At 33.9% G+C, this 72,089-nt stretch overlaps 2 protein-coding genes and 2 pseudogenes across 2 annotated transcripts; 2 read left to right on the forward strand and 2 right to left on the reverse strand.

Annotated features, from left to right (window-relative positions):
• Nucleotides 1–12,431: 12,431 nt before the first annotated feature.
• LOC120211660 lies at nt 12,432–13,422 on the reverse strand. Its single transcript, XM_039210159.1, has 2 exons — nt 13,280–13,422; nt 12,432–13,190 (listed from the first exon to the last, which is right to left on the reverse strand). Exons 1-2 carry the CDS (start codon nt 13,377–13,379, stop codon nt 12,556–12,558), a joined length of 735 nt encoding a protein of 244 aa, XP_039066090.1. The 5' UTR covers nt 13,380–13,422; the 3' UTR covers nt 12,432–12,555.
• Nucleotides 13,423–29,608: 16,186 nt separating this feature from the next.
• On the reverse strand, nt 29,609–46,161 carry LOC120211679 (annotated as a pseudogene).
• Nucleotides 41,329–44,380, forward strand: LOC120211678 (annotated as a pseudogene).
• Nucleotides 46,162–53,048: 6,887 nt separating the features above from the next.
• On the forward strand, nt 53,049–56,959 carry LOC120211710 (cactin-like). Its single transcript, XM_039210196.1, has 13 exons — nt 53,049–53,411; nt 53,491–53,582; nt 53,851–53,950; nt 54,084–54,155; nt 54,275–54,337; nt 54,422–54,562; nt 54,862–54,957; nt 55,253–55,537; nt 55,623–55,761; nt 55,857–55,999; nt 56,079–56,255; nt 56,357–56,623; nt 56,732–56,959. The coding sequence occupies exons 1-13, from the start codon at nt 53,097–53,099 to the stop codon at nt 56,849–56,851; spliced, it is 2,010 nt and encodes a 669-aa protein (XP_039066127.1). The 5' UTR covers nt 53,049–53,096; the 3' UTR covers nt 56,852–56,959.
• The last annotated feature ends 15,130 nt before the right edge of the window (nt 56,960–72,089 follow it).

A 72,089-nucleotide genomic window follows, 5' to 3' on the forward strand; every position in this document is an offset into this window, starting at 1 on the left:
AGGCTAGTTCGGGCCTGAACCATGTCTCGGGTCGGGTCTTAACCAGCTTCTGGATTGTTGATTATGCCTGTTGTGGGTCATGTTGGGCTTGTGTGTATTGTTAGGCTGGGGGCATTGCTTGTAATTTATTAGACCTGAAAATGAACATGTATATATATGACATGTAATAATATAATGATATAATATATAAACTATAAATAATAATATTTTTACTACATAACATAAATTAATATATAAATACTATATAATAAGGTCGGATAAAAATGAGTGTCGATAGTTGCCCCTCTTTGTCCTTTTTCGTGAAACGAAAAATAGGACAAAGATAAAGGAGACAAATTTTCGTTTGGTGGAGTTGAAAATTGACTCTGATATTTCAATAAAGAAGAACTCCCTGTCGAATTGAGTTGCGGATGACTCCTCTGTCGTGAAGTCGAGTATATCTTGAAAGGAATTGAAATTGAAGACATAGTTTGGAATTTGAATCGGAATGTGGCTTCTCGTTGCCAAATTGTAATCAACTTCGATCTTCTTCTCGGTTTAAAGACCTTGGTTTAAAAATTCAACTGAAAAATAGTTTCTTGTCTCCACCATGTGGTTGACAGGCCTTCGAACTGAACGAAAGCGAGCTTAAAAATCTTTGTTGACATATAGCTTTTCTCAACTTAAGCTATGTTGCTGGAAAATGGTTTCTTGTCACTAAGGCACAACTAACCCAGGTCTTCTTCTCGACTTAAAGACCTCGATTTAAACTTTAGCTGGAAAGTAATTGATACATCATCGAGCTGAATGAAATCGAACTCGAAAGTTTTCATTGGCCGATAACCCTTCTCGCCTTGAGATATGTTGTACTAAGCTGAGAGATTGCCCCAGATCTTCTTCTTGACTTGAAAACCTCAGTTTTAACTAGAAAGTAGTTTCTCGATGCTACCATGTGGTTGATGTGTCATCAAGCTAAATGGAATCCAACTCGAAGGTATTTGTTGACATATAGCCCTTCTTGCCTTGAGCTAAGCTGTAAATTTGACATGCCCTTGAGCTGAATGGAATCGAACTTGAAGGTATTTGTTGACAAATAACCCTTCTTGCCTTGACCTATGCTATAAATTTGATATGCCTTTGAGCTGAATGTAATCGAACTCGAAAGTCTTTATTGACAGATAATCCTTCTCGCCTTGAGTTATGCTGTAAATTTGATATGCCTTTGAGCTAAATATAATCAAACTTGAAGGTCTTGGTTAACAGATAGCCCTTCTCGCCTTGAGCTATGTTATAAATTCGATATGCATTTGAGTTGAATGTAATCGAACTTCAAAGGTCTTTATTGACAGATAACCCTTCTGGCCTTGAGTTATTATATAAATTTGATATGCATTTGAGCTGAATGTAATCAAACTTGAAGGTCTTTTGTTGACAGATAACCCTTCTCACCTTGAGTTATGTTGCAAATTTGATCTGCTTTTGAGCTGAATGTAATCGAACTCGAAGGTCTTTTGTTGATAGATAGTCATTCTCACCTTGAGCTATGCTATAAATTTGATGTGCCTTTGAGCTAAATGTAATCGAACTCGAAGGACTTTTGTAAACAGATAACCTTTCTCACCTTGAGTTAGGCTACGAATTTGATATGCCTTTGAGCTGAATGTAATCAAACTTGAAGGTCTTTTGTTGGCAGATAACCTTCTCGCCTTGAGTTATACTGCAAATGGTTCCTTTAAGTGAATGATGGCTCCCCTTCACGGGTCTAAGTCGATCATAATTTTTCAGGCGGTTCCCCTTAGCGAGTCTGAACTAAGTGATATGATTATTGGATGACTCCCTTTCACGGGAAAGTCATGTGAGATGTCTATCAATCGGATATCATCCATCGTGGAGTTGAAATCTGGCTTTTGACTGGAAAATAGCCACTCTGGATTCATTTTGAATTGGCTCTCGAACCCGTATGAAGTTGATTTTGAGATTTATCGATCTCTCAATATGTCAAGTTGGTTGAGGTGTAGCTTCTCACTGCTGAGTTAAGTAACCACCATCGATATTTGAAGGTGCTTTTGAATCAAGTATCTTTCATCTTGAAGTTGAAACTTGAATCTAAAAGCTGCAAAAATTATGTATATGAAAAATGATAAATGTAATGATGTTAAGTATGTCTAAGATGCATGCAACATGAATTAGTTCTGTTTTATCTCCTAGATAGAGCCTCATTTTGTCTGCCGGTCTTGTACTCGGAATCGACCATGCCCCATTTTCTTCTCAGGTTCTAGTATTTCACATTTGAGATTGTCCTGTTTGAAAATGTTTTTTCATTTCTTTCATCTTATGAGGGAAAAAAGGATATAACAATATAAGAATTTTTTAAAACATTGCCTCTTAAATCAGGCTCATAATCGAATCGAATCATAAACATGAGTTCACAGAAAATCAAAAGAATCAATAGCTCTTTTAATGTTTTCAGAGTTATAGCTCTTTGACAAATGTTCAAATTGATGAGTTAGTTTAACTCCCTTAGTCCATCTTTACCCAAACACCTTATTTAGCTAGTTGGATCCATAAAGTGGGGGCGTTTAACCAATTGCTTTAGATGGACAGCTCAACATCATTATATAGATATTATAATCACCTTTATCAGGATAGCTGAATATTATCCATAAAGCTGAGGCTTTTAACTAATTGCTCTAGAGGGACAACTCAAGCTTTATTGTATATTATAATCATTTTTATCATGCTAGCTGAATCTTATCCATAAAGCTGAAGCGTTTAACCAATTACTTTAGAGGGACAGCTCAAGCTTTATTGTATATATATAATATTATGATATTGGGTATACTGGTCCAATTTCTTAAGTTTGTCAAGAATAACCTGTTATAGTCTAGGTGTTTTTGAAAGTCAAGAAATCTCATGTTTAGAGTTCAATTTTCAAGCAACTGGTCTGAATTAGATTCACTTACTCGACTATTTATCTGTGAAGATCATTTCATCATTGGACGTCTTCAACAAAAGTATACTAATGTCATACACAAGAGACTCCCCATGTTGTCCACTCATATACTTACCTAAATACCAAGCCTCTTGCTTATTCCCTTATGAGATGAGAAGGCTATATCAGTTATGGTAAAAAAAGGACATGGTGTTCGAGTGTATCTCTGGATAAGGCCAAAGTCCTTTGTTTTATCAGCTTTTAATCTTGTTACTTTTCCAAAGATCTGTAACTCTGAATCATTTACAGAGTTTTTTTTAATTCTGTTGATATACAATGAATTTCAAGTCATAAATTTAATTTAGTTCTTAGCATAAATTCACTTAAATATCCAAAAAATGAAGTTCAATGTTACAAAAAAAATGAGAAAGTTCAAAAAAACAAAAACAAATAGGATACTGCAAAATGGAACAAAGCCTCATTAGGATGCCCCATTAGTTGGATCAGGGCCTTCATCTGCACTTGCTCCCCATTTTTCAACTGTTTCACTTGTCGGGGCTCCTTTTGATGTACCCTCAGATGCACAAATTTCTGATTCGGGAGTGTCCTTGCTTTCATCATAAAATTCCAGCTCTTTTATGTCCATAATTAGCTGGATCAAGGCTCTAAATTCGGCACATTCTTGTACATCATGTCCATCTTCATTGTGATAACAGCAATGATTGCCACCTTTGGAATCTAATGTTCTAGGATGTGGTGCAAGAAACCCTGCATTTATCATTTGCCTCCATACCCAAGCAAGAGATGACTTCACTTCGAGACTCTGGTTTTGGCCTTTTTACCCTTTTCCTTCGTGATTGCATTTTCCTCGTTCTCTTGATGATTAGAAAGAGGGTTCTATGTGACGTTGGGTGATTATAAATCGTTAAGATGAATCCAGCTCCTGTTGTGCATTCTTTGGATAATCCTCTTAAAGGCGAGGCAATTTTCAATAGCATGCCCCGAAACACCTCCATGATATTCACAATGTGCATTTTCGTCATACCACCTGGGGTATGAGGGCTTTAGAGTTTTCTCTAGATATGGTGACACCACATGATTGTCAAAAGTTGTTGGTAAAGCTCCTTATACGTCATGGGAATGGGATCAAAATGCTCATTTTCCTTTTCTCTCATTGGTTCTCTCGAACCTTGCCTAGAAGTACCTGACGGTACAGCTGCAATTGGTTTTGATTTGGAGATTGTAACGCCCTTGCTAGCGTTAAAAATACTGATGATCTCTCCTTCTTTCTTCTTCAGGGGAGATTTTCTACTCGACCTACCTCCTTGTTTAATGGTCGTTTCTACCATTTTTGTTTTGGATTTTTCACCAAATTTCAGAATGTGATACCCATCTGAATTATTTTAAATTCTTAGTAAGACTCCAAATGAAATTTCCAACTGTGGAGTAGGTGGTACAACTACCCCCTCAGATGCCTCTGCCCCAGGAGCATTCCTTTGATTCAAGATAGACAACCTTGAAATAATATGGTCAACCAATAAGTATTGGTTCCTAGTGATGGAATCCAAGATATTTTTGTTGATTTTGACTTATTTTTTCTTCCAGTTCCTTTTGTAATCTTAGCATGTTATCTTCAAGTTGAGCAATCTTGGCTTCCATTTTCCTTTACGCGGGTGTTGTGAGGATGACACGTGTCCGAAGCTTGTGGAGGTAAACCAGGTGTTTTTCCCTTTTTACGAGACATCTCTTGTTAGTTAATGTGAATGTAATGAAAAAAAGAAAAATTATACAAAATATGCAAGAATACATGATGCATGAAATGTTCGAGGCATTGATCCAAAAGCGAGTATGTTATTATAAATAATCTTTATTGGGGACAAAAGTGTAATTTCTTAAGAGACAAAAAACATTTTAAAGTTATATTCTTCTAGACCCCTAACAGCTTTTGATAGGTTGATTCGTCTTTCGCCTTCTTCTATCACTGGTTGAATACCCTGCCGAACGTTCCGGCCTCTCTGAGCTACTTTTTGTACTTATCCCAAGAAGTCTTAAATGGATGCATCTTTGGTTTTCACTCTCTGCTGAGTCATGTTCCTAACGGAAACGCCATTGGAGCCTCCATCGAACACTGGCTTGTTTCTAGAATTCGTCATAATGGCCTCCAATTTCAGCTATCGCTTTGCCATCTTGTTCTCGTTGTTTTTAAGCGACTCCCCAGGTCAGTAACCTTTTTCTCGTCTGCCCCTGTAACTTTTGTCAGCCCAAAAAGTTGACTTTTGGTGTGCTCGGTGTAAACCCGGTCTATTCTGAGTTTTTTTCAGACCATAGTCGGACTTCTGAGCTTTTCATCTCTTGTATAATAACCCCTTTGTCTATTAATGCAAATTATTTACGTCTAACGAACACGTTTTTGGTGGATCAACATATCTTTTGAATGATGCAAATGATGAAAATAAAGTGAAAGAGAACAAAAATGAAAATAGTTAGTGAGGTAAATCAAAACAATAATGAAAATAAAAAATCATATCCCGCATGATATCTACCCCACATGCTTATTATTCCTACCCGGACATGGTCTCTATCCCACATGTTAATTTTGAACCAGTGCTAACCGTATAAATTTCTAGTTCACATGCTTTGAACAGAAAATAAAGCAGGAAATAATCTCAAAACATCCTAGGGTTTGAAATGAGGTTTTGGGGTGGGCTCTAACTCCTTGTAGTCTCCTGGTTTAGGTTCTAAAGAAGGTACCTAAGTTCTCCTTGTTGGTGCCCCATTGGGCTTGCCAGACCCTTAGTCCTAAGCTCATTACAAGCTTATGTGGACTAAGTTAAACTCGAGAGGATACATTCCCTTATGCCCGCACGGAGAATAAATTCTCATGAAGGCGTCACTTTCACCCCACTTAAACAGTTTTCGGAGCTCAGGTATAGAGTCTGAGATGAAAGTTTTAAAAATCTGAAATCATTGGAAAAAAACGTTAGTACAACTATTTATTTGAAAAATAATCAAAGATAAATAATTAGAATCGGATAAATAAATTAAAATTAAAATTTATTATTTTTCGCTAAAAAAGACAACCGAAAAGTAATTCTGGCCTGACTCACTTACCTGTCCCCAGCAGAGTCGCCAAGCTATCGGAATCGTCTTTCGGGTGGGCCTGGAATTGAGCTTCGACTTGAATAAATGGGTTAGAGTCGCCACCGATCATTTTAAAAACACTTAGGTGGATCGGACACCATCTTACATGATCTGCGTTTTATCATAAATGTGTCAGGTTTGGGAGTCGATTACAGTCAATGATTAGCACCCTTGTACTTCCCTTTCGGTACCAATTAATTTGTCGGTTATCTTAATTGCGAAAAATTAAAATTTAAATTGAAATTTAAAAACCCGATTCAAATTACTTACCTTTGATTAGTTGGAATTATTCTAAAAAAAGTAAAAAAATGTTAGATAAAAAACAATAAAGAAATATTAAATAAATCAAAGAAAAACATAAAAAAATATAATAAATCAAAAGAAAAAATAAAAATATAATATAATATAATATAAATAAATCAAATAAAAAGATAAAAAATAGATAAAAATAAAAAATAAATCAATCAATTAAGAAACATGAAATAAAATAAAGAATAATAAAAAATTAAATAAAATTAAATAAAAGAAAAATGTTAAATTATAAAAGTAATAAAATAAAATAAAAACAATATGAAAAAAGAAAAAAATATAAAAAATATAAAAAAAAATAAAAGCTTAGAGGATCAAATTGAAACAAATCAAAATTAAGGGATTAAATCGGAACTAAAAATGAGCTGCAAAAACAAAGAATAAAATGATAGGAGGACTAATTAATAAAACTGAAAAGCTAATGCCTAAAACAAATAGCACATATTGTAAAAACAACGCATCACAAACTCTAAAACATAATAAACCCATACCATTAGAACTAAAATATAAATTATCCAAAATTACAGATTATTCGAAATAATTAAAAATAAAAATTATAGTGACCAAAATAAAATAATTGCAAACATTGTAACCAAATTCAAAATTAACAATAATAACACATTGTACAATAACATGACTAAATTGAAAATATTAAAACATCAGTACTCGAAATAAAAGAAAACAAAGCATCATTCAATGGCTAAGATGAAATATTACAAAGGATAGAACCCTTTTCAGGAAAATAACCTATAACCTAAGCCCATGGATTTCTCATTGAAAATGATGCTGCAGACTAAGGGATTTAAAAATTGAAACATAGGGTTCTTGAACCATATTTGACTTCAATGCCGCATTTACGAAACAAAGAAAATGTTCTCTGGTAAAACCTATCTCCTGGGATCCTCTTGGGTTCATTATTGGGGCTCAATGCGCAAGAAATGGAGCACCAAGGATCTCCTTGGCACCGAATCCCGTCGAACAGTGTAAGGAAACTTGAAACCCTATTTTTTTTACTCTAGACATAAACAAAGGGAGAAAATACTTTCAGAAAATAGCCTTCTTTTTTTATTCTTACTGTCGTATTCTTTTCTCTGTTTCTTTTCTTTTTCTCTCTCGATTTCTCTCCTGGTATTTTGTTGTTCGACTCTCTCTCTCTCTTTTACTCGTTTCCACCTGTTCTTTCTAAGTAATTCCTCTCTTTTTTGTTCCAATCTCCCTCTTTCCATCGTTTGCTGCATGCATTTGCATTTATAGATCTACAAACACACTGTTTTAGACTCCTAGTTGAAGTTGAACTAGGATACTAATTTGTGCTTTTGTTTTTTTTTTTACTTGGTTGTGCGCTGGATTTATTGGGGAGGTGGGTTGTTGCTGCTGGGATAAGGACTCTCCAAGAGTTTTTCCTCTGCCCGGCGGTTGTTCTTAGACAGTTAGAGGCGCGGCGCTAAGCGTATGGTGAAAAGTTAGGGTTTAAAAACCTTAACTATTTCAGGTAGCATATTAGGCTAGTTCGGGCCTGAACCGAGTCTCGGGTCGGGTTTTAGCCGGTTTCTGGATTACTGATTCAGGTCTACGGTGGGTCATGTTGGGCTTGTGTGTACTACTGGGCTGGGGCATTGCTTGTAATTTATTGGACATGAAAATGAACATGTATATATATGACATGTAATAATATAATGATATAATATATAAACAATGAATAATAATAATACATTTACTACATAACATAAATTAATATATAAATACTATATAATAAGGTCAGATGAAAATGAGTGTTGACAAGTCGATGCAGTTCGGGTTCGGGATTATATTTTTAGTTCAATTCGGGTTCAGATCTACAATTTCCAGGTCCAACTTGTGTTCAGGTCAACACCACTTCCAACTTGAGTCGGTTTCCGATCGTCACAACGCATGTCAAAAATAATTTTGACTCGAGTCAGTTTCACTCAAATTTACAGGTCGGGTCAACTTTTTACATCCCTAATTGCCCTCCACCCTAAGCACAGCCTCGTCACCAGGCCCACATCAATACTGCAAATACTATATGTTTTAGGGTAAACTACATGTTTCATAACCCAACTATCACTTTTATTTTGTTTTAGTTACTCAATTATTTTTTTCAAAATATAACTAATATTATATTTTAGTTTTATTTTGGTCACACACCGCTCAAAAATTAACATAATGCTAACATGATATATTAATTTTCCAATGATGATGTGGTATTTTCTTAAGGTGACACGTCAGCATCACCGTTAATTTTAACGGCAGATGGTCAAAATAAAACCAAAACTAAACTTGGTATGGTTTTAAAAAAGTAGTTGAGTGACCAAATCAGAATAAAAATGATAGTTAAGTTACTAAACGTGAAATTTACCTATATATAATGTTAATGTAAAATGCATCGTCAAAAAGCTTAACTACTTACAACTTTCTATCTTCCCAATTTCACTACTGTTTTAAATTTGAGGAACAAAAGTGACAAATGTTGAAACTATTTTTTTGTTATACGATTCGTGCATTTTTCTCGTATTATTATCATATTTAAAATGTTTTATATTTATATTAATTTTTATAGTTAATAATTATTTTAAGATAAAAGACATGAAGTTTTTAGGGGATGTTTAGTTCGTTTAAAATTCATTATCAGAAATAATACTCTTTTTTAGAATTATATTATTACATTTGATTCAGATTCATTGTCATATTTGTATTATATTTAAATCAGATATTTAACTTATTTTTAATAAATTCTATTTATTTAACATTTTTAAATTTTAGTTATATATTTTATGATAATATTGTTTAAATGTTTTTTATTTTATTTAATGAAAATTTTATGAGTCGAGATTTTAATTTTTAATTATATTTTTTACCTGAATAATTTACTAACCTTTTAAAATAATATTAAATATTTCATTAAAAATAACATACATCTAAAATCAATGGTAATTATTTTTCTAGTAATAGCAATTAAATAATTATTATTTATTTATAAATCTATCGAAGTCAATATAATTGGAATTTAGTTAAAAATTTAAAATAGTTATATGAATTTCTATACAAATATTTATAATTAATATTAAAATCTTAATTTGTTAAATTCTTTTTCTCTTTTTTATAGCCGCCGCTACTCTATTTTCTTTTTTATCTTTGTGATTGTCAACGACATCAGTTTTGGTATTAGTTGCCGACCATCGGTATTCATTATTTTTTCTTTTTCTTTATTATATTTTATTTTTTTTTTTCTTGTTTTTTATTCTTGATAATTCTGGCTTTTTGGCATATATTTTTCTGTCTTTATGACATGTTTTTCTCTGCCTCTATAGCACATTTTAATGATAATTTTTTATTATTTATCTCTTTTGTGGTTCGTTTGTCGATACAGTCATATCTATTCGTATTTATCTCTTGTTCGAGTTTATTTTGTTAGTTTTTTAAAAGCTTAATTTGTTAAAAAGAACATATGTCATGAATATAATTTGCTAAAATACACATTCAAATAATATTGCATTCCTTCAATCAAACACTCTAATCTTACATCCGGCCAAATAAACCAAATGAGATAGTACTACATTCTCAATAATAGGCATAATGTCAAAATTAGCTCCGAACGTTTATTAAAATAGTCGTTCTGGTTCCCTACATTTTATTTTTGGGCAAAAGGACCCATTTATGGGTAGAAACTATTAGTTAATGCACAATTAACACTAAAAAAATAGGGACATTATTATCCTTAAATTAAAAATTAAAGGTCAAAATGTTTTATAAAAAGTGATTATTTTGTCAAATATTAGGGATTTTTTTTCCTAAAATAAAATATTGTGAGTCAAAATTGGAGGTTAATCTGCAAAAATCTTAATATTCAAAGTTTTGGAGGATATCAATCATGTCTGATTCAATTGTCCCTTTATTCCTAACATTCTGATCAGATTGATGGAATGGTGAAATACTGAAACATGGCTCTACTGTTTCCAGCCATGATTTCTGATTTATTTTATTTTTTAAGTTAGTTTCGCGTTATACAGTGTAGTATAATTACATATGGTTGTGCAGACATGGACTTGAGGCACTTAATTCAGAAGAAAAAAATTAGTTGACTCTTATTCCCATATGTAATTGGATAATGGAGAGGTATGATAGTAGGCTGCTTCCAACGTCAGGTTGAGAGCAGCTTCCGTGAGAGACCTCCAAATTATGAATTGTCCACTGTGGGACTCGATCCCACGACCTCAAGATTAAGAACCTTGTGCTCTACCAAATGAACCTCAAGGTTAATTCAAAAACTAGAAGAAAAAGTAAGCTTCACAATCCTTTCAGATCATGCTACAGTGGTGTTTTGATTGACAAGGATAAAGAACACATTGGACCTACTAGATTGAAGAGTATACCAACACCGGTTCACTTCAAGGCTCGGGGCATTCCTGTTGGATCCATAAGCCAGTGCATGCTATCAGCAACAAGTGGAATCACTGCAACAGAAGGCGCCATCGACGGTAGCCCAAAGTTTTAGGGAAGCCTTATAGGAATGGTTCCGGTTTTGGTAGGCAATATTTCAGCATTAAACTTTAAGAAAGACGTGAGTATGAAGTTCCTACCTCTGCATGAGCAAAAGGCGCTATTGAGTTCCAAAAGGTCAGTGGCTGAGGATGAGGGGATTCTGTTAAGTGCAAGCCAAGACAATTGAGACATCAGCAGATTTGAAGGGGAGTCATCTTACCAGAGGAAAAGCTCATGGGGCCTTTACCTATGCAGTGCTCCAAATACTCAACCAGAACAGAGGCCAAGCACCATTAACAAACAAAGAGCTTGTGAAGGAAGGTAGGAAGTATTTACAAGACCTTGGATTCGAACAGCACCCTTGCCTTTACTCCAGTGATGGGAATGCAGATGCACCCTTCTCGGCTGATAGGCCTAGACAACAGTATACATGGCAAAACTAGAAACTAAAAACCAGTTGATGTATTATGCACTTCTTCTAGTCTTCTTCTTCTGCTGCGGCTACTACTAAAATAGATTTGAAGAGTGCCTTTAGTGTATTTGTGTTTCCTTAATTACTGTACTTTACGTCTGTGTGTTTTAGGGCCTTCAGAGTCTTGTCATTGTTAATTCATACATCGTACATAGTTGAACATGGAAGTCATTGAAATCCAAATTTATTACCCCGACCATGCATTTTCTGTAAAACCATTGACAGCTTGACCACCACCATATTGATCAGAGATTCTAAGCAAAGCCACCCAAGAAAAGGGCATTGGCATTGGACTTGTTGCAGTAAAGGCAAGGACATCTGCATTAGCAGTTGTCACTATTTCTTTAAGAGCAGCCTTAATAATCTTACCCGTAGGTAAAACCAACGACATCGGTGCATCAGTTAGGAGCTTAACATCGCTCATGTCAAAGCCACACTCGCTGATAATCAAGCTTCCCATGGTTTCCGCATCGTGTATGTATCCATGCAAATGGAATCGGGTCGTGTAGTAGTTGCAACCCACAAGAACAGCTTTTTTCGCCATCGATCCTGCTTTATCTTGGCTTTGCTTGTCTTGTGTTGTGATCCTTTTGCAATCAATGCATACCTCTATATACACTACTTTACTTCAGGGTTAAGGTATACAAATAATCTCCTAATTATATGACATTATTTTATTGAGTTTTTTATTATTAAAAATTATAAAATAATCCTCCAACTATAAATATTACTTTGTTGAGTCCCTCGAATATTAAAAATTATAAAATAGTAAGATGTTTTATTGAGTTTCTCTACTACTAAAAGTTACAAAATAATCACTCGATTAATCATATGTTTCAAACTTATCTTTTTTCGTTAAAAAATTATGATTATCTGAGTTTGACGATAACATGATAACTGAAATACGATAATCGTTTGATTAAGTGACTTTAGTGATCAAATGAAAAATTATTCTCTCTAAAAATCTCTAAAAATCCTAGATTCAGGAGCTATGAGTTGTCAATATATTAAAAAATTCCAAAGAGATAGTAACTTATAATCATCCAACTTTAAAACAAAAAAAAATAACTCTAAACATTTTAACAACTTTGTTCAGGATAACATAAATAAATATTTCGTTTGAGCATACAAATAAAACACACATACTTGAATCAAATACTCTGCAACTATGAGTTCAGATATCGAAAAAGGAAAAATGAGATCGAATTCTGTTGAGTGATCATCAAGTTTCCTGGAAGCCAGCAGAAGCCGAAACAAGCATTTCAACAGGAACCTTTTCGACATCGCGACGGACCCCGATGTCTGAAACCAACCGGCTAAAACAATACATCCCGTAACCAACAGCAGCCAGGCCAGTAAAGCTAGTGGTCAAGTACCTTAACGGTGAAGAAACTATGGCGCTAGTAGCTGCTAAAAACGATGTAGCTTGCCCACTCCTACCAACGCTGATCCTCGTGATCACCAGTAGCCCCGTTTTACAATAGATGGCGAAGTCTTCACAGTTGTTTTTGAAGAGATGGTAAACGCCGAAACCGTTGTGGAGGAGGAAGAAAGCACGGTGAAGAACTTCGGATGATGGATCGGAAACAGCAATGGTGCAGGTTCCTCCCCTGGGTTTAGCCACAAAGAAAGCCGGTGAAACGGCGTACTGGAATAGGTATAAATCGCCGTCGGCTAAGAAGCAATCTAAACAGGAAGAAATAACGCCGCAGCGAATCGATTGATCGCCGCCACAATTAGGGCAATTGCGAGTCGATGAACTAAAAATTATACGATCCAAGACGGTTCCGGTACTGATTTCTCGACCACCTTGGGATTGAGTGAAATGAATCACCTTCCCCTCGCCGATATAAATCCCTGATTTTATTAACATTGAAAATCCATCAATCGATCGATCTAAAAAGCAATGAATAAAAAAGAACAAAGAAACAGGAGAAGAATCGAACCATGATGCGCATAAATGTAGGCGTATCTCCATGAGTAAATGTGATCTCCAGGCTTCAATTCCTCTCTGGAAATCTTGTTTGACAAAACTCCCATTTTCATTTCATAGTAGAATACCCAAATTCTGCAGCCTTTTCTCGTTAATAATATATATAAATGTATAATATGATTATGAAAATTTATTGACCCGATCCTTTCCTCTCTTTTTTTCACACATACCTTACACACTAAGCAATCTAATTCCATTGATGTACTCCCACGGCATTTATTTAATAGTTTATTAAATTCGGATTAAACCGAAACAATCAAATTAAAATGGTTAAAGTGTATATAAATGTACAGTGATGGATACGGAATTAGAATCTGACGGTTTTCATTTGATCTAATTTTATTGATAGGAGATTTTTCATAAAAAATAAGGTTTGAGTTGGATTTTTTAAAATATAATTTTGGATCAAGTTTAGGTTTAAGTTTAAGATAAAATATTTGATCTAAAAAATATAATTATATTTTACATATTTAGAGATAATTGTAATAATATATTCTATATTATCTTTTTCAATTCCCAATTTTATCAAATAAAAGTAATATATATGTGTGTGTGTCAAATCGAACTGAGTATGAGTTTTATCTCAAAAGTTAGATTGGATTTTGGATCGAGTTGGCCAAAAATCCGACTCAGCCCAACCCATACTCATCCTTACAAATGTATTACTAAATTATGTTGAAATGATTTTTTAGTCATTGAAATTTAAAAATTACAAAATAGTCATTAAATCTATCAAACTATTATAAAATGATCATAAGATAAATTTTAATAAATTTTTAAAGACAATTTTATAATAGTTTGATAAATTTTGTGACTATTGTATAATAACATAATAAAATTTAATAATAATTTTATAACGATTTGAGAAATTTAATGAATATTTTATAATTTTTTGAAAATAAAAAAAACTAATATTAATCTATATATCTATCACATAAAATTTTACTAACTTTGGTGAGTTTCCTAGCAAGAATTTTGTGCATATACAAGGACTTGAACTTAAGACCTTACTTAAATGATATCAAACTACTTACCGCTTGAACCAACCTACGTTAGTAATTTTAATTTTAATTTTTAACGTCAATTAAATTAATGTCGCTTGATTTAATAACATAAAATTCAATTAATCACTATATTAACAACATAAATGCTATATTAAATGTTGATTTGCATTGATATTGTAATCCCACAATCGTCACTCTTGGTGGGCAATCTGTAAAGTTTTATGTAAATTTCAATTGTATCTTAAGTATGCCCTACCCTGGATTGGGAGAGTCACCCCTTATCTAAACTTTATTTGTATAAAAAAATAAAACGCTAACATAAATGATATATTGAAGTGTTGAATTATCGTAATTAACTAATTACTCTAAATAAATTTCTCTAAAAAAGTACTAGTAATTATTCTAATATAAGGAAAATTCTAGAATGCACGTCGCAATCGAAACACACCACTAATGTGACACACCGACACACACCAATAACTAAATTGTCTTTATTACATAAATATAAAAAACTTAATGATCTATCCATAATTAATCCTTTATTATTATTTAATTTAAATTTTAATATTAATATAATTAAATTATATTTTTAAATTAAAAATTATAATTATTTCAGGAATTTATGTCTGTTTATGATTGGAACACTTAATTTATATAAATTTGCATATTCATCTCAACAACAATCATCAGAATCAACTGTCGACGATCCTATTCATCGTCAAAAAATCATATTATTCAACCTCAACTTTAAATTCTCGTTCACCTTGTCCCCACCGATTTTTAGTTGCTTTACAACCACCCCTCTTCCATCTTGTAAGCAACCTTTATAAACAACCCCAAATTTTCCTTCACCCAAAAGATTATGGTCTAAAAAATATTTGTAGCCTCGGTTAATTCTTCATATATAAAGAATGACTTCAAATTGCCTAAACCGTCGTGTTCTGTCATCATATATAAAGAATGACTTCAAATTGCCTAAACCATCGTGTTCTGCCATCATTGGTGGTGAATTCAATAAATCACTACCGAAACTAGTTCTAATGAAAAGAGTGAAGATTGTGTCTTTGTGTAGGATGAATCTATAAGCATGTAACATTGATCAAAACATGAGCTCCAATTACATATTATCGACACCGTTTTTAATCCGAGTGGGGAAAAACATTAGTAAGACTTAGGGGGTTTTCTTTGAAAAGATTTTGAAATGTGAGGAGTTGCTACCAATCATTTTAAGGTGCGATCGGAACACCATAAAAACTCTGGGATTTTAATAAAATATTTTATTTTTATAAAAATACCAAGTTTAAGGTCTAAGAAAACCAGAAAATAGGTTTGGGAGTCAGTTACGTATGGGAAAGGATTAACACTCCCACAACATCCAAAAATTAGTACCTAGTTAATTACCCTATATTTAAAATTAAAATTTGAGTTCGAACTTTATCTAATTTAAAAATCATTATGGATACAAAGTTGAAAAGGGTATTCGTTTATTAAAGCCAATAGCATTTGCCCCCTAGCATGAATGTGGGAGATCAACTATTATGACCAATAACCAAACATTGCCTCAATATTTTAGAAATCATGATACAATCTTGAAAAGGATGTTTACCTATTTTGGGAATCAACACTAGTCACCCCCTGAGCATACTCGCGGGTGATATACTATTGACTTCCTAATAAGTGAACATTGTCTTAGGTTTTAAAACATGATGCAATCAAACAATTTATTATTAACCCTAATTAATCTAAAAGTAGATTAAGGCTTTCTCTATCTTATAGTGTCAAATTATGAATAATTAAAGAGCCTAGAGGCATAAACCTGAAAATGTATGCTCTAATATTAATCCTACTTGATTTTAACCAGTTATTGAATTGAATAATCGATATGGTTCATTGAGCATTTAAGCGAGGGCCAACTCAGATTACTCCCTAAATTAAAGGGACTAAATTGAAATCTAATCTAAAGTGGATGCTCTAATATTAACTTAAATAAATTTTAATCAATATTGCAATCGAATAATTAAAGTGGAACCTCGAGCAAAAGCGAGGACCAAATTAAGAATTCTCCTAATTTAAGGACTAAATATGAAATTAAGTCTAAGATAGAGTCTCTATTATTAATCCTAATTAATTTTAATCAATTATTGATTCTAAATTTAAATTAGAAGGAGGACTAAATTAAGACTAAATCGAAAAGAAACTAAATTTAAAAAGTAAATTAAGGAAAAGTTTATCTAAACTAGAACCAAAATGCTAAAAATTCTAAATAGACTAACAAAAACCCAATTAAACTAAATTAAAAGGCAATTTATATAAATTAAAGGCAATTAATAGACACAAAATGACCAAATTAAAATAAAACATAATATAAAGTCCAAAAAATAATAAATAAAAGCTGAAAATTGAAGGATTAGAATATAAATAATGTTAATTTAAGACAAAAATTGAAATAACAATGAAAATTAAACAATAAAAATTTTAATCGAATCTAATAAAAGATATGAGTTAGTGGTTAATTTTTAATTGTTACTCATACCATAAATAACGTGAATCATACCCTAGGGCGGGTCATCGTGAGGTCGTATTATGATTTAATGTTCTCATTTTAATAAAGGGGACATAATGCAATAAAATAAAAAAATTGCCAATCAAAAATAATTATTGACTAAAATGAATAAATTAGAAGAATAATGGTGACTAAATTAAAACAAGCATCAATTAGAGCACAAGATCAAAGAAATAAAAAAAATAGGGGGACCGTGACCGAAGTGGAAAAACACGTTGAACCTAAGGGGGCCTGAAAGTAATTAGACTAAGAATTAGTATTAAAAAAATGAAAAATTATGAAATAAGGACAAAATATTCTAAATAAATAAGAAATTAATCATAAAATAAGTGACCAAATTGTAAACAAAGGAAATGACGAGGATTGCGTAAGGGATTAGACCCTTCGGGTCCAACACGCGCGTATGGAAGCCCAAAACAATGTCGTCTGCTAGGATTATATAAACTCGTTTTTCCTATTTTTTTCTTTTCTCTTCTTCACATTTTCCTTCTTTTTTTAGAGAGAGAATTATCCCTTCTCTCTAAACTTCTCCAAAAATCGGTGGCTAGGCCACTGCCTCCCGCCACGATGAACACCGTCTGTCGTCATACTTCGGAGGCCGGCGAAGCCCAAAATTTCCAGAGAGGCTTTTCTTGATGCCAGGAACCCGAACCTGGCCACGATTTTGTGAGGAATGACTCTCAAATCCATGAAAATGGTTGGCATTTCGACTTTCGAAGCTCGATCTTCTCCGTCAGCCATCGAATCGTGCAGGTTTTTCAATATTTCTGGGATACCTTACACCTTCTCACTATTCAGATTGGGAAACAACGGCTCCAATCTTCGGTAGAGAGATACGGTCGAGAGGTATATTCATTCTTCATTCTTCTTTTCATTTTTTTTGTTCTTGTTTAGTTAACTTGAATGAAAAAAATGATTGCTTTGTATTGCTGCTCTCGAAACTGTGAGGGTCGAGTTCCCTTTACAAATGTTTCTGTTTTGGGTTTATATCACACATATTACAAATTAAAAAAAAATCACATCTCTAATTTGGGCGCTTTTGGAGCAGATTGCAGGGAGTATAGATGGCAAGGAGAGGGTAACATAGCGACCGTGGCATTGAATTCCTGGATATTCAGGGATCACCCCTTTTTTCTTTTTTTTTCTTTTTTTTATTTTTATATTATTATTATTGGGATAAAAAAGGTGATTACAGCTGCCCCTTTTTACTCATTGTTGTGGAACAAGAATAAAGCAAAGATAATAAGCACCATTTTTTATCCGGCTTGTGTTGCTGCAATTCTGGTGCTAGGAGTTCTTCTCATAGGGCGAGCTTTCTCATTATGAACTCTCACTGGGGATGTTTCGATTCTTTTGGGTAAGACCTGATTATGAAATTCTCTCAGAAACGTTGTCGGGTCAGGTTGGGTTTTTTAAAAAAGAAATGATGATGCTAATCCAACTCATTATGCGATGGATGAGAAAAGGTCGGTGTTGTTCCAACTCTTCATGTGATGGAAACGATTAAGGTTGAACAATTTCTCTTATTATGAATTCTTATCCCTCATCGATGAGTTCTTCTCATTATGAACTCTCCCATTGTCATATATTCGGGTCGGGTCGGGTCGGGTGAAACCTTAATTTCGTCGGGTCGGGTCGGTCACGGGTGAAAAACCCTTTCTTCTCGGGTCGGGTCGAGTGGCCCAAAAACCCGACCCGACCCATTGCCATCCCTAAATAAGCACCATTTTTTATCCGGCTTGTGTTGCTGCAATTCTGGTGCTAGGAGTTCTTCTCAAGGGCGAGCTCTTCTCATTATGAACTCTTCACTGGGGATGTGAATTCACTTCCTTCTGCGATGGGTAAGACCTGATTATGAACTTATTCTCTCAGAAACGTTGACCCAACTCCTTTGCGATGGTTAACCCAAGGTGATACTGATCCAACTCCTTATGTGATGGACAAAAGAAATGATGATGCTAATCCAACTCATTATGCGATGGATGAGAAAAGGTCGGTGTTGTTCCAACTCTTCATGTGATGGAAACGATCTAAGGTTGAACAATTTCTTCTTATTATGAACTTCTTATCCCTCATCGGATGAGTTCTTCTCATTATGAACTCTCCCATTGGAAATGTTGATCCACCTTCTTCTATGATGGAATTGAGCTAAGGTTGAACAAGTTCTTCTCATTATGAACTTCTTCTCCCTCATCGGATAAGTTCTTCTTATTATGAAATCTCTCATTGGAAATGTTGATCAACCTCCTTTTGTGATGGATCGAGCTAAGGTTGAACAAGTTCTTCTCATTATGAACTTCTTCATTGGAAATGTTGATCCACCTCTTTTTGTGATAAATTGACCAAAGGTTGAACAAGTTCTTCTCATTATGAACTTCTTCTCCCTTATCGGATGAGTTCTTCTTATTATGAACTCTCTACTAGAAATGTTGATTCACTTCATTCTGTGATAGAATCGAACAAAGTGATGAATAAGTTCTTCTCATTATGAACCTCTTCTCCCTCATCGGATGAGTTATTCTCATTATGAACTCTCCAATGGAAAAGTTGATCCACCTCCTTCTGTGATGGAATCGAACCAAGGTTGAACAAGTTATTCTCATTATGAATTTATTCTCCTTCATCGGATGAGTTCTTCTCATTATAAACTCTCCATTGGAAATGTTGATTAGTTAATCATCTTTTTGAAAAGTTTTAAACCTGCAAAAGATTATTATATGTTAGTGATTTGTATTTAAAGTACCCGAAGGTAATGACTCGATGGTCCTCAAATTTTACTGAGATCCGTTTTTCCAATGGTGAAAATGTAGACTGATTCTTTGCTGAAATTATGTTCTTCCTCATGAAGTCGTGAAATGAAATCTTTGTTGACTCTTTGAATTCCTGTCAGATATTCAAAACTTGACGAAAAATGAATGTGTATGCTCTTATTTTGCAAATGCCTAAATATGCATGATGTCACTTTAGTGTTGTAAATTTTATTGTCTTGTGAATCTTTGTTGAGTTTTTATCTTTGTTGGGTCCATCATGGAAATGACACTGCTCATTCGCATTGAAGCAATCTAGCCATTTCTTGGTAAATGGTTTACTTCTTTACATGAAAAAGTCAAGTTGAAGAAAGACATTATTGAAAAGGCTTCTAGGTAAAATCTTAAGAATAACTCAAATAACATCCTAGAAAAACGGTCCTAAAAATGACTCAAACAATTTTCTAGAAAAATGATTCTAAGTAGGCCAAAATAGTTTCTCAAAATAGACTTCACATGCATCCTCATGAGAGGGAAATCAAAATTTATCACATTTGTACAAAAATAATGAATGTCTATGCAAATATATAAATTCATGCAATATGTATGAGTGTATATTCTTGATCGGTTGGGAATGGTTACAAGAGCAGTCTTTATTACAAGGGCGGTCTTCATTCTCTTCCTGGTTTGACTATCTTCCCTATCTGTGACACCTGGTGCATTCTTGCGAATCTTGACTAGCATCATAACTATTGGCACATGAAGTATTCATCACAGTAAATCATCAGAATAATGCAACTGTATATTACGATGCCCAAAGGACTTATCATCAAGAAACCTTTGAAAATCAGACTTAGCTTTTTCAAAAATTCATTTGAAAACATCATATTGTTTGGGTAACGTGCTCTCATATCAACGTAATGATTCTTCTCGATTGGGCTCCTCGATCCTTGAGGCTTAGCCATTTTAAACAAAATACTCTTCATTCGAGACTTGAATTATACTCTTTCTTCGCTCTCTTCTTTTCTTTGAACAATCTGTAAAAATATGCCTTGATGTATGAAATGTGCATATAATGGATATGTATCTAAATGTAATGCATGAAGTTCATATGCAGAAATATTGATCATCAATTCTTCTTTTGGATCAAAGTGGAGGCTCTAATATTAACTTAAATTAATTTTAATCAATATTGCAATTCGAATAATTAAAGTGGAACCTCCAACAAAAGCGAGGACAAAATTAAGAATTCTCCTAATTTAAGAATTAAATGTGAAATTAAGCCTAAGATGGAGTCTCAAATATTAATCCTAATTCATTTTAATCAATTATTGATTCGAATAATCAGATTGGAACCTCGAGCAAAAGCGATGACTAAATTAAGAATTCTCTTAATTTAGGGACGAATGGTGAAATTAGGCGTATGATGGAGGCTCTAATGTTAATCCTAATTAATTTTAATCAATTATTACTATAATTTAAGCTAAAGGTTTTTGGGACTAATTTAAAAAGAAACTAAATTTAAAGATTAAATTAAGGAAAAGTTAATCTAAACTAGGACCAAAATGCTAAAATTCTAAATTGAAGGGCTTAATCTAAAGACCTAAATGGACTAACAAGGACCCAATCAAACTAAATTAAAAGGGAAGTCATAGAAATTAAAGGCAATTGATAGACACAAAATGACCAAATTAAAATAAAACATAACATAAAGTCCAAACAACAATAAATAAAAGTTGGAACTTAAAGGATTAGAATACAAATAATGCTAATTTAAGACAAAAATTGAAATAACAATGAAAATTAAACAATAAAAATTTTAATCGAATCTAGTAAAAGATACGAGTTAGTGGTTAATTTTTAATTGTTACCCAGACCATAAATAACGGGAATCATACCCTAGGGAGGGTCATCGCGAGGTCGTATTATGATTTAGTGTTTGAATTTTAATAAAGGGACCATAATGCAATAAAATAAAAAAATAGTAGCTAATCAAAAATAATAAGTGACTAAAATGAATAAATCATAATAATAATGGTGACTAAATTAAAACAAGCACCAATCAGAGCACAAATCAAAGAAATAAAAAAATTGGGTCTAGTGGTCGAAGTGGAAAAACACGCTGAACCTAAGAGGACATGAAAACAATTAGACCAAGAATTAGTATTAGAAAAAAATGAAAAATTATGAAACAAGGACAAAATATTCTAAATAAATAATTAATTAATCATAAAATAAGTGACCAATATGTAAAAGAAGGAAATGGCGAGGATTGTGGAAGGGATTAGACCCTTCGGGTTCAACACACGTATATGGGAGCCCAAAATGACGTCGTCTTCTAGGATTATATAAACCCCTTTTTCCTTTTTTTCATTTTTCTTCTTCACTCTTTTCCTCCTTTTTTTATAGAGAGAAGTTCTCTCTGCTCTCTAAACTTCTTCAGAAATTGGCGGTTGCGTCACCGCCTCTTGTCGCGACGTACGCCGTCTGTCGCCGTACTCCGACGATCGTCGAAGCCCAAAATTTTTAAGGAGGCTTTCCTCGTCGCCAAGAACATGAAACTGACCATGGTTTTACGAGGAGTGGCTCCCAACTCCGTGAAAATGGTTGGCGACCATTCGACTTTCGAGGCTCCGATCTCTTCCGTACACCGTCGGATCGAGTTGGTTTTTTAATATGTTGCTTCTAGGGATACTTACACCTTCTCACCATTCGAATTGGGTAACGGGGACTCCAATCACCTGTGAGAGATGTAACACCCCAATTTAGGGGTGAAATTTTAGAAATTATAAAGTGGTGAATTTAATTGGAATTTTGGAAGGAAATTAAGGATTAAATTGTAAAATTACAAAGTTGGCAGACCATTTTAAAAAGTGCAGGAAGTTCAGTGACTAAACTCATGGTTTACCTATTTTTTATGGAATGAATTATAAACCCCATCCTGTATATTTTCTATAAAATTTTCCAATTTCCCTTCTTTTTCCCCTTTAACCCTCTTTTTAACTCCGATCTACTCACCGTTCGACCTCCGATCGACAAACCAAAACCACCATCGCGTTCGTCGTCGACCGATGAATAAAAACCCTCAAACCTTTCGTCATGAATCGTCATCATTCGTCGTTAATTTCAGTTGGAAGTATCGTCGGTTTTAACTCAATTTCCGTTGGTTTTTCGTTGATTCACGTCGATCCGACCATCCGTTTTAAACACCTCCCACACCATCGTGTTCCTTGCATTATTCCGAGTCTGTCGATGTTCACCGTTTCTGCGTCATCACCGACGAGTGGAGGGGTGAGAAAGTTAAATTTTTGATGTTTCGATCGAGCTCTCCACCGTTCAAAATTGTGAACCGAGCTTGGTAAGTGTCTCAAAATGCCTTAAAATAATTTTTAGAGATTTTTCAGGAATTTTTCCAACACCGTATCACTAATAAAGCGCCGCCACTGCGCGTAGGTGGTGTTAATTTTGTAATTAATTTATGTTAGGGTGATATTTGTGTAAAATTTGGGTGTTAGTTTTGTAAATATTTTTAAAAGGATGCTAAATTTGTAATTAATTTCTGTTAGGGTGATATTTGTGTAAAACTGTTGACCGTTGACCACTGTTGACCAGAACTTTGATCGGCGTTGACCGGGCGTTGAACGACCTTTGACTTTGACCGGGTATACATATTCTGACATTTTTCGACGTCTTGAATCCATTTTTGGGGTCTGTTTCATCAAATTAGAACCCGATAAGTTGGTTTTCACTGATTAATTGTAACACCCCAACTCATACCCGACTCGAATACGAGTCCGAGATGTCACATTGACTTTTAAAATGATATTCTTATAAAATATCAAAACATTTGAACTTGTTTTAAGAAAATAAAATAATATTCTATTAAAATTATACTTCATTATAAAATCTGAAAAAATATGTATCTATGAACAGTAGTATACTGTATGAACAGTACCGTGAATAGTATAATGAACAATGAAAATTTCGAATATAAATTGTGTATCGATGCACTGCTACAGTGTATCGATGCACTGCTACAATACTTTCGTAAAAATACATATAATCTCGTAAAAATCTAAGCTTTCATCCGTATAAAATTTATCAATTACATATATGCATTTAAAACATTACAAAACTCAATTGTATGACTTTTCAAAAGTGATTAGAACATATCGAATTTAATCCTTTATTTATATGCCAACCACTATCCTTATTACAAAATACATACTATACATTTCCTCTCTGATCTGATCTTTGGAAAGGAGGAACTAACCTGTCTTGCATAACTTTTATCAGTCTTCCTCTTCTTGGAACCTACGCGTGAAATAATCACACGCTAAGTCGTTAACTTAGTGAGGCATATAATGTTAGATTTGGCTTGAAATTAAGTTGGCAAATTGGAAATTTCATATTGGTTGATGGCCAAACTTTGAACATGGGAATTTCATATTTGGTAGTTAACTTGTACACATTGAAAAATTCTTTGGTAGGTGGTCAACTTATTTTTTATGTTTAATCCCTAAAATATTAGGTTATTTATAAGTTTAGTCCTTAAAACTCAACTATAAATAGTCATAAGTATTTCATTAGAAATAATCCAAAAAAAAGTTCTCTCTTCCTCTTGTATTCTTCATTCTCCCACTTTGGGAATTCTAAAGAATTTCATTTGTTGTAATATTGGCGATATAGTGAAGTTATCATCCGGTGTGGTGCCCGAGGAGTAGACGATACTCTCATCGAACCTCGTAAATTTGGTGTGATTTTCTCCTTTATTGTTTTTTATTCGGTTTTTCCATTATGTTTCAATATCCAATAGTTTGACAGATTTATCCGTTGTGCAACCTTTGGTGGTTTTGATCTTGACATTTTAGGTCAATTTGAAACTACGTTCGTGTGGGAAATAACCCGATTTTCCCAACAATTGGCATCAGAGCTTTTGTTGAGGTTATCCTGGTAGTTCCGTTGCTGAAAAGAAACAGTTCGTGCTATTGAATATTGTTCATTGGAATTAAAATGCCAAAATACGGATCAGTTGAGACATCAAGCTCTTCATCCGGACCGGTGAGGAGGATGATGTCAAATGCAAATTTCTCGGTGGAGTTATTCAATAGATCCGATCATTTTGGCATGTGGCAAGGCGAGGTGTTAGACGCTTTATTCCAACAAGGTCTAGACATCGCCATTGAGGAAGAAAAGCCCAAATATATGGAGGAGAAATAATGGGGAACAATCAATCGTTTGACATGCAGCACGATTTGATCTTGTCTTTCTAGGGAGCAGAAGTATGGCTACAAGAATGAGACTTATGCAAGTAAGATGTGGAAAGCATTGGAGGAAAAATTCCTAAAGAAAAGCTCTCAGAATCGTCTCCACATGAAGAAAAGATTGTTCAGATTTGATTATTAACCAGGCACCAGTATGAATGAATACATCACTGCATTCAATGAGCTAGTGGCAGACTTATTGGGCATGGATGAAACCTTCAAAGATGAAGATTTGGCCTTGATGTTGTTTTCATCTCTTCCAGATGAATTTGAGCACCTTGAGACAACGCTACTTCATGGTAAGGATAATGTTACCCTTAAAGATGTAACTGCTGCTTTGTATAGTTATTAGCTTAGGAAAAAACCAAGAATGAGAGCAAGTACGAAGCAGCGGAGGCCATCGTGGCAAGAGGTCGCTCGAAAATTCAAAAGCCAAAGTGGAGAGGGAGATCAAAGTCGAAGTCCAGACTGGGAAAAGATGAATGTTCCTTTTGTCATGAGAAAAGGTCATTGGAAGAAAAATTGTCCGAAGCTGAAGAAGAAAGAAAAAGCTGCTCCAGATGCATGTGTTACAGAGCATGATACAAATGACTCTGACATATCATTGGTTACTTTATCAACATTCCATTCAGATGAATGGATATTAGATTCGGGTTGCACCTATCATATGTCCCCTAATCGGGAATGGTTTTCTGATTTAGTAGAACTAAATGCAGGAGTTGTTTATATGGGCAATGACAATGCCTGTAAAACTGTTGGGATAGGTTCAATTCGATTGAAGAATCAAGATGGATCAACCAGAGTTCTGACAGATGTCCGATACGTGCCTAGTTTGAAGAAAAATCTCATCTCGTTGGGAGCCTTGGAATCCAAAGGCTCAGTAGTCACTACGAGAGATGGAGTTTTAAAAATGGCGCACTTGTGATGATGAAGGGCATCAGGAAAAATAATTTGTATTACTACCAAGGTAGTACAATTATAGATCAGTTGCAGCAGTTTCCGGAGGTGATGATTTGGACGCAACCCAGTTGTGGCATATGCGGTTGGGACATGCTGGAGAGAAATCCTTGCAAATTCTGGAAAAGAAAGGATTGTTGAAAGGTGAAAAGGCTTACAAATTAAACTTTTGCGAGCATTGTGTTATGGGAAAGCAGAAGAGAGTGAAGTTTGGCACCACTATACATAATACAAAAAGTATTATGGATTATATTCACTCAGATGTATGGGGTCCTTCAAAGACATCGTCTTTGGGAGGAAACCATTATTTTGTAACTTTTGTAGATGACTTTTCCAGAAAAGTTTGGGTGTATCCGATAAAGTCTAAAGATGAAGTGCTTCGAATTTTTATGAAATGGAAAAATATGATCGAGAACTAGACTGGTAGAAAGATCAAACGTCTTAGAACAAACAATGGAGGGGAGTATAAAAGTGACCCATTCTTTGACGTTTGCCATGAGTATGGTATTGTTCGACACTTCACTGTTAGAAATACACCACAACAGAATGGGGTGGCAGAGCGTATGAATCAAACACTATTGGAGAAAGTTTGATGTATGTTGTCTAATGCTGGGTTAGGCAAGGCATTTTGGCCTGAGGCTGTGACATATGATGGCCATCTCATCAATCGTCTGTCGTCATCAGCGATAGGAGGAAAAACACCATTGGAGGTATGGTCTGAAAACCCTGCTATTGATTATGATTCCTTACATGTATTTGGATCCACTGCTGATTATCATGTGAAGGAATCCAAGCTTGATCTGAGAACAAAGAAGGCTCTCTTTATGGGAATCACCCATGGAGTGAAGGGATTCCGCCTTTGGTGTTTAGACACCAAGAAGATAATTTGTAGCAGAGATGTTACCTTTGATGAATTTTCCCTAGTAAAGAAGGTAACAAATGAAGCTGTCCAGACAAGTAGTACTCCACAGCAGGTGGAGTATACTCCAAAATAGGTGGAGTTTCAACAGACGATGATCCCAGAAGTTGATGCAGCTAATTCTTCAACTCCAATAAAAGAATCGGAAGATGAAGAGGTTCAAATCCAAGAACCATTGGAGACACCAAAACCACTTGCAGTTACAAGGCCAAGAAGAGAAATTCGTAGACCTGCTCGATTTGTTGATATGGTGGCCTATGCTCTTCCAGTTGTTGATGATGATATCCCTATCACTTACTAAGAAATAATACAAAGCTTGGAAAATGATAAGTGGAAAAGTGCCAAGGATGAAGAAATGCAATCTCTCCAAAAGAATAACACTTGGAAACTGGCTCAATTATCGAAAGGTAAAAGAGCAATTGGATGCAAGTGGGTATTTGCAAAGAAAGATGGATCTCATAGCAAGAAAGATGTTCGCTACAAGGCACGGTTGGTAGCTAAAGGCTACGCTCAAAAGGAGGGAATCGACTACAATGAAGTATTTTCCCTTGTTGTGAAGCATTCCTCTATTAGAATATTGTTTGGCCTTGGTAGCACAGTTGAATTTGGAGCTAGCTCAACTTGATGTAAAGACAGCTTTCTTGTAAGGTGATTTAGAAGAGGCGATCTATATGACTCATCCAGAAGGATAGAAAGATGGTGGTTGTGAGAAATGGGTTTGTAAGCTGAACAAATTGCTATATGGATTGAAGCAATCTCCGAGGCAGTGGTACAAGCGATTTGATAGCTTTATGAGGAGGCAAAAGTACACTAGAAGCAAATATGATCATTGTGTGTATTTACAAAAGCTCAAAGATGGATCTTTCATTTATCTTCTCTTGTATATTGATGATATATTGATCGCTTCGAAGAGTCAAAAGGAGATAGACAAATTAAAGGATCAGTTGAATCAAGAGTTTGAGATGAAAGATCTAGGTGAGGCCAAGAAGATTCTTGGTATGGAGATAAACAGAGATAGACAGAGAGGGAAGCTTTGTTTAACACAGAAGCAGTATTTGAGAAAGGTATTACAATGTTTGGGCATGAATGAAAATACCAAACATGTAAGTATCCCACTGGCTTCTCATTTGAAACTTAGTTCTCAATTATCTCCTAAAACTAACGAAGAACGAGAGTATATGGAAAAAGTTCCATATGCTTAATGTAGTTGGGAGCTTGATGTATGCAATGGTGTGTACGCGTCCTGACATTTCACAAGCAGTTGGAGTTGTGAGTAGGTACATGCATGATCCTAGAGAAAGACATTAGCAAGTTGTGAAATGGATTCTACGGTATCTCCAACAAACCGTGGTTGTTGGTGTAGTTTTTGAACTAGATGAAGCACTTTGTCAGTGTGTGGTTGGATATACTGATTCCGATTATGCTGATGATTTGGATAAGCGTCGATCAACTACTGGGTATTTGTTTACTCTTGCTAAAGCCCCTGTAAGTTGGAAGTCTACATTGCAATCTACGGTGGCCTTGTCTACTACAGAGGCAGAATACATGGCAGCTTCAGAGGCTATAAAGGAAGCAATTTGGCTTAACGGGTTGATGGAAAACTTGGGAGTTGTTCAAAGTCACATTAGTCTCTATTGTGACAGTCAGAGCGCTATTCACTTAGCGAAAAAATCAAGTCTACCATTCAAGGACTAAGCATATTGACGTGAGGTATCACTTTGTGCGGGAGATCTTTGAAGAATGAAAGATTCTACTTCAGAAAATTGCGACATCAAAAAATCCTGCAGATATGATGACCAAGGTGGTAACAGTAATCAAGTTCAATCATTGTTTGAACTTGATTAAAATACTGAAAGTATGAACACCTTTGGGTGTGCGGCGCTTGTAAGCACAAGAGGCACTACAAATATGGGGAGTTGAAGAAGTTGAGTAGGCTTGGTAATTTCAAGCCAAGGTGTAGATTTGTTAGATTTGGCTTGAAATTAAGTTGGCAAGTTAGAAATTTCATCTTGGTTGGTGGCCAACTTATTGGAAATTTCATCTTGGTTGGTGGCCAAACTTTGAACATGAGAATTTCATATTTGGTGGCTAACTTGTACACATTGGAAAATTCTTTGGTATATGGCCAACTTATTTTTCTTTTTTGATCCCTAAAATATTAGGTTATTTATAAGCTTAGTCCTTAAAACTCAACTATAAATAGGCCTAAGTATTTCATTAGAAATCATCCCAAAAAAAACAAGTTCTCTCTTCCTCTTGTATTCTTCATTCTCCCACTTTGGGAATTCTAAAGAATTCCATTTGTTGTAATATTGGCGATATAGTGAAGTTATCATCCAGTGTGGTGCCCGAGGAGTAGACGATATTCTCGTCGAACCTCGTAAATTTGGTGTGTTCTCTCCTTTATTGTTTTTTATTCGGTTTTTCCATTATGTTTCAATATCCAATAGTTTGACAGATTTATTCGCTGTGCAACCTTTGGTGGTTTTGATCTTGACATTTTAGGTCAATTTCGAAACTACGTTCGTGTGGGAAATAACCCAATGTCCCCAACATATAAAACATATAATATAACCATATAACATTTCATATAAACAAAAAGCATACATCTACAAATACTATCATTAATCCCTTTTACTTACCATATATTCATCATATATAACACATATATCACTATACCAAGGAATAAACATATCATCATGTAATTTCTATAACATATTTCATATTACCAAATATACATATCACATATATCATTTCACAACAGAACACATATCATATCATATCAATTGATTTATTTACTCTCTTTAAAGTCTATGTATTAACCCATGTATAATTTTGAGAACTTAAGGTATGTGAGTACATTGAAGTTGTGCACCACTATGTTGTCACCACAGCTCATATAAATGTCCCGAATGACCTATCCAGAGGTCATAAAGAACCTAAGTAAACTGTCCATATGTTCCTGAAGAACCTAAGTAAATTGTCCATATGTTCCTTAGAACATAGGTATACTGTCCATATGCCCCGAAAGACATAGGTAATTTTATCCATATGTCCCGAAAGACATAGGTAATTGTCCATATGTTCCGTAGAACATAGGTAAACCCTCGAATCTTGGCATGCCAACTATACTACTAGCTCTCATATTACATAACATGGGCATTATCATTTATGACAGTTCACATATTCACATCACTTATTCTTTCTCTTCTGTCACATACCACATGTATGTGTAACCATATATTTCATATTCAAAGTATCAAATCTAGACTTATCACAAGTCTAGATTTGAATATACTACTATAATCATGTTATGCATATGCACTCATCTTAGCCTTACTTTGATTCGATTCTAATTCTTTGATTGTTCCGAAACTTGTTTAGGCTCAACATCTACATAAACATAATTTCGAGATGATTTTCATAAGCTTAAACCTTATAACTTGATGTTACTAATTTAGGCTAATTTAATGAACCAAAAATTCACTTTTCCTTTAGAAGTGTATCGATGCACTCGGTACACAAAATAGCTTCGAAATATCCATGCATCGATGCACCCCCTTAATGCATCGATGCACCTTCAAAATTGTCTTAGTACATCGGTGCCCATTCATAGTGCATCGATGCACCTATCCAGAAAAGTTTATTTTCACCCGAAAATTCCACAACTTTTCATTAAATTTCCTTATATAAACATCTTTCATACCATTAAACTCAAGTACAACCATTTTAACTAACTATTATTATTCCAACACTTTAGAATTTCTCATATCTCATTCAAATTCTTAAACTAAGAATCATACCAAATTTTCCATGTAATCCAAACCTATTTCTAACACTTATAACTTATTATTCACACCTATGACAAGTCAAATTCATCCTCCAAATTCATTAAACCTTCCTATTCAAAATTTCACTTAAAAACCCATTTTCTTTAATCTGTCATAACTCCTTTATCTTTTGATTTTAAGATAACTTACGCTTTCCTTAAGCTTAATTATCATCTAATGATCAAAACACAACCTTTAATTCAACAAACAATCAACTAATTAAGAAACTCACCTTTGCTTGAGCTCTCACGTGGAGGATGAAGAAGAAAGAAGATGAAGAAAAGAAGTGGAGAAAATATCTCCTTTATCTTATCCCCACCTACATATATATCATTTTTTATCATTTCCAAGTCAAATGACCATTTTACCCTTTTATTCTTTCAATAATTACTAACAACTTTCAGGAAATATCTCCAAATAAATTATTGAACTATTCAACTATTCTACTTTTATCCTTAAATTTTAAAATTTTACAATTTAGTCACTAACCCGATATTGAGGATGTTACATTAATCACCCGATTCGATCCGTTTTTCAGAATTAAGCCCCGTTTTTTATGAAATGGTTATTGTTATGTATTTGAGGAATTATTGAAAGTTAAATTAAAGATCGAGGGCGTTCGAATAGAATTTTATGGTCGATCAGTATGGCACGAAAATCGAGGTAATACTTTACTACCTCTTTATGCTTTATGGAATATGTGAATATTGGTAAATGCATGAATAAGATAATGTTGGTCTCATTTGTGTAGTTAATGAATTTCTACACTCGATCCGAATACAGTAGAAATTTGGCAACTGATTATGGTTTAGATGATTAATATAAGAGATTGAGAGATTGTTAGAATTAAATTACAAGTTTTGTTATTAGTGATAAAGAAATCAGCCCTGGATTTGTAACTTAAATTTTATATCAACAAAGGTTAAATACTAAAGGTACTCGGATGAGAAATTATGAGAATACTCTGGTTGGGTAAAATTACGAAAATACCCTTATGTTGTAAAATGACAAGAATTATCCCTGGAAGTTGATTAATAACCCTGAAATGACTTATTGATCTGATAAAACTACAGATGTGTATAAGGAATGCTAGTTTTACTTGGAAAATTTGGATAACCGGTTTTTAACCCCATGAGGATTTATGCAATATACTAGAAGTCTGTTAAGGAATCATTTCAAGATAAGAGAATGTTCAAGAAAGCAATTAACTATAGGATCTCTAAATTATAGTTATTTTCGTTAAGAGTTAATACTAAAACTATTTGATTAAGAAATTACAAAAATGCCCTTGAGAGGTAAAATAGTCCGAGTTAACCCTGAATGGTAAAATACTTTGAGGATTCATACTTAACTCGATTAAGTACAGATTTGATTGTTAAGATCCTGACTTAGTGCAGAAAAATTCCTGATATTCCGTTTGTAAAATCTGAGAAGGCACTTGACCCGAAAATATCTGAGTTGTGAGTAAATACCTGAAGAACAATTTATCAAGTGTATTCTTTTGTCAAAATTGTTCGAATGGACTAAATAAATGATAAGTTTGAATTTAATAATAAGATCGGACAGAAAGAAAAGATTGAAAAACACTGGATCTATAAAATGACCAGAATACCACTGTAATGAAAAATGATCCAATAATATCACCAAGCTTAGGAATGATAGGATATCCTCGAGCTCTATAATGATTGAAATAAAACTGAACACCAAAATGACCAAAATACCCTTATGGCCTAGACTAAGTAGATGTTTTGGATTAATTAAGGAATCCAAGTAAATATGGGTGTTGTACTACCCTTAAAAGTTTTGGGACACAACTTAAGTGAGCCGATCAACTCCAATGATATGTTAGTACCTGAAAGACGTATGTATTACTTGAATGCGTATTTGTCTTCTCAAGTTTGGCTCGATGATAATTTTGGAAGTATTCAGTTCAACTCTAGATCGCATTCAGTACTAAGAATTGAACATTTGTTCGACAAATCAATCACGAAGACCAAATTGAATTGAACGGAAGTACAATATGTATCTGAAATTCAGAAACGTCTGAATTACTCTGGAAAATCTCGAAGTAACTGGAATAGACTTGATTGCTAAACGAACTAGGTAACCTCAAGGATTGAGGATTAAGTAAGAGATTGGAATAAGCCTGAAAACTCGGATGAACTTACGTGATGTATCATCCCTATGGATTATGAACCATAAATCAAGTTCATCAGCATTTCCTGATATAGTTGAAACATGGAAATGAAACAAAGACCATTGGAATATATGTTTGTCTCCTTAAGATCTGTTCAGTGATGACTCAGAAGATGATCTATGGATAAGAATATTTGGTATTAAAGAGTAAATACCCTAGAAGGTTAATGAATTGACAAGTTGACAAGTATTAGTTTTGGGAGCTATTCATCTGGAGTTGTTCGATAATCCGAGTAATCGACATAAATTGTAAAGGTCTTGAACCTTCATTTCTTTCTTATCAGCTCAAGTTTCATTCTAAATAACTAATGATTACATCAGTTAATGGTCTCTTCCAATAGTGATTCTAAATTCCAACATTCTATCGACATACTGAAGATCTGTGTTTCTCTACTTTATAAGATTATCTAGTACATCTAAATAATATCTGTAAACTCTGGTGTGTTCCTTAATCATATAAATATTTTATATGATTTCCGACTTGAATTATGTTATGATACATGACCTGAATTTTGTTCTGATTTTTTATTTGGATTATGTTCTGATATATGTTCTGAATTCTGTTTTGATTCATGATATCTCCATTTACTCATGGAAAAATGTTTTAATTGGGGGGTATTATTGAATGAAGTATTTCTGCAGGTTCTTCGGCTTTATGCTCAGGGCCTTACAGGTTGTGTGGGTTGGGTGTATGGTTCTGGGGAACCTACACAAACAGATTATGAAAGGATAGGGGTATATATATATGTGTGTGTGTGTGTGTTTTAAAAGATATGTATCTTTTTACTGGTTTTATGGGAACACACTAGATAACCTATTCTGATCTCCTGAACTTAGTCATCTGAAACACTTATCTGAACTGAAAGCTCACTGTTTGTTACTACCTGAAATATCAGTAGGATTTCTGCTCTGCATAAAGATTTGTAGATGTATGAACCGATAACGAAATATATGTTTATCTGTATATGCACGTTCTTCAGCATCATCTGGTAGTTCTGTATTACTGAGATTTCTGAAGCTCACTCTATTACTCAACATTACAGGTTAAAAGAATTGTATCAGTGCAGCTATCGACTTCAGTAAGGGAGTTCTTCCGGCGTTGCTTGCAGAATATGGTACATGTGATTAGGAGGCACATAGTTTATTTTTTTTAAATACGAGTCTGAAAATCTGTTTTATTTCTTCGTACTGATAAATCATTTTATAATTTACATGTTTTAATAAAAGTTTTAAAATTTCCACCATTTTTGCAATGGATCACTCTGGTGGCCCTAATGTGACACTCCAGATCAGATCGGGTTATTCGCATCGGTCTGAGGGGGTTACATTTAGTGGTATCAGAGCTATGGTTGAGTCAAAATTTTCAAGATAGACCGGCCGGTCGAATTTAAAAAAAATATGTCTGATCAGTACATGCCCCTAGACTACAGTCGTACTCTCTGAGCCGGAACTCCAAGGTTGAGTCCCTATCTGTAACGAGAAAACCTAAGTTTTATATGTTAAGACTCTACCTTTGTATAAGGGAATACCAGTAAAGTCTATTTGAATTCTTTAAAGTACCTCACGAGCCATGTGAGAGTTACTCATTTGAGAAATTCCGATCCTACTCCAGAAATGAAATTTGGATATGTTACAGCTCCATGAACATGTTTTCGTAACCAAGACTGAATTGATTTTTTTGAGGAAATTTTCGTTCGGATTGTTTTATTGAAATGACGAAAAGTTCTAATAAGAATGTATGCTCAGCTGGTTAAGGATTAGTAAAGAACTCGCATTTTTGTAAAAGCTACTTGAAGATATAAGAATTGATGGAAGTTTTATTTATGCAATTATGTGACATGAATGAATTTCGAGGACGAAATTCATTTAAGGAGGGGATAATTGTAACACCCCAATTTAGGGGTGAAATTTTAGAAATTATAAAGTGATGAATTTAATTGGAATTTTGGAAGGAAATTGAAGATTAAATTGTAAAATCGCAAAGTTGGCAGACCATTTTAAGAAATGCATGAAGTGCATTGACTAAACTCATGGTTTACCTATTTTTTTATGAGATGAATTATAAACCCCATCTCGTATATTTTCTACAAAATTTTCCAGTTTCCCTTCCCCTTCAACCCTCTTTTCAACTCCGATCTACTCGTTATCCAACCTCCGATCGACAAACTGAAACCACCATCGTGTTTGTCACGACCGATGAACAAAAACCCTCAAACCTTTCATCATGAATCGTCATCGTTTGATGTTAATTACAGTTGGAAGTATCGTCGGTTTTAACTCGATTTCCGTTGGTTTTTTGTTGATTCACGTCGATCCGGCCATCCGTTTTCAACACTTACCGCACCATCGTGATCCTTGCATCATTCCGAGTCTGCCAATGTTCATCGTTTCTCCGTCGTCGTCGGCGGCGAGTGGAGGGGTGAAAAAGTCAAAATTTTGATGTTTCAGAATCGATCTCTCCACCGTTCAAAATTGTGAACCAGACTTGGTAAGTGTCTCAAAATGCCTTAAAATAATTTTTAGAGATTTTCAAGAATTTTTCCGACACCGTATCACTGTTCACGCACCGCACGTGCCGCCACTACACGTAGGGGGTGTTAATTTTGTAATTAATTTTTGTTAGGGTGATATTTGTGTACAATTTGGGTGTTAGTTTTGTAAATATTTTTAAAAGGGTGCTAAATTTGTAATTAATTTATGTTAGGGTGATATTTATGTAAAACTGTTGATTGTTGACCACTGTTGACCAGAACTTTGACCGGCGTTGACCGGGCATTGAACGACCTTTGACTTTGACCGGGTATACCTATTCTGACATTTTTTGATGTCCTGAATCTGTTTTTGGGGTGCGTTTCGTCAAATTCGAACCTGGTAAAGTTGTTTTCACTGATTAATCACCCGCCTCGTTTTTTGATGAAATATTTATTGTTATGTATTTGAGGAATTATTGAAAGTTAAATTAATGATCGAGGGCATTCGAATAGAATTTTTATGGTCGATCAGTATGGCACAAAAATCGAGGTAATACTTTACTACCTCTTTATGCTTTATGGAACATGTGAATATTGATAAATGCATGAATAAGATAATGTTCGTCTCATTTGTGTAGTTAATGAATTTCTACACTCGATCTGAATACAGTAGAAATTTGGAAACTGATTATGGTTCAGATGATTAATATAAGAGATTGAGAGATTGTTAAAATTAAATTATAAGTTTTTGGGATTAGTGATAAATGAATCAACCCTGGATTTGTAACTTATATTTTATATCAACAAAGGTTAAATACTAAAGGTACTCGGATGAGAAATTATGAGAATACTCTGGTTGGGTAAAATTACGAAAATACCCTTATGTTGTAAAATGACAAGAATTATCCCTAGAAGTTGATTAATAACCCTGAAATGACTTATTGATCTGATAAAACTACAGATGTGTATAAGGAATGCTAGTTTTACTTGGAAAATTTGGATAACCGGTTTTTAACCCCATGAGGATTTATGCAATATACTAGAAGTCTGTTAAGGAATCATTTCAAGATAAGAGAATATTCAGGAAAGTAATTAACTATAGGATCTCTAAATTATAGTTATTTTCATTAAGAGTTAATATCGAAACTATTTGGTTAAGAAATTATGAAAATCCTTGAGAGGTAAAATAGTCCGAGTTGACCCTGAATGAGAAAGTACTTTGAGAATTCGTACTTAACTCGATTAAGTACATATTTGATTGTTAAGATCCTGACTTGGTGCAGAAAAATTCCTGATATTCCGTTTGTAAAATCTGAGAAGGTACTTGACCCGAAAATATCCGAGTTATGAGTAAATACCAGAAGAATAATTTATCTAGGGTATTCTTTTGTCAAAATTATTCGAATGGACAGAAATAAATGATAAGTTTGAATTTAATAATAAGATCGGACGGAAAGAAATGATTGAAATACATTGGATCTGTAAAATGACCAGAATACCCTTGTAATGGAAATGATCCAAGAATATCACCAAGCTTAGGAATGATGGGATATTCTCGAGCTCTGTAATGATTGGAATAAAAATAAACACCAAAATGACCAAAATACCCTTATGGCCTAGACTAAGTAGATGTTTTGGATTAATTAAGGAATCCAAGTAAATATGGGTGTGTACTACCCTTAAAAGTTATGGGACACAACTTAAGTGAGCCGATCAACTATAATGATATGTTAGTACCTGAACGACGTATGTATTACTTGAATGTGTATTCGTCTTCTCAAGTTTGGCTCGATGATAATTTTGGAAGTATTTAGCTCAACTCTAGATCGCATTCAGTACTAAAAATTTGACACTTGTTCAATAAATCAACCACGAAGACCAAATTGAATTGAATTGAAGTACAATATGTATCTGAAATTCAGAAACGTCTGAATTACTCTAGAAAATCCTAAAGTAACCGGAATAAAATTGATTGCTAAACGAACTAGGTAACCTCAAGGACTAAGGATTAAGTAAGAGATTAGAATAAGCCTGAAAACTCGGTGGAACTTACGTGATGTATCATCCCTATGGATTATGAACCACAAATCAAGTACATCGGTATTTCCTGATATAGTTGAAACATGGAAATGAAATAAAGATCATTGGAATATTTGTTCGTCTCCTTAACACTGTTCAGTGATGACTCAGAAGATGATCTATGGATAAGAATATTTAGTATTAAAGAGTAAATACCCTGTAAGGTTAATGAATTGACAAGTATTAGTTCTAGGAGCTATTCATCTGGAGTTGTTCGATAATCCGAGTAATCGACATAAATTGTAAAGGTCCTGAACCTTCATTTCTTCCTTATCAGCTCAAGTCTCATTCTGAATAACTAATGATTCCATCAGTTATTGATCTCTTCCAATAGTGATTCTAAATTCCAACATTTTATCGACATACTGAAGATCTGTGTTTCTCTGCTTGATAAGATTATCTAGTACCTCTGAATAATATTTGTAAACTCTGGTGTGTTCCTTAATCATATAAATATTTTATATGATTTCTGACTTGAATTCTATTCTGATACATGACCTGAATTCTGTTCTGATTTCTGATCTAGATTCTGTTCTGAATTCTGTTTTGATTTCTGATATCTCCATTTACTGAAGGAAAATGTTTTAATTGGGGGTATTGTTGAAGGAAGTATTTCTGCAGGTTCTTCGGCTTTGTGCTCAGGGCCTTACAAGTTGTGTAGGTTGGGTGTATGGTTTTGGGGAACCTACACAAATAGATTATGAAAGGATGGGGGTATATATATATATGTTTTAAAAGATCTTTATCTTTTTACTGGTTTTACGGGAACACACTAGATAACCTATTCTGATCTCTTGAACTTAGTCATCCGAAACACTTCTCTGAACTGAAAGCTCACTGTCTGTTACTACCTGAAATATCAGTAGCATTTCTGCTCAACATAAAGATTTGTAGATGTCTGAACCGATAAGGAAATATATATTTATCTATATCTGCACGTTCTTCAGCATCATCTGGTAGTTCTGTATTACTGAGCTTTCCGAAGCTCACTCTATTACTCAACATTGCAGGTTAAAAGAATTGTATCAGTGCAGCTATCGACTTCAATAAGGAAGTTCTTCCGGCGTTGCTTGCAGAGTATGGTATATGTGATTAGGAGGCATGTAATTGTATTTTGTTTTAAATACGAGTATGAAAATCTGTTTATTTCTTCGTACTGATAAAGTATTTTATAATTTACATGTTTTAATAAAAGTTTTAAATTTTTTGCCATTTTTACAGTGGGTCGCTCCGGTGGCCCTAATGTGACACTCCAGATCAGATCGGGTTATCCGCATCGGTCTGAGGGGGTTACAAGAGATCTGGTCGAGAGGTATATTCCTCATTCTTTTTTTTTGTTCTTATTTTGTTAACTTGAATGAAAAAAATGCTTGCTTTGTATTGGTGTTCTCGAAAATGTGAGGATCGAGTTTCCCTTACAAATGGTTCTGTTTTGGTTTTATATCACCCATATTACAAATTAAAAAAAAATCATATCTCTGATTTGGGCACTTTTAGAGTAGTTTGCAGGAGTATAGATGGCATGGAGAGGGTGGCACAATGATCGGGCCATTGAATTTCCTGAATATTCAGGGATCGCCTTTTTTTCTTTTTTCTTTTATTTTATTTATTTTTACATTATTTTTATTTTTAGATAAAAAAATGGTGATTACACATATAAATCAAAAATTATCAATAATTCCTTAAATAGCTAAATAAAATAATATGAAGTAGAAAAAAATTACATGATATTGGAAAGAGCCTAGTGGGGATGGCCTTACATAACCACACGTAACATTATGTTTTGGCGATGAATAGGATCATCGACAATTAGTTTGATGGTTGTTATTGGGATGAATATGTAAACTTATATAAATTAAGTGTTTCAATCCTAAACAAATAAAAAATCCTAAAATAATTATAATTTTTAATTAAAAATATAAATTAATTATATTTTATTAAAATTTAAACTAAATAATAATAAAGGATTAGTTATGGATAAGTCATTATACTTTTCAATATTTATTTAATAAGAACAATTTAATTAGTGGTGTATATCGGTATGTTACATTAGTGATGTATTTCAATATGCGACGTGCATTCTAGACTTATTCTAGTATAATTAATATTTAAGATAATGCGTGTACGAGAGAATTATTTTTACAATGAATATTATAACCTGTAAAGATAATTAAAAAAATAAATGTAATACGTAAAATGTTAAATGAAATAAAATAGTTTAAATTGTAATTTAAAAGACTTAAATAAATAGATATAAATTTAATATGCACAAAAATAAAATCGAATAATATGATTTAAATTGAGATTCATACCAACTAACTCAAACCATTTAAATTAATAAAAATATTAAAGAATTGTGTCTTTAATATTAAAAAATAGTTATTTATTAAAATTTTAACATAACTAAATATATATATTAAATGAAAAATCATTAAAGAATATTTGATTCGTATAATGTAATATTATGTAAGATTATCTGAATATAATATCAAAAAATAATTATATATGGTATTAATGTAATTAAAATATATACTAATATAGAAGTTGATTAATAAAAAGGTTACATGATAATTTCTATGTTCTAAACTTGTCATTTTTCGTTAAAAATGGCGGTCGTCTGTGCCAGACATTAACCTGGTGACTGTGATATGATAAAATATTATCTCAGAGTTTGAACTTTATAGTTGTTTGAGATTTTAAGATCATACTTTATCATATCCAAGTCAATAAGTTAAAATCCTACTCTGATGCCCATTAATTTTAACAAGAAATTATGAATTTAAAACATAAGAATAGTCGACTGATCATTTTATAATTTTTAATAGTCGGAGACTCAACAAAATAATATCATATAACTAGATATCATTTTATAAATTTTAATAATCGAAAAACTTAATATACTTTTGTGTACTTTACTCTAAAAAAATACTTAAAAATGGAAGGATGGTTTTGGAAGTACACGTGTCCGTAAAATAGGGCGTGGCCGTTGGGGAATTAGGCTGTAAAATGCTCTGCTAAAAATACCAATAAAAAGGTTGTTTGTATGAACTTTGAAGCAGTCTTTTAGCTCCTACTTTTACCCTTTCCTTTTTTACGTTTTGAAATTTCATTTTTTATGTAAAAAACTGAAACAAAATAAATAGTAATCTGACCCTCAACACGCGCCATTGCGACTGGACTTTCAGATTACATTAACTCAATTTTACCCAAAACTGTTAATTTTTTTATTAAAAAAACACAATAATTAATCATTTTTAAGATATTAAACAATTGAATAAAATTTACATCCTTCACTTGATTAGCATTGAAATTAATAAATTTCATTCATAGAAAATAAAAGTTATATGTGGATTGATTTTTAAAGAGGGAATTTGTTAAAATTATTTTTAAAACTATTAGGTATATTTTATTTATATTATTAAATTATTAATAATGCATGTTAACTAATTTATCCAAGAAGAAATAATCTTGGATATGAAAACTTACCGAAATGAGAATATATAGGGTAAATTATATGTTTAATACCATAATTATAATTTTTGTTATGTTTCAGTCATCCAACTATTTTGGTCATCCATCGTTAGAAAATTAACGTTATGCTAACGTGATACCATAAGATAATGCCACATCAGCATTAATATTTAAAAAAAATATCACATCAATAGTTCTGCTAATTTTCTAACGGTAGGTGACTAAAATGAAACTAAAAGATATTTGATATGATTTTGAAAAATAATAAAGTTGGATGACGAAAATAGAATAAAAGTAATAGTTGAGGTAGTAAGTGTGTAGTTTACGCAAATAAATAAACAATGAAGCAGCGGTTAAGACGCTCTGAAAAGGCGCGTAGGATAACGAAACGGGTGCGTTGCATTTCCTTATAGTTGAACGTCCCAAACTGATCTCCTTGCGTGCATGCAGAAATCTCCTCTCTTTTTTTCCCTTCTGAAACAATAAACCCCAAAGTTCTCGTCATTAATCACTCTCTAAATAACAGAAAAGGGAGTAAGTGAAACATTTTTGCAGTTTCTCTAGTACTGGGAATTACAATTATTCACCATGTCTGTTCAATCGGCGGTTACGGTGGCTGCTTCGCCGGCGTCATTGTACGTTGGGGACTTGCACCCCGACGTCTCTGACGCTAATCTCATCGAAGCTTTCTCTGAGTTCAAGAGCTTGGCCTCCCGCCTCTGTTCATGTCTATATGGATTCTTCTACGGGGAGATCTCTTTGTTATGGCTATGTCAACTTCATTTCTCCTCAAGATTTCTTATCATCTTGTGTGTTTTGTTCTTTTCTTCTTCTTGGGATGACGTGAAATGTTTAGGGTTTGGGATTTTGGCTTTTGATCTTCGATAAACCTTCGGTTTGATTGATTTTTGAAAGCTCTATCGAGATCCATGTTTAATGCTAATCTTAGTCTCGATCAATGAAAGTATACTGACACTCCAAAGAGTAAAGCATCAGACATCATCTTTAGGTTACTCTACCAGATTCAACTCAAGAACGCTTGTTTTCTGGTATTGGAATTATGTTTTTTTTTTTATTGATTTTGTTAAACCTTGGTTTGATTTATTAAAATTAATCGTTTATCTTCTTCCATTACTGTGTTGGTATGTTTGGCTTTTGTATGTTTATCTTTTGGTTGAAACTTTTTTTATATATGATTCGTCTTTAAAATGTTCTTTTTTTATTTTTCATCTGATTTGACTAGCACAGCATGCTATTGAGGCCAAAAATCATACTTTGCTGAATGGGAAAATGATAAGGGTGATGCGGTCACTTCGAGATCCTGATGCAAGAGTGTTCGTTAAGGTTCAAATCTCCCCATTCCTTTTAATAGATGTATTAATTTTTTGCTTTTGTTTTGTTTTTCCATTACTGGAAATTTGAATGTGAAATGCTGTATCTGTTCATATAAGAATCTGAGTGATTCACTTGATAATGTGGGACTGCAAGTGTTATTCCGGCAGTTTGGAAATGTAATATCATGCAAGGTTGCAACTTTTGAGGATGGGAAGAGTAAGCTATGGGTTTGTTCAGTATGAGTCAGAGGGATCTGCAAATGCTGCTATTGAGAAGCTTAATGACACCATTGTAGGGGATAAGCAATGTATGAAAATTCTTAATAGAACCTTCCATGTTTTTATGTTTTGATTCTCTGCTCTGGAAATTTAATCATTTCTTTTTGGCTCAGATATGTTGGGAAATTTATGAAAAAGAGTGATCGGGTTTTGCCAAGTCCTGATGTCAAATATACAAAATTGTATATCAAGGATTTAGATTGGGATATCACAGGAGATGCTTTGCAAGAGAAATTTCCCGAGTTCGGGAAAATCGTTAGCCTGGTTGTAGCAAGGGATGAAAATGGAGCCTCAAGAGATTTTGGCTTTGTGAACTTTGAAAATCCAGATGATGCTAAGAAGGCCATGGAAGTGATGAACGGATCACAATTCGGTTGTTTTTTCAATCCCCTTTTTAAGCCTTAATTGATTTCAATAACTCGTACACTTATTTTGGTCTATGTTTATATTTGCATTGATTAGGCTCAAAGGTTATTTATATGTAGCAAGGGCACAAAAGAAAGCAGAACGGGAGCAAATACTGCGTCATCAGTTTGAGGAACGACGAAAAGTGCAGATCATGAAATATAAAGTATGCCTGATCCCATTTCTGGTCCAGATGTAATTCATTATCTGTTTATGCCATTTACCATATTTTTGTATTCGTATCCATATTTCAGGCTTCGAATGTTTATGTGAAGAATATTGATGATGAAGTGACTGATGAAGAACTGAGAGAATACTTTAGTCAGTGTGGAACCATTACTTCTGCAAAACTTATGCGAGACAACAAAGGACTAAGCAAAGGGTTTGGATTTGTCTGTTTTTCTTCTCCTGAGGAGGCTGCTAAAGCTGTCGACACATTTCATGGTATGTTAATGTCTTTAGGGTGTGTTTGGTTGGGGGAATGTGAGATTCCCATGGGAATGAAATCCATATTCCCCGTTTGGTTGGCCAGAAATGTCATTCTCGGTAATCTTACATTATCAATAGTAGATTTTTTTGGGTATATTACCGGGAATGTCATTACCTCCCTTTCCTTAGGTATTGTTGGATTACCAGCGTTTTGGACTAAAATGCCCTTAAAAAATTTTCTTTCAAAAATACTCTTATTCTGTCATTGAATAATAAAAATTCTACGAATGTTATATTATAAATTTATCCTTAAACTATTTTAGATTTACAAAAAAAATCTATAATTAAAATTTTATATGAAGTTTAGGGGTTAAAATAAAAATTTAACATTTCATTAAACCTTTTTATATTTTCAATTTTGTAAAAAAATTATATAAATTTTATGAATTTAAATTTTTTAAAGAAAATATATAAATATTTTCCAACTTGTTAAAAAACTAATATATAATAAGGATAATTTGGTTAAATATACATTCTAAGAATCTTTTATTCATTTAACCAAACACGATAATCTTACATTCCTGCTAAACCAATCAAACACAAAATACAACATTCTCATCAATTTTATTCCCTGGTAATCTTTTATTCCCACTGGTAATCTTACATTCCGTGAACCAAACACACCCTTAATGGTGGAAACTCGAACGAATTTATGTTAAAGAGTCACTTGAACCCTGTGCATTGATATCACTCTCTTATTTTAAGGATACATGTTTCACCAAAAGCCATTGTATGTCGCTACAGCTTAAAGGAAGGAGGATAGACAAGCACACTTGCAGCTTCAGTATGCACAGCGAATGGCTGGACTAGCAGGGCCTTCCACAGATATTTTCCCTGGAGGATATCCTCCAGTTTACTACACAGCTCCAACGGGTGTTCTTTCACAAGTACCTCCACAGCCGGGGGTGATGTACCAACCTTTAGGTTTGAGGCCAGGCCAGAGGGTCAATGGTTTTGCACTGCCAACCAGACCAGCCTTTCAACCACCATCACTGCCTATGGTATTTATTCATCCTCAAGTCATTTCATTGGACAGACCATCTTAATGAGTCCAATTTTCAGTTTAGTTTTTCTTGTAGGATGTTTTTAGTTGCTGCTTTGAACATTTTCTCCTTGTAGAGATGCAATGCAAACTGCTATTTTCCTTAACCCCCCCCATGCAACTGCTACTTTCCCAGTTTTAATGGACCTTTGCCATGTCTGTGAAATGTTCTTATCATTTTTATTTTGCATGATTTCATCATATGGAGGGTGTATGTTATTGCAATGGCCAATGCTTGTAATTGAATCACTGGACAAAGAGGGCGTTGGTTTTTCATTTAATTAATGTTTCAACCAAGTTTCATAACATTGACAATTACTGGCACTGCAACCATTTGATCGATCTTCCACACCTATCCAATCCTTCGAAATACAAATAAAGAACCTCTAGAGCCCTTTCCTAGTCTGATCTTCTCATCAATGTACGTGATCTGCAGCTTGACCTCACTCTCACCACCATACCGGAAGTCCATTGCTCCGACCCTCAGTTCAGGCGGCTCTCAAATATTACTTGAATCCATTGATTGTCCAGGACTTTTAGCTTTCCTGCACAAATCATGAATGAAATTGTATCAGAGGAGTAAACATCCACAGTTTCGCATCACATAAATCGAGTAGGATTTCAGCTAGGCCACATGATTTTGAGAATGCCAAGTTTTCGTCACTGCGAGTCTCTTTGAAATTAGTAGCAAGTTGATTCCACTTAATGTTAAGGAATGGCTTGGAAATGCAAATACTATCAAGAGATGACAATTCATGTTGATGCAAGTTTGAACAGATAAGAACAAGCTTATGATGATAATTGATTGGTAAATAGTAAATAATGACCTTTCAAGGAGACCTGTCCATCAAGAAACCCAAAAACAGAGAAGGCGCCCAAATGCACTTCTATAGCCGCCACCTGGGGAGGTAGGATTCGAACAGTAAACCACATCCCAATCTGGAAAGTAGAAACACAGAAAACCCAAAGATTAAAAGGTGTTCGAATTTGGTATTGGTCCACAGGGGCGGACTAGGACAATAATTCAGGGGTTGCACAAAAAAATTCTTATAAATTTTTTTAGGGGTTGCACAATATTAAATGTGACACTTGTATTAATTAAAAAAAATTAGAAAAAATTAATACTAAGTAGATAATTTTGTTCTATAAAAAAAAAATTCTATAAGAATTTATCTGAAATATAGGGATTTTACCTAAAAATCACAAAATATATGTATAAAAATACTAAAATAATATCATTTGATCAATGTTCCTCACAATTTGAAGGGTTGCCCGAGCTACCCCTGGCAACCCCCTGGGTCCGCCCCTGTTGGTCCACAGGTTGATGTAAGTTCTACCTCCGAAGATTAAAGGGCATCTTACTGGTTCATCAACGCAATATTTTGTTCAATTCATTAGCTTCTTGAGCCACCACTTGGTGCTGGTTTGGGGTGAGTGTAACTCCACGATCCGTTTGCGTCACCTAATCAACACTTGAGTTCAATTCTAAAGGCAGGAGGAAAGAAGGAAATAATAAACAATTGATGGAACTAAAAACCGAAGAATCTGCAGCTGTCCCGATCAGAGTAGATGTTCCTGCTTCAGACCATTCAATTAACGAGCCAACTAAAGCCAATGTAGCAGAAAAAGTTCAATCAGCAGTGCTTAAAAAGGGTAGCGGCAGACCATTGAAAGAAAAAGCAAAATCGCAGCTTTCAGGCTCATCCAACAGATTTGAAGTTCTAAAATCTGCCGAGGAGATTCAAAACAGTTCAGAAAGTTCACTGAGGAAACCAAGGGCTGCATCTATGGGAGTAGGGAGTAGCAGTCTTAGTGAAAGAATTAAAATCAAAAAAGAAGGAACATCTTGAGAGAGCTAAAGGCCTCACAGCTGGAGGTCAAGGGGGTTCTTTGGGATCGCCCTCTCAATGATTGTAAGTTTTTGGAACATTAGAGGACTTAACAGTCCTCTAAAGCAGAATAAAGTGGCTCTTCGAGCCACTCAGAATAATGATGATGTTCTGTGTTTATTGGAGACTAGAGTGAAGGCGGACAAAGCAGAGGCTATTCTTGCTACTAAATTCCAGAACTGGAACTTTTGTTTTAATTATGAACATGCTAGTAATGGTAGAATTTGGGTCCTTTGGAGAAAGGGTATTAATCTGTCTGTTATTCAGAAATCTGACCAGTACATTACTGTTAGAGGTTCTCACCAAGGTATTCCAATGCTTATTTCGGCTATATATGGTAGTAATGATGGTATTGCTCGTAGACAACTTTGGCAGACCTTAAGAGAAGTTGATCATACTGTTAATAATTCACCTTGGGTCTTAGGAGGCGATTTCAATATTATCATGCACTCCTATGAGAGTTCTGACCACAAGGTCCTTGGCCATTACCTCACCACTGATATGAAAGACTTTCAAGACTTAGCTCATGAGCTTGATCTCCATGACCACCCTTATTTTGGCCCTTCGTTCACTTGGACCAACAAGCAAAAAGAATTTTTTTTCTTGCAAGAAAACTTGACAGGGTTATGATTAATTCTTATTGGGCATCTTTTTTTCAGCACTCTTTTATCGAGTTCACTGCACCTGGAGTTTCGGACCATTGCATGTCTCTTACTTGGCTATTCAAAGAATCTCTTGCAAACAGGCCGAAGCCTTTTAAATTCTTCAATTTGTGGGCTGCACATCCAAGCTTCAATAATGTAGTAAGTCAATCTTGGTTCCAACCGACTCTTGGCAATCTTATGCAAATTCTCCTTACTAAACTTAAAAGACTCAAAGTGTGTCTTACGAGATTTAATAAGGAGAACTATAGCAATCTATCTGATAGAGTCAAACTTAAAAGAATCGAGTTGGAACATCAACAACTTCTCACTCTAAAAGGGCAGGAGAATATCGAAAAGGAACTGCTATTACAAGAAGAGTTGTATACTTTGGAAAATGCCGAAACAGCGTTCCTTAAGCAAAAGACAAAAGTACAGTGGATTAAAGATGGAGATAAAAACTCCAAATTCTTCTATTCGACGATTGCATTTAAAAACAAGAGGGAAATTATTCGTGTTCTTGTTGATGATCAAGGCAATAGATTAGAGACCTTTAAAGCAATGTCGAAAGAAGTTATTTCTTTCTATTCGAATCTGATTGGTACAACTGATAACATGGTCAAAGACATTGATCCTAATCTCCTTAAAGAACTTCTCAATTACTCAATGCCATATGACGCTTCATCTAGCCTTGTTAAGGAAATTACTAGAGAAGAGATTCAGAAAGCTGTATTCTGCCAAGGCAATGATAAAGCTCTCGGGCCTGATGGCTACACTCCTTTTTTCTTCAAGAACTCTTGGAATATAGTGGGTGAGGATGTTGTTGCTGCAGTCAAATTTTTCTTTCTCAATACTACAATACATCCTGCTTTTAACTCTACTATTATTGCTCTTGTTCCAAAAATTCCAAATCCGAGTGCAGTTAAAGACTATCGGCCAATCTCTTGTTGTTCTGTAATCTACAAAATCATTACTAAAATCATTGTTAGAAGATTGACAGATTTTCTCCCCGAGATTATTACTCTGAATCAAACGGCTTTCATCAGAGGCATGAGCATTATAGATAATACCCTCCTTGCTCAGGAGATGGTTAAAGGTTATGGAAGAAATTCCATTTCCCCGAGATGCGCTCTGAAGATTGATCTTCATAAAGCTTTTGACTCCATTCACTGGGGATTCATCATCCAAATTCTTAAAGCTCTCAATCTCCCTACTGTTTTATTGAATGGATTGAAGCATGTTTCACATAACCAAGGTTTTCCATTTCTTTTAATGGAACCTTAATAGGCTATTTTAAAGGTGCTAGAGGCTAAGGCAGGGAGACCCTCTTTCCCCATACCTTTTTGTTCTTGCAATGAACATTTTATCCCGAATGCTCAATTTTGCTGCCGAAAGAGGAATGTTTGGTTATCATCCTAAATGCAAGAAAATTGGTCTTACTCACCACTCGTTTGTAAAGGTAATGTAGACTCTGTTGTTGGTGTGCTTACTATTCTTGACCGATTCTATGAAGTCTCTGGGCTTAAATTGAATCCGGCCAAATGTGAGATTTTTGCTACGGGGATTTCTACAAGAACCATTGATAATTTAAAGATTATTATGGGGTTTTAAATCGGAAGTCTTCCTGTTCGTTATCTTGGTATTCCGCTTGTCACTCGCAAACTTACTGAAAAGGATTGCCAAACTTTAATTGATATGATCAAGCTAAAACTTGATCAATGGTCTAGCAGAAATCTCAGTTATGCAGGCCGATTAGAGCTCATAAGATCAATCTTATTCAATGTTAGCAATTATTGGTATAGACAACTTGTTCTGCCATTTTCTATTCTTAAAAAAGTTGATCAAATCTGCTCTAGGTACTTCTGGAAAGGTGCAGATAAATCCGCAGCTGGTGCTCGTGTGAGTTGGGATAACATTTGTACTTCCAAATCAGAAGGTGGCCTCGGATTGAAGAACATTAAAACTTGGAACAGAGCTTGTCTCATTCTTCTAATCCAAAAAATATTAGCAGGAAAAACGGTTCACTGTGGGTCGCTTGGCTCAACGCTTATGTTTTTAAGGATCGGGATTTTTGGAACTATCAAGCAATAGCTAATTTAAGTTGGAGCATCAAACGGATCTTAAAAACAAGGGCTGAAGCTCGTCCATTAATTTCTCCGGGTTCTGTGCAAGTTAAGGAAATTTGGGACGTGATTCGTTGTAAAGGGCAGATTGTTATATGGCACAAACTCATTTGGTTTCCATTGCATATTCCAAAGTTTAACTTGATTGCTTGGATGGCTTTGCTCAACAAATTGCCTACAAAAGACCGACTTCTTAGAATGGGAATTAGCAACGACAATACTTGCGTTAACTGCAACAATTCTTATGAGTCAAGAGACCATCTTTTTTCACAATGTACACTAGCAGTGGATCTCTGGAATTTAATTCTGAAACTTAATGGGATGCAGTCCACTTTCTTACCATGGAATGAAATGGTAACAAAGGTTTGTTCCTTATGGAAAGGAAGGTCTTTGCTAACTACCATCCTGAAAATTTCCTAGACTGCAGCTATTTACATTTTGTGGCAAGAGCGAAATCAAAGAATCTTTCAAGGCCGTAGTAGAACGATTGACTGCTTGCTAAAGGAGGTTAAAGACGTCGTTGGAATCTGTCTTAGGGGAACTAATATTAATAGACTTGATTGTATTAACTTAAAGCTTTGTAATGCTTGGGGTATAGGCTAGCCGATCATTTTGTATAGGTTGTTTGTTTTGATGTTGATTGATTGATTGGTTGTATCTTAACTTTGTTTAGGTAATAAAATCAGAATTATCCACAAAATAACTGAAATTGTAGAAAGAATACTTATTCAGTTTAAATTTTAAACCCATTACAATATAACAATTTTGATTATAATTAAGAATATTATAAATTATATAATATATTAAGTTAAATATAATGAAATTTTAATCTTTTCAGCGCCTCGCTTGCTTCCTTTTCTCACTTTTCTTAACATACAACATCATTACCTTTAAGGCGAATAGGTAAGTCAATTTTAATATACGTTTAAAGAAATATGTTATAAAAAATATTATTTTTTTAATATTTTATGTAAAGTATTATCTAAAATATTATTTTTCTACCGAAAATGTTATTATTTGACATTACTTAAAATATTTAACATTTCCGATAAATTACTAACTAAATATTATTTTTTTTTACCGAAAATGTTAATAATGGGTTTTACTATAAATTAGTTAGCGAAAATAACTTTTTCGGTAAAAAAATAATGTTTTAGGTAGCGCTTTATTGGAAATGTTAAAAATATAATAATGTTTCCGGTAGCGTCTTTTCTTAATCGTATATTAAGGCTGTCGTACAACAGAACTATCAGCCGTTGATTTTTTTTACTTTTTTTTTATTTTTAGTTTTTAATAAGTTTATTTTTATGATACGTATTTTTTATAGCATGTTATTAATCTTTTCTATCGATTTTTTATAGTTATTTTCGTTTAATTTTTTCATGTTAAATTTGATGTTGTCTCGACTGATTAAGAAACGCTTATTTATTATTTTGTTGATATTTCATGTATTAGATTCTCAAATTAAATTTTGATACGTAATTTGTGTTTGAAGATAGTTTCTCACGACGCTCGACTTTGATTTCTTATTGACAATAGCTTTTTGATAGTTTCATATGCTATTATGGTTCGTTTCGTTTATCAGTACAGACAAATCTATTTATATCGAACTTTTGTTCGAGTTTTTTTATATGAGTTTTTAACATTTTTCTTATATAATCCTTGTAAGATATCAAGTGGTTAATTTTTTATAAAATGGTTATAAGAAAAAGCTTAATTATATATTGAATTTATATTTATAATTATAAACCTTTCATTATAATTTTTGATATTTCTTATTTTAATAAAATTAATAACTTCTATTTATATAAAAGAATATAATAATATTTTGAAATAAAAGTCGCCTTAAATTAATTTAAATTGAACTATCTCACAATAAAACTATATCGAAAACTGTACGGATTCTTAAGCTCAAACATACAGTCTTTTTCGTTTTCAATTATATTATTCATACATATATTGTACACTCCAGTAGAGCTAGACCACTAGAATATATCAATTAAATAGCGGCCAGCGGTGGTGGATGGAGGAGGAATGAAATCACCAAAGGCATGAGCTTTAGACAATGCAACGTATAGAATTTTTAAATACTATTTATTACATTAATTTCATTTGTAGTATGTCAATTTTTTTTATAAATTTAGATATTATAACAAAAATAATGCAATGAATAATTATAAAAATATCTTAAATTTAATATTATAAGTTTAAATTATTAAAAATAAAATATATCACAAGTCAAATAAGAAATGAAATCAATAGTTCTAATAAAATTTACTTTCAAATAATCTTATAATCTTAATCATGTAAATAAACCAAATATTCATAATAATATATAAGATATTATTATATTTCAAAAAAATTATTCTTAAAGATAATTTTATATTATATAAATCAAACACATGCTAAAGATAATTTAATAAAATATATATGATTTGAAAAATAATTATTTTATTTAAATATTTAAATTAAACTAATGATGAAAATATATAAAATTATCTATATATTTATTTTTTTTAGTTTATAAATAAATTTTCTTAACATTCACACCAAATTCAATAAATATAAATTAATTTTTTAAATAATTAACAACTCACAAAAATATACGCGGTTACTCAAATTTATAAATTCAAAAAAAAATAACATTTTCTTGAATCCCTAAAATTACCCGATAAGTTCATAAAATAATTTTGGGTAAACTACACGGTTAGTATCTAAACTTTCACTTTTAATTCGATTTAGTATATGAACTTCCAATTATTTTAAAATTATACCTAACGTTTAGTTTTTATTTCATTTTAATACCCTGCCATTAAAAATTTAACACTAACATAGTATTTTTTAATTATTTTTATATTATTATTTAATTAAGTTTAATCAACTAATAAGGTGGTGAAACGTCTCCAAGGGGTCGGGCTGGCAGGATATGAACCTAGGTCCCTATGTGGAAAACCCAAGCACTAAACCAGCAAAGCTAGGCAAACATTTGATTTTATTTTACCAAAGCATATATTTAAGTTATATTAAACTGTTATATGATTCGAACTTGAGATATCTCGCAAAAATATTTAACTATTTAACCACTAAATAATATTTAAATTTTAATACAAATCAAAGTTATTATTTAACTTATATAAATATTAATTTAACATTAAATAATTTCTCATTTTATTAGAAATAAGAAAATAATTAAACAAGTATTTAAAATCATTATTTATAATTAATTAATTAATTAATGATGCAAAATTAAAATTATTATTTAAATTATTTAAATAATTTTAAATATATATTTTATTTTAATAAATAATTATAAATTTAATGATTAAATAAATATAAATAATTATTTAATTTTTTGTTTTAAATTGAAGTGTGTATAAGTTAAATAATAACTTTGGTTTGTATTAAATTCTAAATATTATTTAGTGATTAAATAACTGAATATTTTTGTGAGATATCTAAAGTTCGAATCATAGAATTTTGGTTTATTTATAGTTGAAGTTTAATATAAGTTAAATATATGCTTTTGTAAAATAAAACACAATAGGCGGCTGGTTTTGATGGTTTAGTGCTTGGTTGTCTCACCTAGGGCCCAATTTCAAATTTTACTAGCCCCCAATCGGAGAATGTTTTTTTTTTGTTTCTAACCCCTTATTAGTTGATTAAAATTAATTAAATAATAATATAAAAATAATTAAAAAATACCATGTTTGTTATGCGGATAAATTATTAATGGCGGAATATTAAAATGAAACAAAAATTAAATGTTAATATAATTCTAATATAATTAAAAGTTTAGGTACTGAATCAGATTAAAAGTAAAAGTTTAGGTACTAACCGTATAGTTTGCTCAATAAGTTTTATGAAAAATATTTGACAGCTATTCAACATTTTTATTTAGTGCGACTATTGATTATATTATTTTAAAAAAAAAGACTATTGATTATATAAAACAATTTTCTTAAAATTGTAATTCAGAAAATATAAAATAATTTTCTAAAAGTCGGTTAATTAAACCCGAATCACGGCGGGAGGCACGTTGGTCTGCAAATCGAAACCCTATCCTAATCATGGCAGGAAGTAGTCGAAGCAGAAGATCTTACGACGACCGTCCTTCCGAGTCCGAAACAGACGAGACCGGCAGCGAAGAATATTCTCCTGACAGAAGCTTCCCTAAACGCAGCAAGGATCAAGGCCATCGCAGTAAAAGCAAAAGCAGCCGCCATAGCCGTAGCAGCAGCCGTCGCGGTCGTAATTCCAACAACGAATCTTCCGGTGAAGATAGCGATGGAAGCGATCGAGGCAGTAGTAAGAGGAAGAGATCTTCTAGAAACATCACGGAAGAGGAAATTGCTGAGTACATGGCCAAGAAAGCACAAAAGAAGGTTTTTTTTGGCTTTCCTTCAATTATTTAGAATATTTTGGTTTTTTTGGTGATTTAATTGTTCATTTTTTTTGAGTTAGGCAATGCGAGCTGCGAAGAAATTGAAAGCACAAACAGTTTCAGGTTATTCAAATGATTCAAATCCTTTTGGCGATTCAAATCTCAACGAGAAGTAAGATTCTTTTTATTTTCAACTTTATATTTTAAGAATGACTTGTCATTAAAGTTTAGAGTGTTTGAACCTGGCAATCTATATGAAACTCAAATTTTACGGATTAATGGTCGCAATTATAGTACTTTTTACTATATCATTGATTAGGCAATTTGTTATTAATATTAGTCTTTTGGCTTCACATGTTTCACTAAACCAGCGAGCCAGCGACAGAATTTATTTGATAAATGCTAATATCAATACAAATGGGATTTTATGTGGTTTCTAGATTTGTTTGGAGGAAGAAAATTGAGCGAGATGTTGCCCAAGGAGTGCCATTGGATGCATTTTCAGTGAAAGCTGAGAAGAAGAGACAAAAAGAGAGAATGGTAAGGTGGTATTGGTTAAGGTTATTTTTGTGTAGTATACTAGTATTACTATCAACTGTATTGAAATTATTGATATGTGATTGTTACATGGAATCCATTGTTTAATGAATGCTTATTCAAATTCACATCACAGGCTGAGATTGAAAAAGTTAAAAAGAGAAGGGAGGAACGGGCTCTTGAGAAAGCACAACATGAGGAAGAAATGGTAAAGTTTGGTTCCTTGAATTGCATGATTGTGAACTATTACAAAATTAAACTCGTCTTGAGCTTTCTTGGCTGATATTAATTTATTTTTTTTGGCTTATTAATTCTCTTCTCCGGTAGGCTATGCTAGCTAGAGAACGTGCCCGAGCTGAGTTCGACGATTGGGAGAAGAAAGAGGAGGAGGTATGGTGTTGAGTTGTTTATGTTGATACTATTTTTTCTGTTTCATTTAAGGTTTGTTAGGATAGTAACACGTGCTTTCTACAGTTTCATTTTGATCAAAGCAAAGTCAGATCAGAGATTAGATTGCGTGAAGGCCGTATGAAGCCTATTGATGTATTGTCCAAGCACCTTAATGGCTCGGATGATATGGATATAGAGCTAAATGAACCATACATGGTTTTCAAGGTATATCTTCCTCCATTATTGTTTCTCTTGGACTTGATACCTTTAACTTTGAACATTTTAAATATTATTTCATTGAAGAATAGTTTGCTAAATATGGTTAGATAATGGGATTTCTCTTTTGTTGGTTGTACTTAAGTTTCCTGTTATTTGACTTATTTTTTGGACCTCACTTTAATAGAACGATAATTCTGTACTGAGCCTCAGTGCTATGTAATCATAGATTGCTTTATTGTTATCTATATTTTAACACATTCATTTGTCTTATTTGTGATTATTATTGACTTTGGTGTCTGATTCAGGGCTTGACAGTTAAAGAGATGGAAGAGCTTCGTGATGATATCAAAATGCATCTTGATTTGGACAGGGCAACTCCAACACACATAGTTTACTGGGAGGTATTGCATTTTTCCTCCTTATTCCTTCTGGGTGGAGACTATAGAGTCACTGTTTTTGGATATTTCTGTGTTTATTGCAAAGATTCCCATCACTCAATTTTAATTTAATTTTTGCTTATTTGAATTTCCTATCCTATGTACTCATAAATTTGAGCCATGGATTTAAAAAATGGCTAAAAAGGATTCACATTGCTTAATTTAATTGATTGAAGGGTGTAATGAATCGAGTGTAGTAAGAATATATATTTTCTTCATCCCCAACTTTAACAAAATCTTGGTATGTTTAATTTCACAGGCACTTATGGTGGTATGTGATTGGGAGGTAGCTGAAGCTAGGAAGAAGGATGCACTTGACCGAGCTAGGGTGCGTGGGGAGGAACCTCCAGCTGAGTTGCTAGCAGAAGAAAGGGGTCTGCATTCTAGTATTGAAGCAGATGTCAAGAATCTCTTGGAAGGGAAGACCCACTGCGAGCTGGAGGCATTACAATCCCAGATTGAGTCACAGATGCAAACTGGGACAGCAAAGGTTGTTGAGTATTGGGAGGCTGTTCTTAAACGTCTTCATATTTTCAAGGCAAAGGTAAATCTGTTTAGATGTTCTTCATGGTAATATTGTTTAACTCATGATGTTTATTTGATACTTATGTGTTAATTTGTGTCAACAGGCCTGTTTGAAGGAAATACATGCTAAAATGCTACATAAACATTTACAACGGCTTGAGCAACCTTCAGAAGGTGAAGAGAGGCTGGAATCTCATAGTGGTTTAAAACCTGTGGAGGAGGCTAGTGATCATGATGTGAAAGGTATGTGTTTAATCAAGGCCTCAACGGGATATGGTTACTTCATTTTTTTATTTCTGAACCTATAAGAAAATTTGCTAATATTTTTTGCCCATTAGATGCTGAAACATTTTCTCCGGAACCGATAATACAAGAAGAGACTCATGAGGTGGAAGAAGAGGCTGGATCCTTTTCTCCAGAACTGTTGCATGGTGATGAAGATGAAGAAGCTATTGATCCAGAGGAGGACAGGGCTATATTGGTAACTCTATATCTATCTTTCCCTTGATATGAATGCTAGCTAAGGAGTCCTTGTGGTTAACCATTTTTCTCCTTAACAGGAAAGGAAACGAATGGCTTGGTTAGAGGAGCAGCAAAGTCGGATGCAAGAAGCTTTGGCATCGAAACCTGCCCCTTCAGAAGATAACTTTGAGCTAAAAGCTATAAAATCTATGGGAGCAATGGAGGAGGGTGATGCTTTATTTGGCTCTGGTGCTGAAATTAACTTGGACTCACAGGTACTGTAGCAACTGGTCCCATATTCAAATAATTTAGGAATTTTTCTGTTTGCCGCTTTTTAACTTATTCTCTTGAAATCAACTAATATGTATTGGAGCAGGTGTATTGGTGGCATGACAAATACCGTCCTAGAAAACCAAAATATTTCAACCGTGTACACACTGGATATGAGTGGAACAAGTACAATCAGACCCATTATGATCATGATAATCCTCCTCCCAAAGTTGTGCAAGGATATAAATTTAATATCTTCTACCCAGACCTTGTTGACAAGACAAAGGCTCCTGCATTCACTATTGAGAAGGATGGCGACAGTTCAGAGACGTGCATCATAAGATTTCATGCTGGACCACCCTATGAGGACATTGTAAGTTTAACTTCATATAGTCTTTTCTCAAGCAAATTGCTGATCCATCTGCAAATGTAGTTCTCAGTGTTTTTTTAGATATTACTAACTCCAGCAATTGCACTACAGGCGTTCCGAATTGTAAACAAAGAGTGGGAATATTCTCATAAGAAGGGATTTAAATGCACATTTGAACGTGGAATTTTGCATGTATATTTCAACTTCAAGCGTTATCGTTACCGTAGGTAATATGCGGTTGATTTTGCAATTTCAACTTTGCAAGCTGCAGCTGCAGGCCATGGAATTCTACTCATAAACATTAAGGTAACTTCAGGATTTTGTTGTATTACTAAAAAATCAAAACTATGTCAATGAGAAGTATTCTCATATTTAAAGCTAATGCTCTCAGTTTATGAGCAATATATATTTCAATTGGTCTTTGGTACTATTCACACTGATATGTTACACTTGGAACAATAATGTGATAACTCATTTTGTTGAAATTTGTTATTGAATTGGGACTCTGAGATTGTAGTTACTTGTCTCTCAACATGTCATTTCTTTGTTTCATGAACATTGACTTTGAAATTTAATATTTCCATTGTTGGTAATGATTAAGGGTAAATAAAAATATTATTCTTAAAAGAGTGCATTGTCAATATCCTTTTTGGTCTATTATTAATTAGCAAAGTGGCTTTGTTAAAATCCACTTTGCTTAATATTTGTGGCTTTAACAAAGCACCTTGGACACATTGTTATTATATTATTCTTATTGAGCATGATTTCTATTTTCCATACTCTGAAGCAGTGGAAGAATATTTAGGAACAATCATAAACAAAATATTGGACACAGTTCCTTGTGCTTTCCACTTATACCCATTTTTGTTTGCTTGGTTTTTTTCTTTTTTTTTTTTTGCTTAACCGTGTCTATTGACACTGATCAAACACTATGTAATTATTATTTTAGTTAAGCTTTTGCATTTAATATATTACTTTCGTTAGATTTAAGAACTAAAGTAATTTCATTAATTGTATACTTCTATTTAATACCTCCTTAAGCGGTCTCACTTGGCACTAGTTTACACTCCTCCCCCCTCCCCATGAAAAGAAAAACACTGCATATCTATTTGCACATTTTGTCTTTTTTGGTCATTGTAATTAGTATCATACTGAAATGTACAAGGTTCTTAACCTTGAGGTCGTGGGATCGAGTCCCACGGAGGGCATTTCATAATTCGGAGGTCTTCTACGGAAGCTGCTCTCAACCTGGTGTTGGGGGCAGCCTACTATCTTACCTCCCCCTTACCCCATTATATATGGGAACAAGGGACATCCATTTTTTTGTAATTAGTATCATACTGAAATGTACATTGGTGAACATGAAAGTGGATAGAGAGTTACCTTACCCCAGATGGAGCTCTTAGCAATTTAATTAATAAAACACCCATAGCTTTTACGAGTACAACAATTGTGTCCCTTAGACATGAAGGTAGTTTTGATGTGATCAACTTCAAGATTTTGCAAGACTTGTTGAGTGAATTATGCTCATCGATAGCATTTGCTCAGATGTGCGACGGTTAACCAGTGATAAGCTTGTTCTTTTAGCCCCCATTGACTCCTGAGTTGTCTGTAAACATTGTCCATATGTTGTTATATGCAACCAAGCTTTGTTTAACCTTTGGAGCTTGCCTTTGTTAGTATACTTTTGCTTCTGGTCTATGGGAACATTCTTTTTGTGTCCTTTTGTAGGTAAGCTAACATTTGATAGTGTTGATGAAATCATTGTACATTGTATTTGTGTTGGGGTAAGAATTGCTTGGAATTTTTAATTAAAGTGTCTATGAAGTCATTTTGGATGAATATTGATTTAGTAGGGTCAAAAGGATGGTTACGCAGTTATTAAGTGTTTGGCTTGTCTATGTTTTAGACGTGATTTAAGAGGTCGTCAAAAAGTAGATTGCCTGAGGGCGATCAGACTGTTGTGCATTTGTTAGTGTTTGACGGGCGATCGGGCATACATGTGTAGTAATCTAAGTTAATCACATGAAATCGGCAAGCATGTATGTGACAGGTATGATCCAAGTTACTCGCTCATATACCGGTATGGTATAACCTCAGTTACTCGCTGATATGAGATTGATGAGCATGTATGTAACAGGCATGACCTGAGTTACGTGCCGAGGAGATTGGGCAATATGTCTCAAGCATGTATGTGCAGTAAGCTGAGTTATTGGTATGAGGTAAGGTGGCATGTATTTGGTGAGCATATATATGGCTTTAGCAATTCCATGGGTAAGCCTTTATATAGAGAGAGAAAGAGCTCCATGGTGGTGGTGGTTTAAGATAATTCTTTAATCTCCTCTCTCGTTTCTGTAGACTAATAGAGCATAGGACAACGGGCATATATATGTAGGACAAAAGACCATATTGCTTCTTCAAATTCCCTTTTTGTTGATATTGTATCTTGATTTGGAATTTGTTAAACACAAATAAAAAAAAAACTAACATAGTAAAAATTTCGATGACTTGGTATTTCTCAAACAATCGGTTTCCTACAAGTAAAATACATATCATCAAATTATTTGCACTGGTTTAATTTTCTTCTTAATTTTCATAAATTAAAAACAAATAAAGAATTCTTAAAACTTCTCACTTTTTTAGTATATATATTTGCTGGTTAACTAAGCTATTCATCTTTGTTCCTTCAAATTCTCTTAGATTATGGGTTTTTGATTCTTTAAGGATACTTCTCTTCCTTCCCTTAAAGTTTTTCCTTCTCCTCTCCTCTAAATAGGATCATGATTAGACTTATAATTTGTCAAAAAAATTATTTATTTATTTAAAACCTTGCAAGCTCATTTAATATTGGATTCGAGAAAAAATGTTTGGTTCAAAAATCATTCAATGAAACTCTTTAGATTGTTCTACTTATTATCATCTTTGTTAGGAATTTATAAATGAAAAACAATGTAACTAAAACCAACACAAAATGAGATATATGTAAGAGAATAGATTTAACGTGGTTTAATCTTGTTTACCTTCGTAGATGAGAAGGATAATATTTTAGGGATGGGCATGGGTTAGGTTGTGTCGAGCTGTTGATCAATTGATTTGACCCGAAAAATATAATTCGAAATTTAATTTGTCTTTTAAGATAAAATTCGAAACTGATCTGATTTGAAATAAATATATTTATAAAAAAATATTAATTTTATTTGATAAAATAGGGATCTAATTATCCCTAAATATATAAGATGTAATTATATTTTTTTTATTTGATCGGGTCGAGTATTTTTTACTCTAAACTTGAATTCGGTTCAAACTTATTTTTCGAAAACTCGATCTAACCCGAATCTGAAATTTTTTTAAGAAAATTCTACCCAATAAAGACGGATCATGTCGGAATCCATTGGGTTCGAGTTCTGTGCCCATTCGTATAATAGTTTACTATAAACCTAAAGATTACGAAGAGTATAAAAATATGACATCATATGTTAATAAAAAAACATGCTATATATACTAAAATTCGGTAAATCTCAAAATATTCTTTCAACATCTTTACAAAAACTTCACCTTTGTAAATTTTAAAAGTTACAAAAATTATAAAATAATTACATCTCTTTAAAATAATTCTCGTTCACAGTTGTAAAAAAAATCTTTATTAATTTCCTTTTATTGATAGGTTTAATATAAAAGGTGTCTAAATTATTAATTTTTCACATTTAGGTGCTTAAACATTTTTTCGATTAATCTAGGTGCTTAACATTACCCAAATTATTTTAAGTGTCTTGGTTGTAAGGACTATTAAAAAATTCTATTAACTGATAAGTATTGATTCTAGTAATTTCATAAATTTTATTTTAAAACAAATTTAAAAATATTATTATATTAAAAATTCCTAATTTCTCTAAAAGCAACCATAAAATCTCCAACCCTAACCTTATTATCTCCATTGCCGGTCACGGCTATCGTCGCCTCCGTCACCTTTGGCATCTCCCTCATCGGTTGTCTTTGCCCTTGCCGTCATGCTTGCCATCCGATTGTCCGGGTGTCGTAAATTTTGAAAGTTTATTTCATCGGGTGTCGCCTCTGACGGGGTGTTGCAGAGAAGCGGGGAGAGGAAGGTGGAGAAGGAAGACAAAAACGACACTTGGCACCAGATGAAACAGAGCTGCCTGAGAATACCAAGATGGATCAGATCAAGGCTGCCATGGAAAACAGTGTGCTCACTATAACTGTTCTAAGGACGGAAGTTAAAAAGCCTGATGTCAAAGCCATCGACATTTCTGGCTAAAAAGACTTAAACTTGAACCACATATTACTCTGTTTAAAATTTATGAAATGAGTGGCTTTGATGAAAGTTTTATACCATGAAACTTATGTTTATGTAATTCGTGTGTGTGAAGTGAAGTTGTAAACTTCGATATGTTTAGAACAATAGTCTTTGTCGACTCAGCTGTGTTGATAATCAAAAGCTCATTCGGTATATATGCGGATTTGACGACCCCATTAGCCAATTCAAGCTTCGAATTCCCAGCAAATGCTGCAACATTTGGGCAAGTCTGTTGTTTTATGTGTAGCGAACCTCGTTGGAGGGGAAGTGGACCTTCATCAAGCCGTACATAAAGTGAATTATTTGGATCTGCTGCCGTCATTGGTGGTGCTGCGTGAAGGGTGGTTCACGTTAATATAGTAGAGGTAGGTGTTTGGAAAAAATTAAAAATTAAATAGATTTTAGATATTTTAGATATAAATTATTGTTCAATGACCTATTTGATGTTTTAGTAGTAGTTTAGAGATAAAACTAAATATTAATCTTTTTATTAATATTGTCACATCATCAATTTAATGGAAATGATAATAGAGTGATCATTTAATTACAAATCGATAATGTTAATATTTAATTTGTTACTTTTAAAACTTTTAAAAAAATAAAAATTTATTTAAATATTAGTGATCGTTTGTGTAATTTACCCTTAAATGATGGTAAAACAATAAAAAAATTGTAACAAAATATATGATTTGATAATATTTTATGTTTTTTTAATTTATTTTTTCTGAGTTCATTACTTTATCATAGTGCGAGGCCACCAACAACCTACGGGACAGGTTCTTAATGAGCAGGTCAGTGATAGACTGAGGAAATAGACGGATAATTACCCCTGAAATTTTAAATTTTCATTTAATTTAAATATTTTTTTATACTTTTATTGATAATATACTTTCAATTCTAAAATTTTATAAGGTTACCCTAATATAAAATCATATCTCCAGTCTCGGAACAGGCCATACATTGTCAAAAACATCCTTGTATATATGGACTGTGCCCTTGTAAAGATCAGTCACCAATGATCTTTTTTGCAGATTCAGCATTCTCATAAATGTATTCCACGTAGAAACTTTTTTAGAAAATCCCAACTAAATGATCACTATATGTGTTCTCAAAAAGAAATTGAAAATACCAAGTAATGCAGAAAGCAAGGAAATCTCTTTTGCACAGTGAAAGCATGTTTTACTGGCGTTTTTCCCGAAAAATAATCAGTGACCGATATATTTATCGATCTAACACCAGTCAGATTATATTTCTTGATCTAACACCCGTAACAGTAAAGCGCGCTCCATGCCCCGTGCTATATGCTGATTTGACACCACGTAAGGTATAGCGCGCCCCATGTACCGCGCTATACACTGACATGGCTTACACGTGAGTATAGCGTGGTACAGGGGGCACGCTATACCTTTAATTACCCCCAATCCTCCCTATAAATACTCCATCTTCTATTACTTTCATCATATCATATTCTCTCAAATTCTCTCAAATACTCTCTCTATTTAAGGTATATTTTATAATATTTTTAATATTATGTATTTAATTTATTTAAGCATTTTACTTTATTTAATATTTTACTAATATAATTTTTTTGCAGATATATAATGGAAGGCGGTCTACTTCGCTTGGATGGAAATCATATATCTCGACAATTTGCTGATACGGTAACATTTTAACGTTTTAATTTAATTTAAATTATTTGTAATAATTTGTTGATTTATTTAATGCATGATTATTAGATTAAGAATTAATTTGTGTAATTATTTAATTTTACGAGAATGACCGTGTATTAGATCATTTTATTAGGAATCTTAAGTTAGTGATACCTAGTCGTGTCTTGTCGTATTTAGTAGAGGCTGGATTTGGTTACATAGGTAGATATCAGGGTCATTGTAAGATAAAATCATACCTTATTTCTGCCTTAGTATAGCGGTGGAGGCCGGAGACCCACACATTCCATCTTCCGTACAGAGAGTGCACGATTACACTTGAGGATGTTGCTATGTACCTAGGGCTTCCGGTGGATGGAGATGTGATATCAGGGATCTCGTAGGGTTCCTGGACTACTTTGTACCGGGATAATCTAGGATGTGTCCCGGAAAGTTTTATCGGAGGTAGGATACCTTTAAATTGGTTATATGTCAATTTTCGGGAGTTGAGCGTAGACGCCTCTGAGGATGAAGTTAAGATGTATGCACGGGAATGCATGCTGCAGTTGATAGGAGGGTTGCTGATGCCGGACAAATCGTGCAACCTAGTTCACTGCATGTGGTTGCGACATCTTAGCGGCTTTCGTCTGGCCGGATCATTCAGTTGGAGCTCGGCAGTTTTGGCTTTATTGTACAGGGAGATGTGTGGAGCCACTGACTACAGGCGTAATGCTATCGGCGGATGTCTTCTGCTGCTGCAGTCTTGGGCATGATATCGATTACCCTTTTTATGTCTCGTTGTGAAGAACCCATTCGTATTTCCACTACTTCTGAGGTAATTATAAAACTGATTTTGTATATTAATAATTTTATACAGCGCATAATATTTTTTTTCCTTGAATAGGTGGTCTACTAATAGGAAAAATCATCAGGAGCTACCTGATGATTTAGAAAAAATTAGGGTGCTAATCGATCATAAGGTTGGCACACATGTATGATTTTAATGTTTAAAAATCGATTTTAGATTATAGTTATATAATTAGATTATTATTTTGATAAAAAATTATATAATATTTGTTTTAGTTTGAATGGGTGCCATATTGTACTGATGATGTGAGGGCGGTGATCCCACCTGAGTTGAGGGGCCCATCAGATGTTTGGATGGCGATGGTCCCTCTGATCTGTTATGCGACCGTCGAGTGGCACTCTACTGATCGCGTGCTCCTGCAGTTTGGTTGTTTTCAACCAATTCGGAAGCACCTCGCAATATGGACGAGTTGCATAGCTTAGATAGACGCGGCAAGACAGATACAGATTGGCTGGTGAGACATCATGAGTGGGTCGTGTTGTGGGAGGATCGATATTAGCGTCTTCCCCGTAGAGAGCCCATTTTACTTGACTTCTTGAGTGTTGCTGACGGTTATTATGAGTGGTTAAACAGTAACGGTAAACCGTTTCTGCTTCCCGAGGATGCACAAGGGCAGCCCTTTCCGCAACGTCGACAGAGACGTTCAACGACACAGCACCATCGTCCCCTGACTCGTGGACGAAGAACAGGTGCTTCCGATTCATCCTCAGCTGCACCAGCAGGACATTCACAGTAGCCACCGCAGCCATTTATGATGCCGCAACCATATATGATGTCGTCTCCTTTCCATTACCAGATGTTGCCGCCTTCACCTGGTTTTATGACCCGCCACCACCACCGTCACAGATGACCCCTCTTGGAGGCTATTATGAGTCTATGTTTGTAGATCCGACTTGGGGTTCATATGCTAGATATCTGGCGGGTTCAGCCTCATCACCCATGGTCGCAGCACAGACACCTCCTGTACAGTTTTCACACTCAGTGATGTCTGGGTTTTATAAGTTTTCCCAGTTTTCGCAGGCCGGTGGAATAGTCAGTCATACACCTCTAGGGTCCTTATTCTATGGAGGTGTTTTATCGTCATCAGCTCCTCATCAACCTAATGTACCTGCTCAGGACGACGACGACGACGATGGTGATGATGATGACAGCGAGGAGTCATAACCAGTGATACGAAGAAATCCTCCTCGAGACCGACAGTCACCGTCCTGCGGAACACATTCGCGTCGTAGGCATTATAGATTTTTTTATTATATTTGTATTTACTTTATTTTGTTATATTACAATTTTTTATTATTTCTCATTTAATACTTACTTTATTTTGTTGAATTTGTTGGACTTTTTTTATTGTATTTCAGTTAATTTTGTTTATTACCATTTAATATCAGTTATTGTATTTTGGTTATCATTTACCATTTAATTCTTATTGTAAGTTTGTTGTATTTAAAATTATATTCAAATACCAAATTGTTATTAGTTTGATAAAATTTAATGATTGTGTTCATTTTTTTAATCTTCATCAGCGATTATCGAATGACATTAACTTGAAGTAAATGCAAATTAAAGTACAAGAATTATTATTTGATAAACAAATACATCATTTCCTCATCAATTGTTACTTGATGACAACAGAAGTGGACATATTTTTATAGTGTGTCTTGGGTTTCTACAATGCCTACATCTTCTGTCTTGTCTAGATCTTTCTTGAATATCCATATCGCAATGAATTCGATTGGATTTTGGACGACCACGCTCCCTCAATAAACTCGGATTTGGTACAATCGGAAGTCAATCTTGAACCTCATCAGGGTCTTTTCATTACCTATGGGGGAAACTCAAATTTGTATATCTTAAAAACTTCAGATAGTAGGTATAGGATCCACAAAATGGTTATAGTATTGACGTGTATGCGAGCAAGCTGCTATCATATGAGAGCATGGATACTTCAGAGCTTGAAAAAACTCGTAGTCTCACGTTCTGTCCCTTAGATTTACTCTTAACGACACAACTTCAATCCCTTGAAGAAGTCGCGACAACTTTTTGACACGAAACATTTCATGCCTTCTAGAGAAGCTTGTTATAGACATTCCATTTGATGCAGCAATTTTTTTTCTGTAGATCTGCAACTAATCTAGGGTGATAGACATGACCGCCTTACATCCAGGTTTGAGCTTGTCCCCCGAGCTTCGCAAAAAGCGCCCCCAAACAAAAATATGTAGTTTTTACCAAAGCCGCTACAGGTAAGTGACATGCACCCTTTAAGGTTGAATTGATTTCCCCAGCCAAGTTGGTCGTCATGTGTCCATATCGATATCCACCATCATATGCGTTCGTCCACATTTCTTTATCGATGAGGCTGATGTAATCGTATCCTTCCTCGTTCTTCATCCGCAAATCTTGAAGCATTAATTCAAACGTTCGAGGAAGTAGTTCGTAACTTGATCAAAAAATGTATAACTTACTAACTTGTTTTCTTTGCAAAATTAAAACGATTGAAAGAAAACAAACTACACCAGTTTCACTTACCCATGCGCACAATTAATTGACGCTAATCATTCTTCTTGTACCTTCCATGATAGTTCGCAGCAATGTGTCGGAGACAATACCTATGTTGGACAAAGGGTGGTTGCCACATTGAACCCAAAGACTCCATTGCTGCTTTGATCCCAGCTCCGCGATCTGAAATGACACAGATGTTTTCCCTCGTGATAACATGTGCACGTAAATTTCGGAGGAAAAAAGCCCAAGAATCTGTATCTTCTCATTCGACAAGAGCAAAAGCAACTGGAAGAATGTTGCGATTGCCATCTTGGACAACTACCAATAATAAAACTTGCTTGTATTTTCCATACAAGAAAGTCCCATCGATCTGGATCATAGGCTTGCAGTATTTGGCAGCATTAACGCACTGTGGGTAACTCCAAAAAACCCGGTAGAATTGGCTTTGATCGCGAAGAACTCGATCATTATAGTATGCATAGGAGGTTTCGAAGTCCACAATTATCCCAGGATTTAACGTCCGCACCAGCCTAAACCAACCTGGAAGTTCGTTGTAAAATGTATCCCATTTGCCATGAAGTTTGACAATGGCATTTTGTTTTGCCAACCAAGCTTTTTTATAGGAGACAATGTACCCATACTGCGATTGTATAGCTGAAATCAACACTGCAATAACTATATGAGAGCTTGTTTTTACCATGGGCATGATGGCTTGGCATATCATTTCAGAGTCCAAGTTGGGATGATCTTGGTTGACCCCTCCAGTACAACATGTGTGAGGACTGTTGTATACTGTTAATTCCCATATGTTGTTTTTCCTCTTCATTTTTGTTGAAACATTTTAATATTTCGATATAACAAATTAAGTTAAATGGATTTTAAGATTTTCCAAATGATTTTCTAAGTATATTCGATATAACTATTCGAATATCAAAACATTACTCCAAATATTTCAAAAATCATTTTTGATCCTTACTTAAGTGTAAAATTAAGTTTTAATCATAAAACAATTTCAAAATAATTTTACAAAGTATTTCGAACCAATTCAAAGCCAAAAATTCCAGATTGCTCAGAGGGAACCGATTCCCCCCCATAGGAGGAACCGATTCCCCCCTGAATGGTTTGGCTCCGAGATTTCCAGAATGCTCGGAGGGAACTGATTCCCCCCTGTTCAACGGTCGAAATATTTGAATTTTACACTTAGGGAACCGATTCCCTATGAGAGGGAACCGATTCCCCCCACGCTCCAAGCTGTTTTATTAAATGTTTTCACACTAAAACGGCTATAATATCTTCTCTAATTATCCCCAACGTTCAGAAGTGATCCAAGGTGTATTTAAATAAGCTTAGAAGCCATTGATCAAGAACAAGAAACATCAAGCAACTAGAATCAAGAGAGAATCAAAGAGAAAGCATCAAACCTCAAGTTTGAGCATTTCAAGCCTATTTTCATTCAATATTCATTTTTCTTTCAAGAACACTTTTTGTGCTCAATTGTATTCATCTTTGAGTGTTCTTTTCTTTGTTCTAGAATTGTGCAAACATCTTACCTTGTGAGGTTTTCTTGTAAGTTTGCAAATTTGTAATCTTCTCTTTGAGAAAAGAGTGTTCTCAAGAGTTGGGGTATACTCTTGAGGGAATTGTAAGGTTATCTCTTTGGCCTCAAAAGAAAGAACAAATTAGTGAATTTGTTGGAAAATCCTTAGTGTGGATAGCTAAGGTAGTGGACGTAGACTTTGTTTGAGAAAGTCGAACCACTGTAAATCGCTGTGCAATTACTTTCAATTTTCTGCAAAAGCTTCCACAAAATTTTTATTGCCAATTCACCCCCTCTTGGCCAATTTCGTCATTCGATTAACTCAACAATTGGCATCAGAGCCTAACTCATTTGAAGGTTTTATCGCCTCTTGAGTCGATTCGGGAAGAGTTATATCGATTATTAAAGTCATTAATGGCCTCCGTTTCAAACTTCGACTCCGGTCTCGATTCGATGCCCGTCAACAAACCTCCTTTCTTCAATGGAGCTAACTACGCCTATTGGAAGAATAGAATGATGTACTTCATTCAAGCAAGTGACATGGGAGCATGGAATGCCGTAGAAGAAGGATACATTAAGCCTATCACTCATCCAAGGTTGTGGAGTGAAGGAGATACAAAAATGTTCCAGCTCAACTCCAAAGCCATCCATATTATCTTTTGTGCTCTTGGACCAGATGAATACGGAAGAGTTTCATCGTGTACAACCGCCAAAGAAATATGGGACAAGCTTCAAGTCACACATGAAGGTACCGATGAGGTAAAGAAATCAAAAATTAGTATTCTAACGCATAGCTATGAAAATTTCAGGATGAAACCAAATGAAGACATCAAAGCTATGACGGATAGATTTTCAACGATTGTCAATGGTCTCAAATCATATGGAGAGATCATCTCAAATGAAAAGCTTGTGAGGAAGTTAGTCTACTCCCTCCCAAAATCATGGCAATCAAAGAAGACGGCAATCATCGAGTCTAAGGACCTATCGTCCTTAACTCTTGAAGAACTTATCGGTTCACTCCTCACTCATGAGATGATGCTTGAAGATGAGGTGGACCTTGATAAAGTTGAAGAGACACCAAAGGAGAAGGAGAAGAAGAAAAACATTGGAGTTGCTCTCAAATCCACAAAAGATGAGAGTGATTCTAATGATGATGATGATGACGAGAAAATGACATTGTTTGCCAAACGGTTCAGAAAAATGATGAGACCTTACCAAGGAAGAAAATTCAAACGAAACGAAGGCCTCAAAAATGAACCAAAAGAGAAGGACCCAATCATTTGCTATGAATGCAAAAAGCCGGGGCATGTCAAATATGATTGCCCACAATTGAAGAAAAAGGGTCAATCAAAGAATAAACACAAGGCTCATGTGGCTACATGGAGCGATGAAGAAGGTTCCGATGAAGAGGAACAAGAAGTAGCAAACTTGTGCTTGATGGCATTCGGGGAAGATTCTAAGGTAACCTCTAACTCATCCGATTTTGATGATTTATCTTATGATGAGTTATTTGAGGAATACAATGGGTTGGCTTCGGATTATGAGAAATTGTTTTTAAAATATAAAAATGATGTTTCAAAATTGAAAAATGGGAAACAAACTCATATCCAAAACCAACAACGATCTTGAAAGTAAAATCAAAAAATTGCAAATCAAACTAGAAGAGTTTGAAAAGAAAAATTTAGATTTGCAAAATTTACTTTCAAAGATCAATGATGATCATCAAAAGAAAATTGATGATCTTAAAACTTCTTTTGATAAAGTTGGAACAAAACATTTTGAAAAAGGTGGAAATTCAAAATCCAACTTTGTTAGAAAAAGTTTTAGAAACTACAATCATAGAGGTCCCTAAAGAACCTCTAATGGAAAAATCATTAGAAGTGTGTGGGTTCCTAAAGAACTCATTACTACTAAAGATAAAAATATCCTACACAAATGGATACCTAAGGGGACTAGGATTTTGGAAACTAATGAATATGGACCAAAAAAGAATTTGGGTACCAAAAATCAAAAATTAATCTATGTTTGTAGGGAAAGGAGCATTGCTACAAGGCACGGGAAACAAATTCAAACTCATGGTACCTTGATAGTGGATGCTCAAGACATATGACCGGAGACAAAAGCCGGTTCATTGAGCTTAACGCCAAAAATGGAGGAGAAGTGACTTTTGGTGATAATTCAAAAGGTCACATTGAAGGTATTGGTACAATAGGTAATACCTCTTCCATACAAATTAAAAATGTTTTATATGTGAATGGATTAAAGCATAATCTATTGAGTATTAGTCAATTATGCGATAAAGGATTCAATGTCTTATTTGAAATTAATGGTTGTAAAGTCATTGACATTGCATCTAATCGGATTATGCTTGTTGGTCATAGAATAGGAAACATTTACATGGTGCATTTAGATTCTATTGATATGACTAATTTGTGCCTAGTTGCTAAGGATGAACATGATAGTTGGTTATGGCATAGGAGACTAGGTCATGCTAGTATGAGTGTTTTGCAACGGTTAATTCAAGGAGACTTAGTAAGAGGGTTGCCCAAGCTTAAATTTGATAATGATAAAATCTGTGATGCTTGTGCTAAAGGAAAACAAAAACGAGTTTCTTTTAAATCTATTAATGATGTATCAACTAGTAGAGTATTACAATTGATCTATTTAGATCTTTTTGGGCCAACTAGAGCTACTAGCTTGGGAGGAAAACAATATGCATTTGTCTTGGTAGATGACTATTCTAGATACACTTGGGTTCTATTCTTAAGTACTAAAGATGAAGCATTAGAAAATTTCATCACATTTTCAAAAATAATCCAAAATGAAAAAGTTTACTCTATCACTAGTGTTAGAAGTGATCATGGAACTGAATTTGAAAATCTTGGATTTATTGAGTTTTGTAATTCTAATGGTATTAGCCACAATTTTTCAGCACCTAGAACCCCTCAACAAAATGGAGTTGTTGAGAGGAAAAATCGAACTTTAGAAGAAATGGCTAGAACCATGCTTTGTGAAAATAATTTGCCAAAATATTTTTGTGCGGAAGCCACAAATACCGCTTGTTATGTTGTAAATCGAGTAATGATTAGGCCAATTTTAAAGAAAACTCCATATGAAATTCTCAAAAATAAAAAGCCTAACATTAGCTATTTTCATCCTTTTGGATGTAAATGTTTTGTTTTAAACAACGGTAAAGAAAATCTTGGTAAATTTGATGCTAAAAGTGATGAAGGAATTTTTCTGGGTTATTCCTTAAATTCTAAAGCTTATCGTGTATTTAATAAAAGAACTTTAGTTGTAGAAGAGTCTATACATGTTGTTTTCGATGATAATCCCCTTCCGAGGAAGGATTCTTCTGTTAATGATGATGTAGGTATTGTACAAGCAAATGACGTTAGACATGACGTTGGAGAATCATCATCAAAGGAAGAAACAAAAGATGAGGAAACTCATGATCCCCTCGAGAATCCAACCATTGAAGAAAGAGAAGTATCTTTTCCAAGAGAGTACAACTATGTCAAGGATGGTGAAATTATAGGTGATCCATCAAAAGGGGTAACTACTCGATCTTCTCTTAGAAATATCTGTAATTATGTTGCATTTATTTCATGCATAGAGCCTAAGAACATCAAAGAAGCATTAAAAGATGAACATTGGATTATGGCTATGCAAGAAGAATTAAATCAATTTGAGAGAAGTAAAGTATGACATTAGTTGAAAGGCCTAGTAATAAATCTACTGTAGGTACTAGATGGGTTTTTAGAAATAAACTTGATGAAAGTGGTAATATAGTGAGGAACAAGGCTAGACTTGTTGCTCAAGGCTATACTCAAGAAGAAGGCATAGACTATGATGAAACATACGCTCCCGTAGCTAGGATGGAAGCAATTAGAATGTTATTAGCATTTGCATGTTTCAATGAATTTAAATTATATCAAATGGATGTTAAAAGTGCATTTTTAAATGGTTTTATAAAAGAAGAAGTGTACGTGGAACAACCTCCAGGTTTTGAAGATTCAAATTTTCCGGATCATGTTTTAAAATTGACAAAAGCTCTTTATGGTTTAAAACAAGCTCCTAGAGCTTGGTATGAAAGATTGTCAATTTTTTTAATTGAAAAAGGTTTTTTAAAAGGAAAGGTTGACACTACATTGTTTTTAAAAAGAAAAGGTAAAGATTTATTAGTAGTTCAAATTTATGTTGATGATATAATATTTGGTTCTACTAATGATGTTCTTTGTCAAGAATTTTCTAAGCTAATGCAAAGTGAGTTTGAGATGAGCATGATGGGGGAGCTCTCATTTTTCTTGGGACTCCAAATCAAGCAAAGAAAAGATGGCATCTTCATTAATCAAGCTAAGTACGTCAAAGATATGCTCAAGAAATTTGGACTGGAAAATGGGAAACCTCATAACACTCCAATGAGCTCTTCAACAAAGCTTGACTTAGATGAAGGAGGTAAATGTGTAGATGTTAAATTATATAGGTCAATGATTGGCTCTTTGCTTTATCTTACTGCAAGTAGACCGGACATTATGTTTAGTGTTTGCTTATGTGCTAGATTTCAATCATGTCCTAAGGAATCACATTTACTAGCTGTTAAG

This window comes from Hibiscus syriacus, unplaced genomic scaffold (assembly GCF_006381635.1).
Source record: "Hibiscus syriacus cultivar Baekdansim isolate YM2019G1 unplaced genomic scaffold, ASM638163v2 tig00109980_pilon, whole genome shotgun sequence".
Lineage (NCBI taxonomy): Eukaryota > Viridiplantae > Streptophyta > Magnoliopsida > Malvales > Malvaceae > Hibiscus > Hibiscus syriacus.

Bases quoted from the DNA above. Each gene is read 5' to 3' on its own strand.
- LOC120211660 (XM_039210159.1), bottom strand. From the start codon at position 13,379: ATGAAAATGGGAGTTTTGTCAAACAAGATTTCCAGAGAGGAATTGAAG. The intron at 13,191-13,279 runs GTTCGATTCTTC...TAATAAAATCAG, and splicing joins CTACATTTATGCGCATCATG to GGATTTATATCGGCGAGGGG.
- LOC120211710 (XM_039210196.1), top strand. From the start codon at position 53,097: ATGGCAGGAAGTAGTCGAAGCAGAAGATCTTACGACGACCGTCCTTCC. The intron at 53,583-53,850 runs GTAAGATTCTTT...TGTGGTTTCTAG, and splicing joins GATTCAAATCTCAACGAGAA to ATTTGTTTGGAGGAAGAAAA. The intron at 56,256-56,356 runs GTACTGTAGCAA...GTATTGGAGCAG, and splicing joins AAATTAACTTGGACTCACAG to GTGTATTGGTGGCATGACAA.